Genomic DNA, 71,927 nt, shown 5'->3' with positions numbered 1-71,927 from the left:
TAACACTGGCTATGTGAGAAATATCTACATGAAATATTCAAGACAGCCCCCTGTCCATAGCCACCAGTCCCCACTGTAAGCTCAATTGTCACTGGCATTGCTGTCAATTGCGGTGAACACCTTCCCTGGATGGAACACACTTGGTCCATGGTAAAAACTGGAAGTATGTTCAGAATGAGTTTCATCCCCATGGCAGAGAGAACATGGAGAACATATGTGTCTCCCAACATCCACTTCATCTACCATGATATGAGGTAAGTATCCTACAGAAGAACCAAGGCACCTCCCTGAGGGCCCCAGGGTGCAAGACTAGCTAGCCAGTGGAAGAAGAGCAACACTAAGATCAGCCCATAGACTCTAAATTCTATATGAGGATATCAAGAAAGTATTAACTTAAGATGACCTCTTGGATACAGGTTGAAAACCCTTAGTCTAGGCTTACAGAGCTCGGTGAAGAGGGCGTTCGTCTCCTTTACAGGTGTTAGCAGTATATGGATGGTCCAACTAGCATCCTGCATAGCCAGAGTACAGAGTGAGATGGGCAGAAGGGTCAATTGATGAGGCAAAGTGATGAGTCTCCACGGAAAGGAGAACTCTGAAAGTCTTTGCTCAGGAGCCAGAACTAAGAAGACATGGCTCATACCTGTAATCCCACTCGGGAGGGTGAGGCAGGACCTTCCAGAGTTTCAGGTCAGTCCGGCAAGAGTAGAATTCGACCTTGCCTTATGAGAAACAAATCTCATCTCATCATCACTGAAGATGTTTATCCAAGAGGATAGGACAATCAACTCTACAAACTTTATTTATGCTGTTTTCCACTGACTCCAGACAAGGTAAGGGTTTTGTTGTATAGATTTTTATTTGTTTGTTTGCTTGCTTTTTTTTTTTCTTTTCCTTTCCTTTCTTTTTTTTTTTAAAAACAAGGTCTTATTTTTGTAGCCCACGCTAGTCTAGACCTCAGTATGTAGCCGAGGCTGCTCAAACTCACAACAGTCCTACATCTGCCTCCCAGATGCTGGGAATATAGGCATGTGTCACCATACCTGACTTCTCTGATATGCTTGATCAGTCATTTTTGTGAAAGTCTTCGTCATCTGAGAGCATCACCTATCCCAGAAAATTTGTTGACAATGAAAATTAAAATGATAATTTCATCCTATAGTTATACTGAACACTACCAAGCACATGTTAGTTTTTCCTTAGTAAGTGAGCAGGAAGTAAGTAGGCGAATGCTCATTTCCTCTGCTTGACTTGCCAAGCACTGCCATTGGGTCCTGCACAGTAGGAATTCTGACTGTGCCCATTTCATAGACAGAAAAGCTTGGACTAGGGAAGAAAAAAACTCCCTACAGCAGCAGGGAAAGCGTAAGACAATGTGTGGCCAGTACTAGAAAAGACTTACCACTACTGCGGAATACAGAGGTGGTTTATGACTACTAGTTTCATAAGCCAACAAAAGTAGCATGAACTTAGCCTTGAAGATAGTATGTGCTCTGGACAAGCCCCCTTTGATACTGGGCTTGCACCTCAATATTTGGGATGGTTTACTGAGCATTCACAGGGTTCACACTGTGCTGCCAGATTTATCTCACAGCGGTCATAAGAAAATACGAGTCATAAATGCTGTGTCCAGGCCTCCACGATGATGAGGAAACAGAGCCTAAAGAGCAAGACATGTGGCCATGTTTCCCCTACTAGCAAGCAAGGAACTAGGACTGAGACCCAGGACTATCTGAGGCTAAAGCATCTTCTTTACAAATGAAGGGCTCTGTGTAGTCACATACATCTCAGATGACATCCATGAACATGGGATATCTCAAAGTGACAATCCATGAGCACAGAATGCAGAGGAAAAGGACTTTTTCCCCCCAGTACCACATTCCTTTTCAACTCCATGAGGCTGAGAAGGGGGACAGTCTACATTCATGACATCAGCATGCAGTATGGACAATCAAGTGCTGGAGTGACAGATGAAGTGTCTGAGCAGAAGGTAAGTATATGCCTCTTAAGCTGTCCACAGGGACAAGCCAGAGGACCTCTCTGGGCTTTCGTGTTCTTACTGTAGAAGGAAAGAAGCAAAATGAAATGATAAATTCTCAAATCATTTCAAACCTGAGTCGCCGTGACTCATCTAGAGTACTGGCAAGTGTTTTTGTTCTTTGAAGTCTAGACATAGCTTTTCTATTAGACTTTGCTTGTGTATTATTTTACATAATTTGCCTAGCCCACATTTTAAGTCTCTTATTTCTTCCCAGGGGAATCTCAAGAGGTTTCTAATTGATGGCCAATGCTATATTAAAAATCAAACTGAGTAACTGTTCTTCCACCCTGGCCCCCACCCAAAAAAAAAAAAAAAAAAAGATCTAATCACAGCTCTGCCTCCATGATGAGAGTCTCAGAGCCCTGGATCAGCCCACATTTCTCACCTGGAAGGGCCCTAACTTTGGAGTTGAGGTGGTTCTGCTTCTAGAGGCTTGGCCCATGGCATCATAGGTAAAGGACCTCAGTTTCCTCCTTTGCACGAGGAGGATTCTCAGAGTGCTTGCTCTGCCTAATTCACATGACTGTTCTGCAGATAAAAACAGATGATGGCTGAAGAAGCCATGTTATATTCAAAGGGGACAAAGATGATCATAATGTTTTATTTATCAGGGCTCTACAGAGATATAGCACCAGGGAGAGAGAGAGATAGAGACAGAAAGACAGAAAAAGACAGAGACAGAGAGACAGAGACAGACGTGTTATAAGGAATCAGCACATGTGACATGACCACAGAGGTAGGAAAGTCCCAGGATTCACAAGATGAGTCAGCAGTTGAAAATCTGGAAGAGTCTATGGTCTAGTTCTGGTCCATATCTGAAGGTCCAAGATACAGAAGAGTGGATATCGTGGTTCCAGTCCAAAGCTGGCTGTCCCAAGACCCCTAGAAAGGGTTGTTGCTGCACTGTGAAGGTGAACATAAACACCAAACAATCCCACCTCCACCCTCCTACCCCCTTCCTGGGCTGACATTTTCATTCAAAGCTAGAATTCCTTTCTGTCCAGGTCATCTCTTCAATTGACAGGAGAAGAGTTAGCCACATTAGGGAAGACAATCTGTTTGACTCAGTCTACCAAATCACATGTGGGTTTCATCTAGAAATACCATCTCAGAAACAAACAAACAAAATGTCTGAAGACAGATCCTGCACCCTGTGGTTCAGTCAAGTTGACACAAATGTAACCATTACAAAGATGAAAAAATAAACTAATTAGGGAACCAAAGTTTTGTCTATTCCTTGCAGTGCCCTCCATATCTAGAATAAAAACCTAGCACTCAGTAGGATCTCAAAGAAAGCTCAATGAATGAATAAACAAGGTGGATTAGATAGAGAAAGAAGAGAAAAACTTGAAGCCAGAGAGGAAAACAGTCTATGTACTACTATTTGATAGGCACATTTTCATCGGTTATTCAATCAATAATTGCATATTAAACTCTGAAACAGTTGTCTGAGTTAGATATTATTCTTGTTTTCTAGGTAAAGAATTTGAAGCTCAGAGGATTGAATAGGTGTTTTATCTACCTTCTAAACCTCTTTTTCTTACTCCTTACAACGTGCAAGGATTAGTCATTTCTTGCTTGTTCTGTTATTCTTGACCCTTGTGATAAGTGGAGCGGGGTCAAAAAGGCTTATGGATGTGAAATGTGTGACAGTAATTGTATTTGGAAAGGGTTTATTGAAGGTAGAGTTAAATATCTCAAAATGATATAGTCCTGGATCCTGGTGGGCCCTAAATCCAATAACAAGTGTCCTTATAAGGGTGGGAGGTGGAGAAGGCAACAGGAAGACGGAGCCAAATATCGGAGTGATGCTCTATGAGTAATTGAAGGCTAAGCCTGCAAAGGCCATGGGAGATGGGAGAGAGGCAAGAAGCAGGCCTTCCCTCAGATGCTCCAACAGGAAATAAGCCCCACAGACGCGTCAACAGCAGACACATCTCCAGAGCTGTGAAACAGTCCAAATGTGTCATTTTAAGCTACTCAGTTGTAACATTCATGATAGCAGTCAGAAAACCAATATGTCTCTCACCTGACCCTGACCTCCAAACTATACTGCAAGTGCACTCCACAAAACACTTCCCAGCTCCCACCTAGAGGTGCGGAATCAAACCAGGAACATGACACACATTTGATGAATAGCTAAAAAGCATCACTACTCAGATGTCATATGGCCAAAGACCCAAAGGCTCAGAGTGGAGGGCAGGACCCCCGGGCTCTCTGTTCTTCCCCTCTTACTAGCCCACAGGTCTCAACACTCTATAAAGTCGGCTGTTTCTTCTTCCTGTGGAGGAAGGGCAGGCAAAGGTGACCATCTCCCAGCTTATAAAATGTTCAGGGACCTCTTCCCCAGGAAATTCTCAGAGCAGCCACCGGCTCTAACAATCAACAGGGTCACAACTGTAGGAAACAGGCTCCTGGGGGGCCCAGCTTGCCTTTGCACCTGTGTCCTGGCACAACCCCCGCTGCTTCGCACTGACCCTTCACACCCCTATTGTCTGCTTAGCCCAGCTGTGCTCAGGAGTACTGATGGCCTGAGCCCTCCTGGGCGCCAGCCACACCCAAGGAGGCTCAGCACCCATGGCGAGCAGACCCACAGCCCTTTCTAACAGCACAACTGGGCCAAGAGGCCTTGGCTCCACACTGAATGGGGCAGGTTCCTTCCTTTCCTTAAGCCCGCTTGGTCTTCTAGAGGATGTCTATACCCAGGAGAGACACTCCAGTGCCACTGCAGCTCCTTTTCTACCTTCTTTTCCAAAGGCAATCAGAGGTACTTGCTTCGGTGCATTCAGCTCATCGGGTGGCAAACACCAATGCCTCCCACAGAGCTGAGCCCGGTGAGCGCTTCATTACCGGCAGCTGCTGTTTCTCACTCGCTGAGCATCTGTGAACACTTCTATGATCCAAGTATCAGGGAGCACGCAGCCTGCCTACCGTTCTCCATGTGAGATATAAAACAGAGAACGCAAGGACGTGTCCGAGGCTGCACAGCAAGGAAATCCTGCGTTAGGCCTCTACTCACAGCCTGCTTGTTCAACTACCTGATGTCTCTTCCAGCCTTGGGCACTGGCGAGAACATTTCCTAGTCACGGCGGTGCCCAGGGCAGCCTCAGCACTCAGGAGGCCCTGGGGGCCTGTTGGGAGTCACCAGAAATGCGGACAGATGGAAGAGATTATGAGACTGGCACGTAGGAAGTGGTCCCATTCCAAAGCAAATGCATTCTTGCTGTGCACTCTAACACTCCCATCCTAAAAATTGTTATTTAATGTACTCTCTACAACCGAACGTGACTCACCTTCTGAAATGGAAATCTGGGCAGTTACCAGCTAGGGACAGGACAGTACTTGTTGGTAGCCCCAACAGGCAGTGTTGACCTCAGGCTGGAGGCCACCCTGCAGGCTATGGGGACTCTGGGGCTGAGGTCTTGGCCTAGGGGAACCTTGACCTCGTCACAGATGGATCTGTTTCTGATCCAGTGTGGCAAATTTCTAAATCTTGGCTGTGGGATGACATTTGCTCCTCTCAGAAAAAGAGCAGGGGGGGGGGGGCAGGAGGTTCCAATTGACTCCAAAGGAGAACCAGCTGTAGGAATTCTACAATGCACTGATTAAGGAAGTTCATTTCCAGGTTGTGGTTTCCAGTGGATGGGGCCCCTCTTGTTCCTTGCCCCACTCTGGGCTGTCAAAGAAGCCTTGGAAAATCAAAATTGCCTCATCCATTCATCTAGAGCTAGAACTCAGACAAAGCAGGAAGGATCCAGAAACAATAGCATTCATCTCATAAGACCCTCATAAGTGCTTGACATTGGGGTCCATACTTTACAGACATGACCTCTAGCTTGTAAACTCTTATGGCAAAACCGGCCTTCCCAGATTGACAAACGGGACAAGAGATACAGACTGTTACCTGGTCACTGCTTTCCACCTCACTGTTACTTAGCACATTCTTAGAGCAAACAGTAGATCATCTTCCAGTCCTACGATTTGGGTGTCACTTTTGGCCCCATTTAATAGAGAAGAAAACTGAGGCTTACAGAAGTTAAGAAACTTCTCAGTGTCCTGCTGCTTGAGGGATCCATCATAGAGCTGTTCGTGCCTTCTCTACCGTATACGTCTAGGTCTCTCCGACTGCTGAAAATCCACCCATTCTGCTTAGTGGTTTGTGTTTTGTTTTGTTTTGTTTTTTTAAACACACATCACCCCATTCGATCTTCATGGTGATACCACGCTATGTGTTACATTTTCACTCTTTTACAAATGAAGAAACTTAGGTCCAGTAATAAGGAGAAGCAGAATCCAAATGCAGGTTCGTCTGAGCCTGGAGGGCTGCTCGTAAAGCCAGTGTGCTCCCTGCTTTCCCGAATCGCAGCACGAGGGCTCAGAGTCCTTGAGCCGAGTTTCTGATCTCCTGTCTGCTGCTGTAATTTTATCATTTTAGGGGAACACTGGAAGCTAGCCTCAAACCTGGCTCCAGGCTTGGTGGGGACTCCTCTGTCATTCTTTCCAGCATCAGCCTTCAAAAGCTGCTGTAAAAATCCATTTGAGATTTGAAACTCACCATGCAAGCTACAGACAGAAGATTAATTTAAACTAGTGTTGATTTTGTAGACTATTAAGAGTGAAATGAGTTTCATATTTACTAACTTAAAAGAACACGAAGCTTGTGGTTTTTAAATTACTGTAAAAATGATTAGTAGTATTTTCCCCTTATATAAAGCCGACATGAATAGCACCTTTGACAAGGTAAACATTCGGGTCCATAGGCCTTGCAGACCTCTAAAGCAAAGTGAAAATGACACACTGAAAGGAGACAGAGTAAGGACTGATGGCATGCCTTGTCAGTCAGCCCAGACACTGAACACCATTGGAGGTGTCTGTCTGTCCAGCACTTCCAACGTGGTCAGACTTATTAAGTGTGTGTGTATGTGTGTGTGTGTGTGTGTGTGTGTGTGTGTGTGTGTGTGTGTGTGTGGTGTGGGTATTCTTTCATTAAAGGCCTCTGTGTACTGGAGACCACGGCAAGTCTTGAGCACACAAGGTTTCTCCAGGACCTCCAAGTTTGAAGGGAAGCGAGACAAGGAAAGCCATGTAGAGCTCACACTGACACAATGGGAGCAGTCTCAGCAGCCATCAAGACAGTTGTCTGCAGGAAATGTCTTAGCTGATAAGTAAAGGTTGAGGTGGAACCCCTGGGAAGAGTCTACATTCCTCTGCAGGCTTTGCAAAGGGCTTAGAGTTGTCAAGAAAGAGTTCCGGGGGGAATGCAGGCTGGAGGACGCAGGTTTCAGACCGAGGCAGGGGATGAGAAGACCCGAGCAGTTGTGTAAGCAAAGGCACCAAGGAAGACAGCTCAAGGGCCATGTTGAATAGGCGATCCAATACTACAGGATGTGATACACCCAGCACACTAGTACTGCTGTCCCCACTATGGCTGAACTCAGAGAGCCCTGTGACGCTTCAGGCCTTGCTGAGAGGCAGATCTCGACATTTCTGCATGTTTTGTGAGCAGAGCACCAACTGCCTGCTTTCCAGTCTATCTTTCCAAAGGAGTTTGTAAAGGAGCAGAGGTAAACATCTGCCCCTAAAGCAGAGGGTAGGTTTGCCTACAACCTGTTTCAAAATTCAGGTGCCTTAGCTCTGGGCTCCCCTCAGTAGTTGCCAGTATTCTTCAGACAAACAGAAGTCAACTGGATCTATATAATCTTCAGAGGGGTTCTGTTGGGCTGCCTCATATGGCCTGAGGCAAAAGAGTCCCATGATGAATGGGCCGGCGGGCTGAAAGGTCAGTGAACCCAGTAGCTGCTGAGTCCTAAACTGGAAGCCTTAGACTGAGACAGAGGCTAACAATGCAGCTCCAGGCTGAAGCCGAGGACCCATGCAACCTCCAGAGCCTCTGGTACAGGACTGCATCCGAAAACTGCAGACGCTGAGTCTGACGCACCCAGACCACAGCTGCAGAAAACACTCAAGAATGGCGGACAAGTGGCAAGAGCAAGTCTCTCTTTCATCTACTATTTTTTTTTCCATCCAAGCTCCCCACCTATGGGATGGGACCACTCACATTCAGGGTGCATCTTCCTCAGTGAGTCACTGAAAAGACCTTCAAAGACACACCCAGGCGTTTGCTCCAGCCAGTTGTGCGGGATCTGTGTTGGTCAGTTTTCTGCCATGATAAGAAATCACTTGAGGTAATCGATATTGAAAAAAACAAAAGATTTGTTTTGGCTCTTGGTCTGAAGTCAGGTGTACCCAGTTTTTAGAGCTCTGATGGAGCTTTCACACGGTAGCAGCAAGAAATGAATGGAGGAACAAAAGCTCTCCCCTCACAGTTAGGAAAAACAAAACCAAAAGGAGAGGCTTGGGGAGTTCCACAGTGACTTTGCAGAACATGTCCCAACAACCTAAAGACCTCCCATCAGGACTCAGGGCCACAGCAGTGGCCAGAACATTAGTGAACGCTTCCTGAGCCCCAGTTCCCATGACAAGGACTGGCTGGGAGTGTGATGGCTGGCTTCTGGCTGTCAACATCGCTAGAGTGAGAAATCCTGCTGAGGTTCAAGTATGAATGACCCTCAAGTACACGTATGTTCAAAGTTTGCTCTAGTGAGAGCTGGCTGTGACCCAGCAGCCATGGCAGAGTGGTTGTGGGCTAAGCCATCAGCAAGTGGTCGGTCTACATGTGCTAAATGCGTTTCTGATTGAACTCATTTGATCCTTTGAGAAATCGTGGACATGTTTACTATCTGTATTTGGTCCTAAGAAGGAAAAGAAAACAGCCTGAAGGCTCATTGTTGGTTTTTGAAACATCATGGGTGTTGGCTATGGAGTTTGAACTTCACGTGTTCAACAGCCAGGGAAGCATTTTGAACAGGAAAAAGGCCTTTTCAGAAAACATCTCTGACTCTAGAGTATTCCATGGATTGGGCTGGGAGGAAATCCTGCTAGGAAACTGACTAGTAAATATTAGGAGGCAGAAGCAAGATTCAAGATGGTTTTGAAAGATGGGCTAAATGTACCCACAGTGGAATTTCACAAGCCTAAATGTCAGGCCCTGGACCAGACTCCACCGCACCAGTGGCTCCAGGAAATGGCTGGGAGACGTGACTTAGCAGTGCAGCCCTTGAGAAGGAAGCCAAAAGCTTCCAAGGAGGAGGCAGCTAGGGTGGGGGTGGGGTGGGGGGGGTGGGGGTGGAGAGTGAGTCAACAGAGGGTGTGTCTGCCAAAAGGATCCTTGTTCCTCAGCTTTGTAGAATGCCAGGGTTGGGGACTGAGGGAACAGTGTGGCTCTGGCTAGATTTCCCCCAGCCAACTGTCTTCACTTCAGGCCCCACAGTTTGAATACAGCCATAGACATTTATTAATGTCTCACACGTCAACCTCTGTGTCACCCGCTTCATAGGGATGCTTTGCTCTGAACCCCTCAGCAAACCTGTGGGGCTATAGGGGCCTCTAGTTTCACAAATAAGGAAACTAAGGCCCAGAGAAACTTGCCTAAGCTCTATGAGGTAGCAAGAGGCAAAGATGGGACTCAAACCCAGGTCTCCCGTCATTGTGAAGGCCGTGAACCTGAGCAATCAATACTCTAGCTCCTGTGTCCTGAAGGATGCTGGTAAAATGGAACAAGTTCAGGGCAAACACACGAAGATAAAGTAGTCAGGAGCCACGACACTAGTGGGATGGGGGTTAAGATGCTAATCATGCAAGCTGTCCACACAGAACCCACAAACACACCTGGGTGGCTCTTTGGGGACCAAAGAGCAGTTAGACTCATTGTCAGTAGAATAGCTCCCAAATGTTTGCATGGAAAACTCCAGGTGTCTTTTAAGACCAAGCCCTGCCCCCCGCCCCCCGCCACACACACACACACACATACACACACACACACACACACACACACACACACACACACACACACGTCTTCTCTGACTGTATGGGTGCACATACAATCCCTGGGCTTCTCATTCATCCTCTGATGCTGTACTCAGGGACCCACGGGTAAGTGCCTGGAAAGTTGAATGAGGATAACCGCAGAGTCCACTAGTAAATAAGAAAGAAAGCCATGTTCCTCAGAGACACAGGCCATGAAGTAAACTCACAAGAAGAGATCTGTGAGGAGGCTGGGGAAAAGGGGGTCCAAGCACTGCAACATTCTGGGCCATGGAGCTCTTCAGATTGGTTGGGCAGCTGCTCCAGGAACAGGCCTGGAAGGGACAGGGACAGGAAGAAACCACTTCCCTTGGGCAGTCAGCGTTCTTAACATACTGGTCTTTCCTGGAGTCACTCGGATGGGAAATAAAGAACAGGTGTCCAGTAAAGAGCTACTCTTCGTTAGGTATTCCAGGCCGGAATGCCAAGGACAAGACTACTTTTTTTTTTTCTCTCTGCATGATATCTCCAAGAACAGAAAGGTAAGGAGGATTTGAGTATACCTCCTAGAGGGTTAAGGCAGCCTACTTGAGCGCTTCCTGATGGTTTAATTCCCTGAAAAATAAGCCTCTTCTGTTACCCCAGACTCCGGGTCTCTGCCTCTCTCAGTTCTGCACCCCTGAGAGCCTGCGCCACGCTTATAGCGCTTCCTGCCTAGTCCTGTGTTTGGGGACACCTCTTTGGGTATAAAGTTTTATGTTCAGGATGACATGAAACTCCCTTGCCACCTGCTCCTCTGCCCACCTGAGGCAGGAATACGAGAGGAAATACAGATGGGAGCAGTGGCCTGGACCCAGGCTCGTCCTTAAACTCTCCGCTTCCTGAGATGTGAACACGCGCAACAGACTGTTGAATGCTCGGCAAACCTCAGGAATGCAATGCTTCTTATTAATCCTGTCATCCTGAACATAAAACTTTACACCTAGAGAGGTGTTTCCAAACACGGGAGTGGGCTGGAAGTGCAGGGAGTGCAGCACAGGCATGCAGAAATGCAGGACTGAGAGGAGGCTGAGACCCAGAGTCTGGGGATATCAGAAGGCTTCTTTTCCGGAGCATGGGGCCACCATGAAGAACTCAGCTAGGCTGCCTTAGCCCCCTAGGAGGTATGCTCGAATCTCCCATGCAGAGAGGGTCATGGAGGGCATAGCTTTCCTTGGTATCTGCCCATTTGGGCTTCTGTTTACCGACCAACTAAAAATTTGGGAGCCCAATTCCTCTACTGCTTACACAAAAAACTGCCTCGCTACCCAGGGAATGCTGAATGAGTGCCTCTGAAGAAAAGATACCAGCCCGGCCATGGCACAGTGCCAGGCTCAAATTCCTAGCAGAGCCAAGCAAAACCGCAGGCAAACGCTCTGAGCCCTTGGAGGCTCCCAGTCCCAGGGAGCGTGTTAGCAGGAAGAGGTAAGCTAGAATGAAGGCCTGCATTGGCCCTCTGTGTCTCCTCAGTATCAAGTATAAGAAAGAAGAACTGTTTGGATCAGTCAGCCACCCCTGAGGCAAACCAGTGAGGTCTCACAGGACATGCTGTACTGTCACCCTGAGGGGCTTGAAGTGAGGAAGGGAGGATCTCAGCCACTCTTTCCTCATGAAAAGTGCACCCTGAGCTTTCTAATTAAGCTTCTCCATGACCTCAGAGGCCATGGTCACCTCCCTGCCCCTCCTACCTCTCCCCCTCCCCCACAGCTGCCTCTCTCTTTGACAGTGGGAACCAAATGGGCCTTGAGTGGAAGACAAGGTTCTCTCTGCTAAGGATGGGGGTGGGCAGTCCGGTGTCCTGGACTTTATGGCTCCACACCCTGTACTCAGACCCCAACTTAAGTCTTGCATAGGGGAGCTGGGAGGGGTAATTAGTGCTCCTGGAGCTTTGAAGGTCGGTTTGCTCTGTGGCAATAGAGGTGTCAAGTGTGATGATTAGCATTAATAATAATTCTTATTAGCAGTGGGGCTTAGTTCTTTTGAAAAGCAAAGTAGTCCTGCAGTGATTTCCCAACTTCTGAGGTTCCCCTCCAGTATTAAGTTTTGTTCTTAAAAAGGGCAACACCATGGCAGTGGAACTGGGAGTTGAGCCATGGGCCTCCTGTAAAGATCATAGGCCACTTCTGGTCACGGATGGAGAGAGGGCACTGGCAATGCTCACCATAAATGAGGCACTTGAAAATTTCTCCAGGTACCCAACCCAGTCCTGCCTCTCTCCCAGGAGCTCTCTCCTCTCTCCTCCCCCTAATCCTCTGCAGCAGGGCACACTGGACCTCATGCACTCCTGTGATGGTGCTTTTCCAACCCGGGTCTGTTACATATGCCAGTCCATCCACCCAGAAGGCTTTCTCCCACTGCAAAGCATCCCGTGGGCCTCTCCCATGCTGCTGGTGCTCCAGACCTTCCTTTTGCAGTGCAGACATCTGTCTGTCCTCTGCTATGCTAAGAAGTTGCAGGGCATTGTCGTTGGTTCGTTCGCTCCAGTCTCTAACTTGCTTTGACAGAGTGAACGAGTAAGTGCCTATCCTGCCCTGTACACCTGGCCAGACTTAAGCTGAATCAAAGACTGATAAGACTTGCCATCACTGCGATCTTCCTCCAGGTACCTGCAAGTAAGCCCGCATCTCCAGAACTAGAACAGGCTGAGGATGCAGATTCTTCTGGATCTTTTATTGTTTAAATTCTGCTGTGGCTACACACAGGAACGGCCATGTCTCTGTCTGTTTTCTCCTCCCCTTAGACACACTGGGAAAGCCTGAGACCCAAGGCAAGTCAGTCGTAATTCCCACCCTTGGCCAAGGTGATTTATCCAAAGCATGCACGTGACCCAACCAGGCCAATTGCAGAGTGGCTATGGGACTATCCTACCTGATCTGCAGGAACACATCATTTCTTCGCTCATCACAGTGAAAATGGAAACCTACACTGTATGTATATTACCATCTTCTCTTCTCTTACACATATTCCTTCCTACAAATTTGAAGAAGACCCACACAGCACTGGGAGGGAAACCTGGAGCACTGACAATCCTACTGCTTGCCATGAGTAGGAAGCTCAAGAGCAGTACGCCGGTGATTTGAATGAAAATGGCCCCCATAGACTCAGAAATTTGAATGTTTGATTCCAAAGTTAGTGGAACTGAGGAGGAAAGACTGGGTGGTGTGACTTTGTTAGAGAAAGTGTGTCGCTACAGTGGGCTTTGGTGTTTCAAAAGCCCAAGCCAGGCCAGTCTTGCTCTCTCTGCCTCCTGCCTGCATATCAGGACTTAAGCTCTCAGTTACTGCTCCAGCACCAGGCCTGCCTGGCAGCTGCCATGCTTTCCACCATGATGGCCATGGAGAGATCCTCTGAAACTGTAAGCAACCCCCAGTGAAATGCTCTCTTTTGTAAGTTTCCTTCATCATGGTGTCTCTTCACAGCAATAGAACAGTGACTAAGATAAGGAACGTCAGAGAAAAATCTGAGTAGACAAGAAGTAGAGGTGGCCAGAGGCACAGTGACCCCAGTGTTGGACACTTGGAGCTAGCCTCCTGTGAGGCTGGATCCATCCATGTCATTTTCACCATTAATCAAAGCTAGATTGTGTTTGGGTTTCTTTAACTTGAGCTTACTGGCCATCAGGAAATAACATTACCTCTTCTTATTTCTTTGTTGTCTACTGGGTCCCACAAAGGATTAAACGCAAACACTTTTCTGCTGTGGGATGTCTTTCTGTGTGCTCTAAATATGTGTTACTCTGATTGGTTGATAAATAAAGCTGTTTGGCCAATAGTGAGGCAGAATAAGGTTAGGTGGTACATTCCAATGGGAGAGACAGGAAGAAGAAAGGCTGAGGGGAGAGATGACAGCACCTGCCAGGAGAAGCAAGATCTGAAAATACCAGTAAGCCACAGCCACGTGGCAACTTATAGATTATTAGAAATGGGTCAAGTTATAAGAGTCAGCTAGCAAGAAGCTTGAGCCATAGGCCATGGCCATACAGTTCATAATTAATATAAGCCTCTGCATGTTTATTTGGGTCTAAGTGGCTGCGGGACTGGGCAGGACACAGGAAAACTTCCAACTACACTTTTCAATGGCCTTACTCTCTGATATATTACTTATTACCACAGGCAAGCTAATCTTTCAATATCATTTCCTCAGTGAAGTAAAATCCACCCATTTCAGAGGTATTATAACTGAGGCTCTAAGCAGCACAGAGGCCTAGGTCCCACAGCTATTACAGAAGAGCAGATCCTACACTAGTGTCTCCATGGCATTGCATTTCTTCACGGTAACAAATCACGACTACACGTGCTGAAAACAAGGCAGTTTGTCTAGTTGGCCTCCCGAGAGTGCCTCCACTTGCTGCTGTCACTTCTCCCACTGCCGGGACAAAATGCCAGGCAAGAGCAAACTTAAAGGAGGAAGCGTTCATTCTGGCTCACAGTCGGAGGGCACAGTCCCTCATGGTGGGAAAGCACGGTGGCAGGGACATATCTCTGTCTCCAGGAAGGATGTAGAGAGAAATGCTGGGGCTCAGCCTTTCTCCTTTGTATCTTGTCCAGGACCCAGTCCAGGGAGTGGTGCTGCCACTTTAGTTAACTCAGCCTAGAAACTCCACCACAAACATGACCAGAGGTTTGTCTCCTAGTCCATCCTGTCAAGATTAGAGTATGAACTATCACACACACCCAAGATCCCAATTTGCTTCTAAGGGGGGCTAGAGTGTCTCACCTTTAGACCGTCACACAGTGGCCTCTCGGGACCTCCTTGCAGGGAATCTAATCCTGACACACATTGCTTGGCCTCAGCAGCCTCCAGGAACCTTGATGTAAGCTTCTATAGTATTGGGATATTTGATGTGGTGGTTTGAATAAGAATGGCCCCTATAGGCTCGTATAAATGAATGCTTAATCATCAGGGAGTGGAGTGGCACTACTTGAGAAGGATTAGGAGGTGTGGTCTTGTTGAAGGAGGCGTGTCACTAGGGATGGGCTTTGAGGTTTCAAAAGCTCAAGCCAGGCCCAGTGTCTCTCTCTCTCTTCCTGCTACCTGTGGATCCTAATGTAGAACTCTCAGCTACTCTCCAGCACCATGTCTGCCTGCACACCACCATGCTTCCTGCCATGGTGGATAATGGACTAAACTCCTGAAACTGTAAGCAAGACCCAGTGAAATGCTTTATTTTATAAGAGTTGCCATGGTCATGATGTCTCTTCACAGCAATAGAAAACTGACTAAGACACTTGGGAAAGAAGGTTCCCAGGAGAGGCAGAAGCAATGACAGGGTGCTGCAAAAAGGTTCCACTTTCTTTGGCAGAGATGTAGATAGACAATGGGGAGTTGGAAATTATTTTTGTAAAGCCATACAAAACCAGTTTTAAATCTGCTAATTGACATGTTGGGCAAGTCACTACATCTCTTATTTCTCTATGTAATCACCTGTGAAGTAAAGTTAATACCATCTTTGAAAATGTATGTGTTTGTGTTGTATGTGTATGTGTGTGTGCATATGTGTATGTACAGTGTGTATGTATGTATGTGTATATGTGTGTGTTGTGTGTATGTATATGTGTGTTTGTATGTGTTTTGTGTGGGTGTGTTTGTTGTGTATGTGTGAATTTGTGTATATTTGCGGTGTATGTGTATGTTTGTGGTATATGTGTGTATGTGTTTGTGGTGTGTATGTGTATGTATGTGTGCTTATATATGTATGTGTTTGTGGTGTATGTGTGTGTGGTGTGTATGTGTGAATATGTGTGTATGTGTTGTGTGCATGTATTTATGCATTTGTGTGTGTGTGATGTGTGTGTGTGTGTGTGTGTGTGTGTGTGTGTCTAAGCTCCCAAGGGTGCCTGACGTATGGTAGTTGCCCAGTGAAATTTTCTTCCCCTTTCCTTCTTTTTGCCTCATAGTAATAATCATGTTTTGTTCTCCCAATGGAAATCCAGAAGGGAAGAGCTATGTGGCCCAAAGCTATTCTCACTGTACTTCCCAATAGTGCCCATTTCCTTCTCAGCCCTGATACTCCTTACCGCCTCTGCTGTTCCAATTACTTCTCATCCTTCATCCAAATCTCGTCCTCCCAACTCTGTCTACAGAATATTTTCTTGGATGATTAATTTGCACCTAGGCTTGGCCTGAAAGAATGTCTAATGACATCCTTTCTACAGAGAATATTGTCTCTTCCAACAGAGAAAATGGAAGGAAGCCAAAAAAGGGAGGCCAGGGTCTTGAGGATGGGAAAAGGATACAGAAGATATAAGAGACTTATTGTTTCCAGGGCTTTCCCCAAGAAATATATTAACAGCCACAGGAAAAGACTAGAGCACACCAGACATTGTATTTACCAGTCACTGCGCCGAGGTTCTCTATTTTTACTATCTTGCCCTCCCATATGTCTTTCTCCTATGGTCAAAATGCTTCACAGCCTTCAAGACTCAGCACAAGAGCCTTTTGGCTTCACATGAATCAGTTCATGTGTCTGACCAATGCCAACAATGGGTGTGACTACAGTGCTGAGCAGGGCAGACTCCTAAAAAGCTTCGGAGAGGACTGTCAGGGGTCCCTTAGTCCCTTTTAAATTATTTATGTATTTATTTTTTGGTTTCTTAAGATCTTGCCACCTACCAAGGCTGTATTTTAACTCATTATGTAGCCCAGGCTGGACTTGAACTTATGACAATCCTCCTGCCTCAGCCTCCCAAGTACCAAGATACTTGTGTGTGCCACCAAGCCCATGTTTGTTTGTTTGTTTGTTTGTATTGGTGATTGAATCCCAGACTTTGCACATACTGGGCATGTGTTCTACCACTGAGCTATATCTCCAGGCCTAAGATTCTCCTTAAATATGGTATTTGTCTCCTCCCTCTGCTCCCATAACTGTTACTACTGCTGCCACAATTACTTTGATGTCTTTCTTCCTTTTTTAAACACCTGTAAAATGGCTCAGTGGTTAAGGCCACTAGCTGCTCTTGCAGAAGACCTGGGTTCAAGTCAAAGTACCCACATGGTGGCTCACAACCATCCTTAATTCTAGTTTCAGGAGATTTGATACCATCTTCTGGCTCTATGGGCACCAGACACACATGTGATACACACAGATGCAGATGTATGCATATACATACACATGCAAAAATAAAAATAAAATTTAAAGAATGTAGCTAGAGTTTTCCTGCCTTGCCCACAGTCAGGACAAATCTTTGTCACCCGCCAGTCCCACAGCTGCTCAGACCAAACCAAGTAAGCACAGAGACTTATATTGGTTACAAACTGTATGGCCGTGGCAGGCTTCTTGCTGACTGTTCTTACAGCTTAAATTAATCCATTTCCATTAATCTATACCTTGCCACATGGCTCGTGGCTTACCGGCATCTTCACATGCATCTTCTCATCATGGCAGCTGGCAGTGTCTCTCTCACCCAGCTTCCTGTTCTCTCCATTCTCCTCTCTGTTAGTCCCACCTATACTTCCTGCCTGGCCACTGGCCAATCAGTGATTTATTTATATAGAACGATATCCACAGCAAAAGAATTTAACATAAAACTCTATGAATCATTGTGACCAAATAATCAGTTTGCCTGGTCTTAGCATGGAAGTATTGTATATTGAGAACCTGCTCAGTCTCTAGCACACTAGCACACTGGGCAGTAACAGTATCAATACAGGGACAAAAAAAAAAAAAAAGACTTTTACAAGCAACTCTCAGCTGCTGTTCTTCCCATATTCACTGTATACCAGTTTCCTCGATTGCTCTAGCTAGTAGCATCTATGTGATGTCATTTCACTATCCTGTGGACCCATGACTTTTACAGCTTTTCCTTGCTATACCCTAGAACGATATCATCCCGTGAAATTAACTTGATTTCATAAGAACTACTGTATTTATATTGAGAAGCATTGTAAGTCTGTGCAAAAGATTTTAAAAGTACACACTTGTCCAATTTTTAAGTAGAAATTTATATCTAGAGACTGGTTTGGTGTGGGCAGTAAGTAATAAAATCCTTCAGAAACCCACCCTGCCTTTTCTTTCCAGTGCCTGCTAACCTTTAGCAGCTGCGACATTTTAAACAACAATTGCACATATGTGAGTATCAGGGCCACCTAATCCAATTCTATTAACACCTTAGACATTCCTAGTTAGTAAGGATCGTTTAATAACACAGTTGAAATAGAAACCTCTGGGCCTGCAAATGGAGCTCAGTGGTACAGTGCTTGCTTAATGTGTGCAAAGATCTGGGTTAAATGAACAGCATTCCCCAAAATAACATGAATAGATAGATAAATAGATGATAGATGGATAGATAGATAGATAGATAGATAGATAGATAGATAGATAGATAGATAGATAGATAGATAGATATAATATTTGCAGTTTCCACTGATTGGTTGTGCTCTTTCTAACTTAGGGACTCAGAAAGTCAAACCCAGACTCACATAGCAAGTAGCCCTTCAAGCACTGAAAATGTTTACGTACCTTTCCTCTTGACCACTTCCTCTAAGAGTTCCTTCAATTTTGGCCATGATAATATGATTTTAGGATCTCGGCCACTGTCCTCTAAGTCTGTTCCACTTCTCTTCCCTTCAACACTGCCTGATCTAAACAGTAGTGTGGAACTAACCCTCCACCCTCTTGCTTCTGGAGTAAACTCATAACTATATGGCCAGTGACCATGTGTGTGTGTGTGTGTGTGTGTGTGTGTGTGTGTGTGTGTGTGTGTTGCCACTTTAAGCATCATACACAGATTCCCTAGGTGGATGCATAACGAAGACTGTTGAAACCACCAGAAGTCAAGACATTTATCTTTATTTAACTTGCGGTTAAATAGCATCTCTCAAAAGTTTACATCCACCTAAAAACTCAGAATATTATATTACATAAATAGCTACTCCAGATGTAAGTTAAGGCTCTAGCCTGAGGGCACGAATCCATCTTGCAAGTGGAGGAAACAGAGGAGACTAACGCAGAGGAGAGACGAGATGAAGATGCAGGGGGTGACTTCAGGGACCCTTCTTGTTGCCGTGACCAAATCCCCAACAAAATCAACTTGAAGAAAGGATTTCTTGGTCAGTTCAAGAAAAGATACAGGTCGCGAGGGCGGGGAAGGCATGGCAGCGAGAGTGCGAGGAAGCAGCGTAAGGAGTGCTTACACATAGTTCCAGGACCCCAGCCCATAGGATGGTGCCATGGGAGGGTGGGTCTTCCTTCCTCAGTGGCATCCTCTGGGAACACTCTCAGAGAGACACATAGGTGACTCCAAATCCAGCCAAGCTGAAAGGGAAGACAAACTATCATAGGAAGATGCTATGTAATGATGGAGGCAGAGACGAGAGTGCACAGATTGCCGAGGGCGGACAGAAAACCCCAGCAACCTCCACAACTACACTGGGAACAAGGACAGCTTCTCTCTGGTGGCCTTCAGAGAAAGTATGGCCGCCTACCTCTTGACTTCAGACTTTTAGTCTCCAGAACTGGGAGAACAGATTTCACGGTTGTAAGTCTTCCGGCTTGTGGCAACTTGCCGCCTCTCGTAGGTCAGTACAGGTGTATCACATCTTGACTCTTCCTCATGTACATTCATCCTAAAAGGATGCTATGAGATAATTGAGGAAATATTCAACAAAATTAGGAGAGCAGGCTTCAGAAAAATGATTTTATTACTCACTGGTTGCATGGCATCGAAAAGTAACCTGGGTCCTCAGATCCTCAGTTTGATCACTAGAAAAAAATAGAAACACAAAGATGAGGCACACAAAATCAGTTCAGTGACCAAGAGCGGTAAGGAGCAGGGAATTTTACAGACTTCTCAGACATCAATTATTTGATGCTTGCTTGCTCCCTGCCCCTCCCATTGTTGTTGAGCCAGTTTTCTAGAGGGTTCTATTTTGTTTTCCTATGCATTCTCTATGAATTCTATGATGTTAGTGGTTTTCTAATTAGGTTTTTAACCTTGTGCATTTTTGGTCTTGTTTTCCAGCTTGTCTGGGTTTTATTTTGCATCTAGTTTTCCAAATTCCTTGGTTAGATATTTAGTTGTTTACATCTCATTCATCCTAATTTTTAGGTGTAAACACAAAGGCTATGAATTGACTTTTGACTATGACAGTGGCTGTATCTGTTTTCATATCAGGTACTTTCATTTTCAGTTTATTAAATGGTTTACAATTGCATATTTTTATATTTTTTTCTGAGTTACTATTAGTGTACTACCTCACATTATATCTTGGTCTAACTGATCTAGAAATGTGTTATCATTATGCAGAAATTATAAAAATTAAAAGTTTCAGTAAACAGCTTTCTCTATGGCATCTTTTAGGCAAAGTATATCATGGCTGATTTTATATATATATTCTTATTATGAAAGCAGCAATCCCAGAATGGCAGCAGCTTTTGAGATTCAGATTTTTTTTTAATGGTTACATTACTAAAATATCTGAGTGTGTTATACTCAGAAGTTTAAAAAAAAATATGACAATCCTACCCATATCTTTGTTATCAGCACTGCCCAACAGCATTGACCTTGGCGTTTGAATTATGTTCCCAGGATTCCAGAGTAAGCATCAGTCTTTTGTAAGGTTTAATACAAAGCCCATTTCTCTGTAAAGTCTTCACAAACCACCCTTTTTGTATCATGTGCTTTGTCTACTAGTCTAGAATTTGGCTCTGGCTAGCAAACCATACTGTAAACTCCTTCAGAGTTAAGACCATGTCGCATACTTACTTTCTACACCTTCAGATAACCCTCGCTTCTCCCTTCTTTAATCATATAATAACAAACATCAAGCGCCGTGAGTGTTTGATACCACATTTTACAGGATACTTATGAAAGTGTACTCTGAAATATTAGGTCTCAAGTTTAAAGCTGGACAGCGGCACAGTCAAAATAAACTTTCAAAGGTTAAAGTCAACACCCGAGATGCATGATTTGAACATCCTCAAATTTAGGAAATACACATTTGGACCACAGGAAGCAGTAACAAATGTCTACCCACCACAGCACACACACACAGCTCATGTTCTGACAAGTGTAGTCGATGTACCGTTTACTTTTCCAGTTGCTGTGGAAACAGCAACGTAAGGAAGAAATAGTTTCTTCTGGCTCCCAGTAGAAAAAGGGACTCAGCCCATCACAGCAGGGAAGGCCTGGCAGCAAGACCATGAGGCAGATAGTCACACTGATCTACAGTCAGGATTCAGAGAACAGACAGGAAGTGGGGCCAGGCTACCCACCCTCGAGGCTCACCCCTGTGACTACTACTCCAACAAGACTGCCTCCTCAAGGTTCCATGACCTTTCCAAATAGCTCCACCAGCTGGGGACCAATTGCTCCAACACAAGCGCCAACAAGGGACCTTTTTCTCTTTAAATCACAGCAGTGGTGACAGCAAGGGGCTCCGAGAGGAGTTAAAAGAATAATCAGTACACGGGTGAGACAGTGGCCAGCTCAGCCTACCCTCTGTGCATGATCATGGATGCCCATAGAAGATCTGTAAAGAAGACAAGCAAGACCATTATCTACATTCGGAAAATAGATGTTTAGGGTTCAAAAAAGATTAATCTTTCCAAGGTCATAACACTAGCAGACAGCTGAAGTAGAAGAAAGCCAAGATCTTCTGTGGTCTTGTCCTCCTTCTCTATTCTTTAGGCTACAGTGACTCTAAATTGATTTAGGAACTCTAGACATAAGTCTCTGCACTTCATCGCCAACTTGAATGACCAGATTGACACCCGTGGAATTCCCTTTGGAGACACTAGAGAATAAATACACAATCCCTGCCCTCAAGAAGCCCACAGATTTGTCACGCCGTAACCGTAACACGTAAGACAAATCATACCTGCTGTGAGTGCTATGACAAAATTGAGGTAATTAATAAGGATATTAAGCAACATTTGTTGAGCATTTACTATGCACCAGGTTCTGTCCTAAACGCTTTGCTATGCAGTGAGTAGCATGATACACCACACCACTTAGCTCACAGCCAGAGTTTAAGCATTGGCAGATACCTTGACTATATTCTTAAAAAATAAAATCAGGGGTTCTCACCCACAGAAAAAAGGAAAGAATACTTTATATTGAAATTACCTAGAGTAATGTTGAGGAGAAGCAACTGATCTCTTGAGAAATAAGCTCTGAGGGAGAAATGATGATAGACAAGTATACACAGACTGTGGGGGTGGAATATTATTCTAATATCATGGGAACACTGGCAAAGACTTGGGGCATAAGCAGCACTGAGGGAGAGGCATGGAGAGGAGACATTATTTTAGGACAGCCAGAAACTGACTCCAAAGGGATGGCCTGTAGTTAGAGCCCAGAGAGGCTGAGCTCTCCCCGGCTTTGACCTCGCTCCAAGGGAGGCACAGATGGCCAAGGCTATTTGTTTGTAGGTTACATTTTTCCTGAACAGATTCCAAATCCTAGTTTCCAAAGAAAAGGGAAAACAGACTTATTGGGCCAAAGGCTTTCCCTGAGAAATGTCCTTGTGGCAGTGTGCCAGCCCAGGATTCCCCCCACAGCCCAGACCAGCAGTCGGCAGGCTGGAGCCTTCCTCAAACCCTTCAATAAGGCAGGGATTAGAAGTCATTCCCTGGGAGATTTTCAACAGAGTCATGTGCCCGGCAGCTCTGCCCCAGTATTTAAGCCTGCCTAGCTTTGGCATGCATCCTGGTGACGTCTCCGTGCCTCACAGCCCCGCCCTCCCCTTTCCTGTTTGGCATGGCCCTGTGCTTCCTGCCAGGCCACATCTCCTCTGAGTGTTCCCTAAGAGTGGTGTTCCCAACCCTTGACCCCAAAACCAGGATAGGTTGTGGCTTTGACTTTGGTGCTGGACAGAGCCATGGAAGTGACTCTGCTAGCAGCCTTTCCGCTGCCCTGTAAGGCAGTACTGTCTCCTCTCATGTCCCAGCACCCCCTGCACACACATCTCCTATCCACGAGCCAGTCTCAAACCAAGGGTGGGAGGACAGGAACTGTCCATCTGGGTGCAGATGGTAAAAGGATCTAGGGGTATTATCCGTTCTAAACTTTGAAAAGTAAAACAAAATTCAATGGGTCAGGTTTTGTTTTGTTTGAATCATGCACAGGGAACTGTGCAGTACCACAGGAAGTGGGGGTTGGGGAAAGGATATTTTTTTTTTCCTGACACGCGGTTAGGGAAGAATAAGGGCTTCTAAATCAGAGGCCTCTGCTCAGATCCCTGCTCTGCTGGCTCCTATCTCCTGTGTAACCCTGGGTGAAATGCCTAACCTCTCTGACCACTGTAGACTCAGGAGTTTGTGGTAAGGTCTCAGCAGCAGAGCAAGCATTTGGTATGTATTACCGACATGAGGCGTGAGTTCAACGCTGTCCATTTCTTCTCATGCCACCCCTTCCTCCCTGGGATCTGAAGGCAGCCGCGCCGGAGCGCTGGTCTGTTTTACTTCACAGGCTGTTTGTCACATGTGAAGCTGAGTCACCCTGAGTTCCTCCTGCCTCGAGGCTGTGCTCTCCTGAAAAGGATGTGTGGCTGTGCCAGCCCCAGGTTCTGAGTGGACATGCTGTTCTGGGAATCGCGCAAAAGTTGACACAGGATGTGAGGCTGCTCACACAGGCCTGGGCCTCAGTTTCCCTAGTGCTTCTTTGTCCTAAGGCATTTCCGATGAGGACACAGACGTGTGAGTGTAATGGCTGCCAGGAAGGGCAGGAGCATTCAGGAGAAACAGCATGTGTGGCACCCATAAGAACCCTAGAAGTGGTCTTCTAGGGGAGAAGAGATAGACTAATGACCAAGAGACAAGGGAGAAGAAAACAGTACTGCCGAACCTTTCTCTCAGTACTTGATAAGACGGCTCTCATCCCTGCTCTCAAATGTCTATGTGTTTGGAAGGGCAAGGTTATCTCCACTTCCAGATGAAAAGTAGAAGCTTTAGTGAAGTGACACCATTTCCTGAAGTCACACCAGTCGGCTGTGGTCTGGTGTGGCCTTGTCACCTGCACTCATGTGGCTCACATAACAAACAGCTGTGAGTGCCCAGCGTCCTACTGGCTGGAACACAACCCAGGGGAGGAGGTGGGGTACGTGTGGACCTCTGCCTCACAGATAAAGAATCAGAATTCAGAGAGGACCAGGTGGACACAAGAAAGAGGGACGGAACTCGGGCCTCAAAAGGAGCGCACAGCATCCTCTCTGGTAGAGGGGGATGGGGAATCATTCACTTATTCTTTCAGCAGCAAACTTAAGCCCGGCTGCCAAACACTTAGACGTGTCCTGCTCATCAAAGTCAACCCCCTCCAGTAGCTCTGATTCCCCGTTAGTGCCACCACCAAATCCTCGTATGAAAACCTATTTCTCACTGGCTGTGGTGCTGCATGCTGAAATCCCCCCACTTAAGAGACAGCGGCAGGAGCAGCTCAAGGTTGAGGCCAGCCTGGGCTACATAATGAGATACACAGGGAGAAGGAAGGGAGGGAGAGAGGAGGGGGGGAGGGCAAGGGAAAAGAAAGGAAGAGGAGAAGCAAGGGAAATGGGGAGGGACACAGGACCAAAGACTGATTAACCAGTTTGTTCTGGTAGAAGCCCCACCTCTCTGCCCAAACCCACCCCCTCAAAGCCAGCCAAACAGCAGCCCCTCCCCTACAGCTGCCCTCCCATTCCAGGCCCCGCCCCCTCAAAGCCCACCAAAAGCCAGCCCCTCCCTGGTGCTGCTCAAGACCTTGCCTCCAGGGCACTCAAGGCCTGGTCGTCATATTTGCCATGTGACCCTTTTTCTGTGACCCTTCTGTGACTGCCCGCTCTGCCCTTAAATGCGTTCTCCTTCAATATGCCCTGCCACACCTTCCCCTCTCCTAAAAACTGCTTTTCCCAAAATTCTCACCTTGTTGTTCCGACTCACTTTCCCTTCACAGTACCTTCTTTGGGCAGTGGGCTGCCCCAACCTGATGGGAGCTGCATCATGGCCAGGAAGCATATTTTATTCCTGTGCCACTTTATACTGTAAACTCTCGTTTAAGGATTTTAAGTTGGTCATTTGACACGGTTTCCCGGGAAAAGTTTGTAGTCTTCCTGTTAAAAGTTTTTATTTTTGTTAAAAATTCTGTCTTTTTTCTGTGTACAGGTGGAAATGTATAAATGTGTGGCCACTCATGCTTGTTTTAACTTGTCCTGGATGTCTGGATTTGTGTGTCCTATGTGTCTTGGTTATAGCTCAGCTGATTATTACAACTAGCTGTCCAGGCTCAGGATCCGCCTGTGGGCTTTGCTGAATCTGATGATATACCTAACAGATTTTGTCGTTCCCCGGGCCCCCAGTCCTCAAACACCTTGAGAGATCTGAGAATATGGCATTTAATATAAAAGCTTTTTATGATAGAGAGACATGTCAGCTCCTGGCAGCATCCTGTGTCTCCTCCAAGAAGACAGATGGACGCAGAAGAACTTCCACCTGGAGGATTGCTTCAGGTGTGACAAGGCCGGCCATGCAGCAAAAGGCTGCCTTAGACTGCTGCTGAGACCCTGTCCAGGCTGTGAATAAATGGAGCAACGGGGCATCGATTGCCCCATGCTGCAATGTCAAGGTGGGCCAATCTCTCCAAATTCCTACTCCACACACACAAAAAAAAAAAACAAAAAAACAAAAAAACAAAAAAAAAACCAGCCTATCAGACTTTCTGGGCTTGGCTTCTGTTCCCCAACAACCACAGAGAGACTTGGGACTGCCAGCTGAAAATCTGTCTCACCTCTGCTCATTTACCTATCCTTCTCAGATCTGATGGTGTTTGATTACCAGGTATTAATAGACTTGCCAGGTTTACAGCTCTCTCCCAGCCCCCAAGGCCTCATTCACAGACTCCATACAGGATAGCCTTTTGCTGTGACATCAAGATACAAATCTGTTCCAGTTTTACACATTTACAAGTTCCCGCACAGGTCCACCCCTACTGCCAGACTCGTAACAAGGCCAATCCACAGGATGCCCTCCAGATACATCAGGCTCCGCACCAACTTTGAGGACACCAACCAGGTGAGGATTGGCAGAGAAACAGCAAATGTGGTGGCCCAAGTACTCCTGGAACACATCATTCCTAGATTTGGCCTGCCACAGACCAATAAAATGGACAACGGGCCAGCCTTCACTTCCGGAGTCATGGAGCTCGTGTCGGAAGCTCTCAATGTTTCCGCGAAACTCCACATTCCTCATCACCCACAATCCTCAGGAAAGGTTGAGATGGCCAATGGACTCATCAAACAACAGCTCACCAAGCTCTCCATTGAACTCAGCAACTTCCTTCTCTGCTTCCTCAAGAAACAGATGCCCAATGTCTCCAGGATGGCAATTAACCAGATGCTCCTCCACTCACACCTCCTGCTGAATGTGAGCCCACTGATTCCCAACTCTGCCCTTCCCCACATTGCCCCATGCCTGCAGGAAGTAGCCAGACTTGAACTGGAGCCCCTATACCCAAGGAGTCTGGAATGTTCTGGTGGAAGCTCCACCTCAGCTCCTGGCACTCTGGCATCCATATACCCAAAGAGTCTGGAATGTTGTGGTAGAAGCCCTACCTCTCTGCCCAGACCCTGCCCCTCAGAAAATTCCAACAAACACGGCTCCTCCCCCAGGTGCTCAAGACCACTCCCATAGGGTATTTAAACTGCCCCCCCTTCCCGAAAAAAAGACCAGACACGTGGTTTTTCCGTCTCTCTTCCATCTCCCCTCTGGGGTGGGGGTGGGGGGGGGCGGGTGGAGAATCACCTGGGAATGCTTTACCCATTAAACCAGGGCTTTTTCTAATTCGGTCTGATTTGGTCTGACTTGGATTGCTGGGCTGGTGGAGAGGCTTATCAGGGTGCCAAAACTTTTCACAGTTGAAATGATGATAAATTGAGGTGAATGTGGAAGACATAGGCAGGAAGTCAAGAGTTCAAGGTCATCCTTTGCTATTAAATTGAGTTCGAGGCCAATCTACCTGCCAATCATCTTGCTGTAGTCCTTCTGGTGATACGTATCACTCACTATGTGAGCTGCTGTATTTGGTGTTTACTCATCTACCGGGCTTCTCCTCCAGGAGAAAGTCAAGTCCACTAAAGAAGCTACTTGTTCTGTCTGCTTCCCTGCTAAATCCACGGTACGAGTGTCTGCAGGGACTGTGTCCACTTCTGTTGAAGGGAGGAAGAAAACTTACCTTCTTCTGCCTCTTATTTATGAAATCAAACCTTTCTGGGGAAGGGATTATAAGGACGAATGCTCGGAGCCAGGGAGACCTGCAGTTACTGAAGAACACTCAACCTCAGAAGCCAGGCATAATTCTCTATTGCCCTTACGAAGATAAGGCCTGGGTGAAGACTCAAGCCATTAAAATAAATAACCTGGCTGTGTGCAGTGGCCCACTCTAGAGGCTGAAGCCAAAGGGAGTAAACTTTTGAGGGCACCATGAGCTATGTAGCAAGTTCCAGGCTGGCCAGAACTACATGGCAAGACCCGATCTCCACAAAACAACACATGAAAAAGTAAAATTAAATAATATGTCAGGGGCAGTGTGCGGAAGCATGGCAATGTGGTATTGCCATATGGAATGAGGTGTGTGGGAGTGTGTGTTATATGTGGTATGGTGTGTGTCTGGTATGTGGCATGTGTGGCATGTGGTGTGTAGGGATGTGTGAGTGTGTGTTGTTGGGGAGTGTGGGGGGTGGAGGGTATGGAGTGTGTGTGAAGTAGGGGAAGGTGTGATGGGGTGTGGAGTCGGGGAGTTGAAGGGAGATAACACATGTGCATGGTGGGATGCCTATGGGTGTCATAGGCAATTAAGAGAGATTTGTAAACAACTTTTAAAGGGTTAGCAAGCTTGAGAGAGGGCCTGACATGAGCAAGAGGATCGTCAGTGCTCTTCATTTGGATATGGCCTGAGAAAGAGTTCTCTGGTGAATCCAGCTGACCACGAAACCTGTGGAGGAGGAAGAGAAGGTATTTCAAACAGGGGAGCAAAGCCATGGAATGATGACAAATCCTGGGACATAGAGGTGACAGACTCAGATTCCTGTGTGGTCCCCAGGCTAGTAGGGCATAATAGTGACCAGGTGAGAGGTGAACAGATGTTGTAAAGGCTACCTCAGGTGGTGTTGGACTGGGTCACCAATTCCATCCTCTCTGGTTTCACCCCCTAAGAAGCAAAGGGCTGGGAGGGAGATGGAAAGAAGTACCCTCTCCCTCGGGGTACTCTCGGCAAACATGAAGGATGGCACCTAGCTCTGAGGAGGCCTGTGCTTAAAGAGAAAACACTGAAACCGCTGTATCTTTGCTTCAGCTTGCTTGAACCACAATATTTATTTGGAATTTGAAACTCATTAAAAGTGGCCATGAGGTGTTTATCTAGGTCAACTTGGGTTATCAAGAGACCGAGAAAGCTTGGCTGAGGTGATCTTGAAATCCCTTCTGAACCTTCAGTGTGGCTGATGTCTATAACACAGGAAGAGGAGGAAGATGCTGTGAGACTTGGAAGTTGCTGTTGGTCCCCAGCTCCAGCTCAGACTTTGCCATTTAGTCCCTGTGCAAGGCAAAGTCCTGAGGCATCTGGAGTGTCCACTGTTTCCTTCATAACACACTGGTATCACAGGCTTTTGGGCTTATTTCAAATAAGCAGGCTCCCAGCCAAGTACAAAACTGTACACAAAACTGTCCAAGGCTTCCCTCAGTATCCTACTCCATGGTCATAAAAGGGTCCTTCCCAAGGGCTGCCCCCCCCCAACACACACCATCAGGTCTTTTTTATGGGGAGGTAAAAGGTAGGTTTGAGCCTCAGAATACAGCTTCAGTGAATTATGGGAACTTAGGGTATGTGCTTGGAACCACTCCAGGGTTAAATATCTTTTAAAAATTAAAGTTTTTTTAAATTATCCTGAAAATCTTATCTACTGTGTTTTGATGTCCATCCACTCTGCTTTCCCAACCCTGACTTTCTGCATCTAACTGGAATTTTCAAATGCAAAAGCCAAGCTTGAAAGATCAGAACAGTGAAGCAGCAAATATTGAGGAGTGCTTCTGTTTGTATTGCCAGACAATCTACAGTCTCCATTTCCTAGCTCTGGCCACAAGAATTAGACCGGGAATCTAAAGAGGGAGGAAAGGAAAGGGAGAACTCTGACCCATCCATGTCAACATAGGCTGTTTGGGAAATAATTGTGTGATAAATACAGTGAATTGCCCTTAGTTCTGGGACCCACAGTGAGGGTAGTCTTAGAGGCAGTTAGTATGAAAGGCCTGAACATGAGCATGAGCCAGTTCAGCCTATTTCTTAGTTCACTAGTCACAGCAGTAAAGAGCTCAGGTTTGGACAACTCCACTAGACCAAATATACCATCCAGAGACATCACCATTCTCCAAGTAAGCAAAAGATACAAGCAGGGAGACTAGCACCACTGAGCACCTACTGTGGGCAAGGTGCCTTGTGTAGACTGTGTTACAGTATGAGGCTCACTGAAACCTATATAAGAAGAAGCCCTGTGTTTTCTAAGGAGGTGACCCCAAATTGTGCACTACTGGCTGTACCCCCATCTCCTTACTTAGTGCCTCATATCCTGTGGGCACCAGAATATCATACTTTGTAACTACATCCCTTACACTAGTCACTTAACCTCTCCATGCCTCCATGTCCCCTAGTGAAATAGAATGTTAATAAGACCTCTCTCGTACTGTAATTGCAGAATTAAATGAGCTGGTTAGTGGAAAGGGTTAAGGCGGTGCTGGCCATTGGTTTCCATCCTGTGTATAGAGCTTGCGAACCTGCCAGATGCTGGAGCTCACCTTATCCTCACCCAGTGTTTGAAGAAAGTGCACCTGGCAGGGTCATCCGGTTCTTAATTGGCCCGAGAGTCCTACTTAGACCTGCCTAACAATAACAAGTGAAACAGAACACTTCATTAATTGTTTTTTAAATGTCCTAGGCTTTATAGACATGTATATATTCAGTTTTCAAAACAATTATACGAGGTAAGTGTTGCCAACCCCCAATTTCAAGATGCAGAAACTAAGACTGAGGGAGATCCAGTCATGTTCTCAAGACCATAGAGTTGATGATTGTCCTTCAGAGGTTGAAGTATAGGCAGGCCCTACCTCACCCCCTGGGACTGGCCATAAGACTCTGACTCTGGGCTATGCTGTATTTAGCCAGCCTGGAGCAGTGACCTGCACCCTGACACACACACACACACACACACACACACACACACACACACACACACACTACACCAAAGGGACTTAGAGGAGGGAGCAAGCAGACAGGTTCCCACAGAGAGAACTTTCTGGAAAGGGACTGTTGCCCACCAGCTAAACCCATAGTCCTTAGCCTCAGCTGCTCTGGTTGCTCAGAGTCGGTCTCTCTGGCCCCCCAAAGTCCATGAGAAGAGAGTTGGAAATCTCCACTTGGCTCACTCCACTCTTCCTCTCAGCTGATGTGGCCAGGCCTGGGTTTGGGCAACTGTGCACAGGACATCAAGTATATTTATGGAGTGGAGGAAAGTGTAGAAGCTGCCAGGATTTTCTTTGTATTTCCTATTTTCAGCTAAAATCATTTTTAGTTTTACAGACGTCTTCATTACTATTTTAATAAGAATGTATATTTGTAACTTGAGGACTAGTCTGTCACCCAGGAGGCTCAGCCTGTGGCTTACAGTGTGGTTCAATCCTCATTTGACATACCCACCAGAGGGGCCATTCTGGCTCCAGTCCATCTCTTAATCAACATGGGCCAGTTTTTACCCCCACTTCCCACCACAGGTTAGTTAGTACTTTTGCAGTGTCGCTGATATTACGCACGCTGGAAGAACGGCTTGAGTTCTAACCGTACACGTTCAGCCAGAATTTCTCACTCTGGCATTTGGGGAGCCAGCAGGAACTTGGTAGCAGTGCAGGAGCCGGAGTCACGGAGCCAGACTCTGGCTCTACCTCCTGTGTGGCTGGCACAGAGGACTAGACCTGTGGGGACCTGCTGCTGAAAGCCCAGGCTTTGTTTACATACGGAGCTAAGGGTGGAAACGGGCCTTGTATGGATGAAACGCTGGAGGGCCACTGGGGGAGGCAAAGAGAAACAGCCTGATAAGAATCTGCAAGTAAGTACGTGAAAGAATGCACTGAAACTCCCTCCCAGGATCACAGAAACCCGACCGAAATTCGACCTTAGGGACCCGCCTGCATGCCCCATCTTGCTGGCTAGACAAGCAACCCGAGGCTAAAATGGCTCTTGAATTGTCTCCAGGCCAGGCCACCTGCCTCCCGTAACCTTCCTTCCTAGCTCTGCCTGTGGGCGCGACTGCAGGGCAGGGGGTGCAAGCCTGTTAGAAGGGAACCTCGCTTTATTGAGCACTTACTAGTACTGTTTCAACTGCTATGATGTTATCTCATTGATTCATTCCGGTTTTTCATCTGGGAAAGCTCAGTGCTAGACAGGCTAAGTCACTTGCCCAAGAATACAAAAGCCAGGTGGATGGAGTAGCTTGGATACAAATTTAACGCTGTCTCCACCTTCCCCCACCCAAAAGCGATGCCCAGAGAGGTACCAGGGCCGATGTACGCGGTGACAGTGTCTCTGGGCACCACAGCTCCCCGCCCCCCCCCCCCCCACACACACTACACACACACACACACACACACACACACACACACACACACACACACACACGGCGGCAGGGTCATTCACCTGCCAGTCTACTGGTCCACAATTTACTAGCCCCACCCGCTCAGTTGATTTAGCAACCAGAAGTTGTGCGCCCAGTGACTGCTGACCCAGAGACTCTGGTCCTGTCCTACCCCTGGTAAACGTCGTTCAGAAGGACTGACAGGTGCACCCCGCCGGGCGCAGTTCTCTGGTCTCCGCCCGGATCGCAGCCCTGCATCCGGTCCGGAAGCAATGGAAACTGGTCCTGCCGCAGAGTTCCAGGTAGAGCCCTGCCCACGCCCACCCCACTGCTGCCCCAAACAGGTTTCTTCACTTTCCCTGTGCCGACTCTTGCCCCAGGCGGGAAAAGGAAGCTGATTACTCAATGTACCGGAGGATTGTTCTGGTTCCCAAGAGAACTAGCCACCAGCCAATCAGCCAGCTGGACCCTAGTGAAGCCATGGCAGATACTAGGGCTACAGCTCCTAGGGCCACCCAGCAAATCTTTGAGGGTCCTCAGGTGACTTCCATGCTCTGTGCTCAACTTTAAATCCTACGAAGAAAGTGAGCTGGATGTAAGGGGCCACCAGGATCAATGAGATTCACCAGGCTGTGAAGCATGCCGGAAGCCAATATTGGTTTGCCCAGCCAACCTGTTACTGGACCACCATCACGAGTCCTAGCCAGCTACCCCAAAGCAGACTTTGCTGGAACAGGCAGCTCCTTTGTTTCAGCGGGCTTGGCCTGAAGAAAACCCAAGCAAGTAGTGGGATGCTTTTATTCCCGAGTATTTGTGACACAGCTGTAGGCACCAGGGATACCAGCTTGACCAACACATATCCTTTGCCCTCAAAGTCCCATCCTAAAGAGCACGAGAGGTTTCAAGTCATTTTGAAAGGAAGTGATGTACACAGGCACACCCAGACCCCCCAAATTTGAGTTAGAAGGTTCACAGTGCCTAAAACCAGCATAGATGTCTATGACACATCATATCCAGTATAGCATCTACCACTGGGATGTTGTTAAGAGGTGAAAAACTGGTTCAGAAAAATGTAATGCTTTGTCCAATATTCTATCCAGGTCTCTCAAATCCAAGCCGATCTCCATCTTAGGAGCCCAGCTTCTGCCACAGAGTTATCTGACCACAACTCTGGGGCCAAAGCTCCTGGCTATACGTTCCTCAAGATACCCAGAGCCCCTCTGATGAGATGAAAGAGCACTCCACAACATCCAAGGGTCCTCTGGGCTTGACCAGACACCAACCTACACTGGCATTTTCCCCTGGCCACTCTTCTCCCCTTGAGTCCCAGCATCTGCACCTGCTCCAGCCTGGGAAAGAACACGGCATGTGAGGCCATCCCTGTTCCAGTGAGTGACCCTCTTGAGAACCAGGCATGTAGGGACAGATCCTGTCATCCACAGATGTCTCAACAAACAAAACAGTTTGGCAATTACATATACCCTTCGCCGAAGTTTCTGCAATCTTCCTGGACTCCACGGAACGGCTGCCCACTCTGGCGTCACCACAGAACTGCCTAAAGGTCCTTGCATTGACTTATTTACCTAGCCAGTATATTAGCCTCCATAGCATGCGTGTCATTGTACTCTGAGCTGCTGATGCTCTCTCTGGAGCCTTGGAACTTCTGCAGCCACCTGAGATGAAGAGAATCCCTGGAACAAAGTTATACTAACCTACAAGTCCCACAGGGGCAGGCACCACCACGCGGTAATGGCTGGGCAGGGGTGTGCTATGTTGGTTAGTTTTTGTCAACTTGACACTAGAGTCACTTGGGAAACCTCGGTTGACGAGTAGCCTTCATCAGACTGGTCTGTGGGCATGTCTGTGAGGAGATTTTCTTAATTTTTGGTTAATATGGGTGGACCCAACCCATTGTGAGTAGTACTATCCCTGAGCAGGTGGGCCAGGGCTATATAAAAAAATGTAGCTGAGCAACCAGAGGAAGCAAGCCAGTAAGGAGCACTCCTCCATGGTCTTTGCTTCTGTTCCTGCCTTGAGTTGCAGCCCTGACTTCCCTTGATAATGGTCTGTAACCTCTAAGTCAGTGGTTCTCATCCTTCCTAATGCTGAGAACCTTTAATACAGTTCCTCATGTTGTGGTGACTTCCAACCATAAAATTATTTTTGTTGCTACTTCATAGCTGTAATTTTGCTGTTGTGAATTGTAATGTGAATATCTGCATTTCCCAATGGTCTTAGGAGACCCCTGTGAAAGAGTCATTCAACCCGAGGAGTCACGACCCACAGGTTGAGAACATCCTCCCTGCTGCTTTTGGTCACAGTGTTTATTACAGTAACTAGGACATATGTCTGATGCTGGATACCTAAATATCAAATAAACAATTCATTTCCTACAGATTGCTCTAGGTTCTCCAATTAGACAAAATAATCACGGTTTTAAGAGTTAAAAGAGAGAATCCAGGAAGAAAAAAAGAAGGAAGGAAGGAAGGAAGGAAGGAAGGAAGGAAGGAAGGAAGGAAGGAAGGAAGGAAGAAATGACCTCTCTTCTCTAACTCCCCCTCCTTTTGTATGGAGGGAGATCCAGCCCCACGAGAGTCTGCAGCTCCTGGCCACTGCTTTTGTCTACAGGCTGTCCTGAGTTGGGCCCTGACCCTAAACTATAAACACATTTTCATAGAATTCCCACAACAGCCACCTGGGCTCTGAGCACAAGAAAGGAGGAGGGGAGTAACTCTGTTGTCAGATGGCTGAAGAGAAAGAGGCTGAGAGAAACAGAGTGGAGTGACCTGCCATGGTCACATAGATCCCCAATTTCTCCACCCCAGGCTGCAGTCTAGTCCCAGCCCCCACACTCTCCTTTTACAGACTTAAGAGAATGACTTATAGGTAGACTTGTGCCGCAGAGCTTTTAGGATTTACTCCCTGCCCTCCCCCCGACACACACACACACACACACACACACACACACACACACACACACACTGCTCACATGCTCACGGCTGTCCTTGCAGTGCACACAGGCTCATGCACATCTGTGTCTTGAGCACTTTTCTGTACGGAGGTTAGACTTTTTAAAAAGCAATCACAAGTAGGATTTTAAAACATCCTAGAAAACCCACTTTTCTCAACAGGCTTTCTCTACTTTTTCTTTTACTATGCAGGTTCAGTGATATCACTTCCCTAGGTCCTTCTGTGGCTCCCCGGTGCGACCGGGATGGTGCACGGCCTCCTCTTTCAGTAGACCCCCTTTCCACCTACATGTTTGGGACCCACAGGCTCATTGTCCTCTGTTCCTTCATCCTTCATAGGACTCTTCTGCCTTTTGACCTAGTTGGTTCCTAGTCTCCCAATCTTGAAGCCTCAGGTGAGACAACACCTCCTCCGAGAAGCTCTCTCTGGCCACCTCCCCTCTTCCAAGGTTGCAGCCCCACCTGTTCATCTCCCAGGAACTTCAGGACCCACCTCCACCATGGCCCTTCTGTGCTACACTGGCAGACCTATTTTTCTGTTCCTCTCATGGCCCCATAATTTTTTTTTTAATTTTCAAGACAGAGTTTCTCTGTGTAACAGTCCTAACTGTCTTGGAACTCGCTTTGTAGACCAGAATGGCCTCAAACTCACAGAGATCTTCCTGCCTTTGCCTCCTCCATGAATTTTTTGAGGGCAGGGACTGTATTTTGTCATTTCTGCTTCCCAGCAGGAACGCTATGGATGTATCCTGACCAAAACAGCGAGTAATCCCTCTACCCAGGGCCATAGGGATTGTCTCACCCTTGCTTGGAACACTGATAGCTAAGCTGTGTCTATCACATCCTCTGATTTAAAATTTCCTGGAAGACACTGTGATAAGTTAAATTGTGTCCCTAAACAATATGACCAGATCCTAAGCTCCAGCCCTCATAAAGGGGACCTAATTTGGAAGCAGAATCCTTTCAGAAAGAAGTAATTAACACTTTCAAGGTGAGATCATTTGGGGTTCAAGGTGAACTTTCTATTCACTGAAGTGTTCTCATCAGAGGAAAGAAAGGGAGATTTGGGATGCAGAGAGACACAGTGAAGACAGTTTGGAGTTATGCTGATACAAGTCAAGCAATCCCACACACACACCCAAAAAAGGGGAGGCCCCGAAAGGAATGTGGCCCTGCTAACACCATAGTTTCAGATGTTCTGGTATCTAAAATGGTGAGAAAAGACATTTTTACTGTTTAAGCTACCAAGCTTATGGTCATTTGTTATAGGAGCCACAGGGCACAAAGGCTAGCACAAACTGTGTTTTTCATGGTCTTGATGCCACCATCCTGCCCCTGAACCTATTTTGCATAACAGTGGGGCCTCCATAGAAGTCTTGGTGAGGAGTTGATTCAGTATGGCCTTGCCAGTAGCCATCTGCTCCGTGGGCCATGTATGGCCTGGAATTGCCTATAGCATCCTGTAGGCTCCTCCCTACCATTTCATAAGTGGTCGCACACATTCAAACCACAGTATGTATTTACTGAGCACCTACTATGTGCCATGGTCTACAGAAGGCACACACAACCTATTTTTGTAAATTCACATGCTACGAGAGAGAGAGAGAGAGAGAGAGAGAGAGAGAGAGAGAGAGAGAGAGAGAGAGAGAGAACTAAAAAAATAAGTGAATCACCCTGGCTTAGCATGTATGAGTCTCTGGTTTCATTCCCCACCACTGAAAAAAAGGAAAAGAAAGAATGAATAAATGCATAGTGCATCACTTAGAGGTGAGAAGAAAGAAAACAGCATGGAGGGATTAGGAGGGACTGAAGTGTGTTGTTTTACATAAGCCACGGAGGAGAGCTTTCCGAGGAGGCAGCCCCTGAGCTGAGGCTCCAGGAAGTTAAGAGTGCCAGTCAACAGACTCTCAGAAGGAAGGAAGAACTACAGGTGCAAAGCCCCATACCAAGAATGGGCTGGGAACGTCCAGTCACAGCCTTGGTGTCTGGGGCATCCAGAGTGAGCCCAGAGCTGGTGATGGTGTTAGAGACGCAGATTTGAATCTGCATCCAGGTTCTTCTGCCCTATGGCAAGGAATTAGACACAGGACACATGATTAGAAATAGAAATAGGAATAGTCTATTACGAAAAGGAGAGGAGTTGGCTAGTGAGCCGGGCCTTGAGCAGCACCTACCTCGGCCGTGTCTGTATACTAAGCCCACGTAAAACATCTTTTTTGAGCCTGCTCCATTTGTTGTATGAAGCCCAAGTAGAGAAGGTTGTTCAGTCTGTTTCGGCTAACCAGCTTCTTTCGTATGTTCATTTTGATGGTGCCTTTTCAATCTCTACTATTCTCCTATCGTAATGTTAGAGAGTTTTCCACAGAACGCTCATATAACCAACAGGCCAGTATGGAAGCAGTCCAGGGTGACAAGATCTGCCCAGGGTTGTGGAAGGAGGGACTGAGGGAAGCAAGGCTCATGAGGAAGCTGCTGAGCATCCGGGGACAGATGTTGGTCCAGACAGGGGAACTCAGTCACAGCAGAGCTGACCAAGAGCGGAAGCAGGGAAGCATAGGACAGGAAAGAAAGGAATGGGAAAAGGGGGACATGGCAGACGAGAGCAAAGCATGTGTTTGACAGACCAAGTGGAAATTCAACAGGTGTTGTTGAATGTAACACTCTAGGATGGAGACTAGACATTGGGAGAAGCAAGCTTTGCCAGCTGCCTTCTATGTATACTGTCATACAAGCCTTTGTATATCCCACCTTCTCACACAGCAATTATTCCAAGAAGGATAACAAACCTCTAGTTTACAGGTGCAAAATCTGAGGCTCAGAAATATTAATTTCTCTAAGGTTGCACAGCCAATTGTGGAATATTAGATTAAGAATGGAAGTATTCTCTTAAGTCTACAGGCTGCTCAGCTCAAACCTCACTCTGGCTGAGGACAGAGCGGTATGTAAACACAGTTCCTGCCCAGAAACCTCCTAGCCTGTAGGAATACCATCATATCAGAACAGTTATTATCCCTAGTTTTAGAAATGAGAAAAATCAATGCCCAGTGAGATTAAATGACTTGTCCAAGGCATAGCAGTCAATAAAAGGTGGAGCCCGGATTCGAACTCTGGTCTATCTCTAACCACCTTTACCTCCCTATAGCATTATATAATGTACTTGTTCTAAGATTTAGTAGAACGTGCCTTAAACCTCATTCACAGAAAGATGGCAAGTTTGTTAGTCAGCTTTCTGTTGTAAGAAGGGTTGTGATGAGTCAGTGTGAAGGAGGGCTCACAGTTGTAGAGGTTTCTGTCTGGGACTGATTGGCTTCCTTGCCTTGAGCCTGTGTTAACATAGAACACCATGTCAAGAGTGTGTACCAAAAGAGGCCCATTCACCTCGTGGACAGGACAAAAAGAGAAATGGACCAGTGTCCCACAATCCCCTTCAAGAGCATGCCCCACTATACTCCACCTATTAAAGGAGATTCCAGATGCACCTTCCAAGACTTTAGCACATGGCTTGCAGGGAACATTCAAATCCAATCTCTGGCAGGAGTTATGATAGGAGCCAGGTTATTTACCCACCACTACTCTAAGACTCTGGAAGAACACACACATACAGAATAAACTTATTGACATATATACCCGCACATATGATATGGGCACACCCATAAAGTACACAAATGCATGACATTCCAAAGCCAATGACTTCCCAAATTATCCTCTGCTGTCTGTGGAAGTTAAGTCACTTACTCAGTTATGAATTACCAAAGCCACCTGTCTCTTCTCAACATGTAGACAGAAGTCTTCAAATTACTTAACATATGCACTAGAAAACATTGCGCCTTTTGTCTAACTTAATTTGCGTTTAATATACTTAAGTGTAACTTCCCTTGGAAGCTCGGGAGAGAAGGTAGAGTAGTTGAGATCTCAAGCACTCATCTTTTAGGGATGGAGAATGCCCCAAAACATGCTTCCTGGTGCCTTGTGAGACCCTGCAACTACACACTCAGTTCCACTTATGTGTCAGAAAGATCAGTGTCCTGGTAAGGGGTGTTATGGCATTGGCATTAAGTGTGTCCCCTGATAGTTCCTGGTTCTAGGCCTGTCTCCTCTCCCCCTGTCTCTCTGACCCCAAGCAGCTGACAAGGTTCTCTCAAACAGAAGGGGAGCGGGGAGTAAGAGAGTACCTGCTTCCATGCAATCTCAAGATTACAACAGACCCTTCAGAAACCTTCATCCTCCCTTCCTGCTTCCAGTAAAGGCTCTTATGAAGAGCAAAGTTCATAGACTTGACCTTTCCCCTATATGGTAGAGAGCAACTAGCTTCCAACCAATCCAACCTGTAATTACTGTCTTTGGCCATCACAGGAAGGAGTTGGAAAAAAAAAAGTCAGATGTTTTCAGCATAAAGGCAGGCCCAGGCATCATTACCATGTTGCTAGGTGTTGTTAAGCCACCCACCTCGCCTCAGAGTGGGCAGCAATTAATGTAATTAGCACAGTGATGAGTGTCCTCCACAACGATAAACAGCTCAGCCCTGCAGAACTTGACAGACCTGTTGTTCTCACAAGGCTCCTGACCCTAAGCATCCACCTAGGGAGTGGTGGAGTGCAGTTGAGTAGAAAGAGACCTTGAGTCACGTGGAGCCAGATGTAAATCCTGCCTTTGCTAAGTGCTACCTGTATGGCAGAGGGAGAACTATGTCAACGCTCTGAGCCTCAAGTTTCCTTATCTGTAAAATGGGGATAATAATATTCTCATAGGACTATTATTGTTATCTTTATCATCAATACCATCATCACCACCACCTCCACCATCATCATCCTTATCCCAGCCTAAACCAGGCTGATGTTGAACTACAAAGAGCTAAGAGCTGGGGCAGCCCAGTCTGTTTTTTCTTTGGCTTAGTGAAGAGAAGGTGCTAATATAAGTGGCTTTAAGAAAATTCCTGGAGTTCTACATTCAGAAACTATTGAGAAGTACTCGTTGACCTGAGTAAGCTAATGTCATAAACAATTGCCCTGGGTATTCCTACTGACCCAAACCCAAGCACCACAGCAGTTGGGGGTTGGTAAGAATGTGAGACCTGCTTAGAACCTAATCTAGTAAAACCATGTTGAGAATGGAGAGTCTCACAAATGACATCAGATTATCCAAAGTCAGTGTGGATACAGACGATTGCTAGTAAACAATGTCTGTTTTCAGATCCACACAGCCAAGCAGACAAAGGAGGAAGGCCTTCAGAGTGGAGCCAAGCAAGAACCCATTGAAATGAAAGCTCTGAGAAGGTCTGTAAGAGGAGAGGAATAGGAGGAGGACCAACATTCTACCCAGCAACTCTAAAGCATTAACCCTCAGTCTGACCAGGGACTGGGGCACATAGACTCTAAGAAGCATGTATACTGGGCATTGGTAAATTACAAAAGACAAGAAAAACTGTCTTGGGATCCTGAAAATTTCAGATCTAGAAAGGACCAGAGAAGAGTGTTTTTCAGTTTGGGATCCCTCCCACAAAGACTCCAAGATAGTGAGATCCTGGGGGCCTGTGACTTTGCAGGGAAAAATGTAATAAAATCCCCAGCTGATAGCTGTTCCTTTACCCTTTTCTCTTCTATCATAGAGTGAAGCTGAAACTATTAATATTAAAAGATAACATTGAACCCACTTTAGTTTGTTTAAAAACAGAGTTTAGAAGTCCACATCGCTGGTGAAGACCAGTAATCTGGCCAAGGCTCCATGATGAAGAAGCTAAGATCCAAAGTGACCTTATGACCTGTCACTCTAGCACATACCCCTTGCTCGATTAGTATGACTGTCTACAAACCAAATGGCAAATGAGAAGAAGTACCCAAGGTTACCCACACTTTAGTCTCTGACACCAGATGCTTATTTAGATGTAAGGACTAGGGACCACAGTATCTAGAAATCATTGTTCGTTAGATTTCTATGATAGGCTCAGATACACTAAACACAACAAATAAACCTCCAACACCACTACCACCAACACCAAGAAATCTAACATCTCAGTGGATTTTGTGGCACAGAGTTTAGCAGGCATGGCAGAAGGAGCCCTAAAAATGTCTTGTGTGGAGTTCTGAGTCCTCCAGATATAGAAGGAGCCCATGCGGTAATGGCCAAAAACCCAACAGGGTCTCAGTGACACCGGAACAGGTATTGAGGAACAAAGTTTCTTTAACAGTATTGGCCAAGTGCAGACTCCGTAGGGGAAAGTGCTCAACGTCTGGTCATTGATGGGGCCTTTTCTCTTCCCCGGGGTTGTCACTATCTCACCTCGGGCTCACACTACTTCTTGTCTGTTTTATTCATTATATTGTAAGCTTTCCTTGATGCTTCCCCTTAAGATGGTCCTCATTGTTCATCTTCAGGACCAGATGGGTATTTAGAAATCTTCCAGACCCACAGGTGCAATTACTCCCAACTCTTATCAGACACTGTTTACATATTCAACATAATCACATCATAAGTACTTTCAGGTCAGAGGTAAGAGGCAGTTCCCGCCCAGTTATTTCTACCCATAGCATTTATTTACTATTGTGGTTTATGTTAATTGGTTGATTTCTTATTTATATATAGAAACTATAACACTAGCAATTACACTTCATATTTATTAGGTATTTACTACGTCAGGTACTATGGTATGGGCATAGAAACTCATTGAACATTCACAGTCTGAAATAGATTCTACCATGAGCCTCATTTTATAGATAAGAGGTTGAGATACAGAGAGGCACTGGATCAATTCTGTACACCGAGTCAAGGATACAGCCAGAAATTCATTCCCAGCAACCTGGAGACAGAAGCTAAGCACATAAACCATAGTAAATATGGAAGCTATGTGCCTACTGTATACTATTCCATCCTTGGGACCTTGTCAAAGCCTGTCATGGAACAGTGCTCAGTGGACAGTTGTTGAGAGGTAAGGAGAAAGGTACAGAGGGATGAAGGGATGGAAGAAGGAAGAAGGCTGGGGAGGCAGACATGCATTTGGCACTCCTGGATGAAGAAGGATGGAGACCCACTGATCCTTCTTGCCATACTTGGGAGCAACAGGTACATCCCTAGAGATAGAGTGGAGTCATACACTGTTCCTGAAAGAGCTTCCAATCCTAGGCTTGTGTTGCCTGCGGATGAACCCTTGTGCTACCTCAAAGGGTCCAGAGGTTTGCCCTGAAGTTCAACTGCAACGCAACAGTTTTGTCCAGGGACCCTATGCTGAGCCCTCAGAGCACAAAGATAAACATCAGGCACCTTTCTCAAAGGAACTCACAAGCTAGTAAAGAAGAGGAACCTTACTAAAGCCAAAGAATGGGGAGGACAGAACCTGATCAGTCTGAGAAGGGAAGGAAGGACAGAGGCACCAATACATCTCTTACTGAATACTATCTCTGGGATTGATTGCTTATCCTGATATTCAAGTCCAGAAGTTTGTGGAGGCCTGAAACAAGGCAGTTGCCTATGTGGCCCACAATGCTCTGATGCATAGTACTGTAACCCGAATTACTGCAAGGCTGCTCACCAATGGGATGGCAGTAGTATAAGAGTTGTTTCTGCCCCCGCCCCCAAGATGATAAATCTTGGAAAGCTTATTGTATGGTGCCCCTTTGTCTTTGAGCATCTTCTCTGGCTTCACTCAGCAGCCTCATCCTTTCTCAGCCTTCTGTCAAGCAAACTTTGCCAGCTCCAAAGTAATGTCCTCTATGAGCTGTAGCATGTAAGTGTGGATGAATTTCCTCATTCTAATTAACAAGTCTTTGTAATTCTTTCAGTTCTATCTTAGCATTGTGGCCATGATTTTCTTTTCTTTTCTTTTTTTTTTTTCTTTTTCGAGACAGGGTTTCTCTTTGCAGCTTTGCGCCTTTCCTGGAACTCTCTTGGTAGCCCAGGCTAGCCTCAAACTCACAGAGATCCTCCTGGCTCTGCCTCCCAAGTTCTGGGATTAAAGGAGTGCGCCACCGCCCGGTGTGGTATTGGTTTTCTAAAAGGTTGTATGGTCTGCCTCAAACTGGGCTTTGCAAAAGATCAGTGTTTTGTTTTGTTTTTTAACTTTCAACTCTGCAAAACAATGGTTTAAACATATATACGTTACATAGCATATATGCATATATATATATATATATATATATATATATATATATATATATACACATTTGTTAAAAATAGAAATGTTATCAGTTCAGCAATGACTTTTCTATCAGGTATTGTGACATTCCCACTGAAATTGTCTGAGGTAACTAACAATCACCACAATCATTCTTCACATGAGGAAACAGGCTTAGAGTTGTTAAGTGACTTATCTAATGGTGATAAACCAGGCCTTGAGCCCATGTTTTCAACTCCGTCTACACAGTCTTCATTTCGTCCTCAGCACTTGGTACAGTTCTAGTACATGTCAGCAATGGAATGATAAACTATTCTAGAAAAAAATTAATACTATCCCTATCATCTATCTAGTGATACAGTTCATAAACATCGAGGGAAAGAAGAAAATTAAGATGTTTTTAAGTTCCCACTACTAGTTAAAATGCCACTGATTTTTTGAACACCCATAGGTGTAAGATAGCTTTTATTATGCAGTTTTATATATGCAAAATTGGTGCTCAGCCACTGAAGAAAATTATCAAAGTGAAATAAATTACTGGGAGGGAAATGCATTTATAATTTTATATTATTATTATTATTTTTATTATTATTATTATTATTTCATACAGGAGTGCTGTATTTACATCATTTCCTCCTCCTCTCTTCCAACCAAGCTCCTCCCATCTCACCCTCCCCAATCTCTCTCAAATTCATGATCTCTCTTCAATTATTGTTTACACACACACACACACACACACACACACACACACACACACACACCACTGAGTCCACTTACTGTTGTTTGTATGTATGTACATGTGTTTAGGGCTGACCACTTGGGACCAGAGTTTTAGTTTGAACCTAAGTCACCCTGATTCCAAAGTTCATAATTTTCTACCCTATCAACAAAGGATCTCTAACACTTTTACAATAAGAGACAATGTTCAATCATGCATGAACAAATATACTTAATGATTTTTCATTTATATTTACACTTGCCTAAAGGTTTGAGCAACCAATTACTTGTTATCAATGAATTATAGTTCCCAACACAATCCAATAACATCTATGCATGTTATTGGACAAGTAAGACATATAAAGAGAAGAATTAAATAGATTTTAGATATGTAAGTGAACGCATAAAATGGAAAAGCTGATGGGTGAGTGACTGAAATTTGAGAAGTCTGACCCTGACAAACTACTGCCTAAGACATTTGTGTGGGGGAGTGTTTGATTGATTGTCATATTAGCCATACTTTCCAAACTACTTGGAAGAGAATGGAAATTAGAACACGCCTGATTTCCTGGCCAGCATTTTAAGAAAATTAATCTCTCTCCTCTCTCCCTCCCCCCTTATCACCACCCCTCTCAGATTATGTCTACATGTATACCTGGTGTCTGTAGAAGCCAGAAGAAGGTGTCAGAACCCCCGGAACTGAAGTTACAGATGGGTGTGAACTGCTATGTTGGTGCTGGGAACCAAACCTGGGTCCTTTGCAAGAGCAGCAGGTACTCTTAAGTGCTGAGTCACCTCTCCAGCTCTTTAATGTTCTGGATCACTGGGTGTGCTGATTCAGGGCTCCCCTGTGGCTGCTCTAAGAAGCACTTGGTTCTCTTTGGCTTGAGGAAGCAATAGAAGATGACACTGCAGTTTTTAAAGAGCTTCTCAGAACCTAGTGAAGATTCTCAACTGACCTAAATATTTGCTGGCTGGGTTATGCGAAGCAACAATCAAAGACTCTGGGTCCACCCATCATACCTGACTTTCCATTCTATTTTTGGCCACCAAGTTATTGTGTCACTCAGTTAATTCACAGCGGGGGATTTCAGTGACAAATCATTTTCTAGCAGTGTAGACAAACCCTGCCCAGAATGACCATTTTGGCAAAAGCAACTTCTCTGCAAGTTGGGAGGCACCTGTTTATCATAGGCACCTGAGCCTTCCAGTTCTGGAAGGTGGGACTTTATGACAAGTAGCAACAGTATAAGCCGATGGCCTCTGGTTTTTGCTTATTATTAGTGTCACACCACAAGCTTCATAAGCCAAGCTGGTTTAAACTTTTACCTGCCGTGCCAGGCAGTAAGCACTCTGGTTGAATGTCCATATTTGATCACTGTGTCCACTGTAATAATAGAGTGTGTAGTTTTACAAAACGCATAGTACTTCAGATGATGCTGAACACAAACTCCTTGGTAAGTACTCTTTCTCCTTGCTTTATTGTTTCGGTGTTACGTTTACCATGGTACATTACTATTCAGAAAATACTCCCTCCTTCCTTATACAACCTCCATGACTTCCCAGCTCCATTGATATGAAACTTGGCCACATGACATGCTTCAGACAATGACAACACACCAGAACTAAGCCTGGGCCTTGAAATGCTTAGTGTGTTCCTACCCACCATGTTCTGTGCCCTGAAAGTGTATCCCCTATAGAGGCTGCCTCTCTAGCAGAGATCCAGAATGAGACCCATCAGGAAGCCCTGAGTTTGACCCAAAGTCCAACTTCTCCAGCTTGCATATTACATATGCATGCAATACTGCATCAAGGCAGCAATTCCAGGAAAAGCCATCGTGACTTAGAAAACCACAGGGGTGGTTGGAAGGCATGGTGGACAGCAGAAAAGACTGAATGGAGGCCTGGGGAAGGCTAAGCCACCTCAACTGACTACAGGCCAATGAGCAGAACATTAAATGCTCAGGGCTGGATGAAGCTTAGATTTTTGTGGTGGTTTGTTTCCTGATAATTGCTGGTAAGTTGACTCATTTTGCACAACACAAACTTAAAAGAAATCATCTCAGTTTTAAAGAACAATCCCCTTTCCCATCCAAGTACTAACCAGGCCCAGCCCTGCTTAGCTTCTGAGATCAGACAAGATTAGGCACATTCAGGGTGGTTGCAGGTGCAAACTCTCCTCCCCTCCAATTAAAGTGGCTAATAACCATCTGGTACAAGCTATTTCCTTCTCTCTTTTCTAATTCCAGGATTAAATGAGCAAATATATGTTAAAAACAAAACACTTAATATAATACTGTCCACAAGAAGTAAGTGCTCATGAGGCATTTTTATTAATAATCTCGTACCAGTATATTCATACACTTTCAGGGTGGTTTGGTTTGGTTTCTGGTTTTTTTTTGTTTTGTTTTGTTGAGACACTTTTGAATTCACTGTGTAGACCAGGCAGGCCTCAAACTTGTAGCAATCCTCTGTCTCAGCCTCCTAAGTGATGGAATTACAGATATGTACCACCATACATGGCTTATGGCTTTTTTGATTTATCCAAAAATAAAACCATGTTTACATGGTCTCATTTATGGCCTTAGCTTGCTTTGCTCACTTAAAGCAATCAATGGGCTCCTCCAGATCAGCTCATATTTTCAAGACAATCCATCTTTCAAAGTGGCATTTCATCTTTCAACATGGTATTCCATGGTTTGAATTATAATATCCAAACAGACTATATAATTAGTTTGTTTTACATATTTTCATTTTCTAGATAAAGAATCTAAGATTCATATTGCTAAATATCAGCTGACCTCCCTATCAGACTCCAGATTCTTCCTCTGTGTCAGGCTCACCTTTGTGACATGCTTTAGCCCACAGAAGATGAATAGTAGTGACCTCTAGGCAAAGCTTTAAGCATCACTCAGTGGTATAACTTGTATCTCTTCTGTGGCACACACCAGAAGTATCTCAGTCAGGGTTCTTCCAGTTGGGGTCTTAATGGTATACATTTGGGCCTGGATGAAGTTGGAAATAGGCAAGCACAGAAAATAAACTCATGTTGTCTCTGAGGTTGTTGATCGCTGTTCCAACAAGACAGAAAATGCTGATCCAGTGATTCCAGACTTCCAAGTATTTGGATGTTCATCGGAAGCATCATCATCGTTGAGCCATGTGCCAGGATGCTGGAGGAAGATGTGGGCTGAAAGAACTACTGGGAACGGTGGTTCCTGACGCTTTACAACATTATCAGTTGCTTCCCCCTAATTGCCAAATCAGCAGGAATGATCGTAGCAGTATCACAGAAAAGTCCCTGCAGCCCAGTGGACTGAGAACCATCTTTTGTGCAGAGAAGGTCCTTAAGTAGGGAAGCATCAGGGAATCTTTGTCTTGATTTCTCCACATTGCACACTCCATGCACACAAACACACAAGGCACTGTCTGTGATTAGCAAAACCACTGTCATTTTTTAGAAGCCCCATCCAGGGAAGGAAATGCAATGGAGAGGTGAAGAGAATGAAAGCAGTCACCCGAAGTTTAAAGCTACCTTCACTATGAATCAGCTCTGGACCCTCAATCTCTCAGAGGACTTTACTTTAAAGACCCTTCAAAAGACGGAAGATAGAGTCACAGCCAATCAGATGAAAAAATGTTTTTATTTGAACTGCAAGTGTAATTCATGTTCACTGTAGAAAACTCTGAAATGAAGAAGGTAGCATAATGAAGAAAGTAGAAACTACACAAATATCACAAGTGTCAACATCTTAATGGCTATGACACATCTGCTCCGAGGGAAACAAACATTTTACATATGACAATTGACCACATTGCAAAGCTGACCAAGGCATTTAAGCATGTATGTATACACACACACACACACACACACACACACACACACACACACACACACACGTCCCTCTTTTCCATCCCTCTTTTACAGCCCTGGTCCCTAATAGCTAAGCCTTCATGAACACATCCCCTCTTCCTCTTCTCTTTGCTGCCTCCTCTTCTCCTGGCTATTTCCACTTACTTTGGAAGACTCTTATTAACTAATTTCTTCACTTTCTTCAACTTCTATCCTTGACAGAGGGCCTTCCACCCAGGACTCCTGTAACCCAGAGCATTATCATGCTGGGCTCATCTTATCTTCCCTCTTACGCATTTCCCTTGCTATGCCTCAACCAGTGAGCATGCCCGGGAACTGTTGTTTAGCAACGAGTGCCAGTGGCTAATAGACAATAAACACTCAAAAATATTGAAATTAATAAAATATTTAACAATATGGGATACTTGTATTCTGAAATCCCCCCCCAAAAAAAAGAACCTGGCATTTCAATAAATGCCCACTCAAAGGTTAAATACAAAAAAAAAAAAAGATGAAGACATGTCTCATGAAGCTTACAAACTCAATGGGAAATAACAGTATATAGTAGTACGATCGTCTTTCTTTCTTTTTTTTTTTTTTCCTTTTTTTTCCCCATGGCTTCTACTCAGCAGTACTTGTTTAGTACATCCCTGCTCCCAGCATCATGCCCTACACTTCAAGACTAGAAGCATTTAAGCATGAGGATGCTGCCTGCACTGGGAGGTCAAAACTTGGAAGATGATGTTTGGGACTTGGGCTATTTAGTGGGCATGAAGTTTTATGGATATTTTGTGTGGACTGCCATCACTACAAGGGCAATAGTGACTGCCAGTCATACAGACCTTCTTGCCCTAAACCAACAACACAGGAGCACTGATGAATCACCAAGATCTACTTAACACTCTCTGTGTCCAACACCATGCTAGCTGCTCAGCATACTACAGACACCAAAGTCACTATTTCCTGCTGCATTCTCAATGCTTGGCCTCTGCTGGGTTAGGTTAAAGAGATCTCAGGAGAAAAATCAAAAATACACAATTATACAAAGAAATGCAGAAAAACAAATTTCATTGCTAAGAGGAAATCACCATCATCCTGGCCTCAGCTTTTCACTAGAGGACACCTGGTAGAGGTCCTTTTTGTCACGTCTCAATGCCTTCTCACTCTTCATGGACAGGAAAGTGAGCTAGCAAATGGCTGAGTGCAGAAGGACCCAAGCATACTTACCTCAGCAGTTTATTCTCACCTCCAAGGCAATTTAAGCAAGGCTACCCAGTCCCTTAGGGATCCCTTTGTATCTACTCGCCCAGGCCCAACAAGTCAGTGGTAAAGCACCAAGAGGCCTGATGTGGCTTTGTACCTGACCTGTCCTTCAGCTGGAAATCTATCTCTTGCCCTGTCCATCTGATTCCTGGGTCTCACTTTCATCTGGCTCTACACTCAAAAAGCAAAGAAAGGAGGGGAAATTATAGGGACTTTTGAAGAGTGTGTAAATGGGGGGAGGGGCGCGGCTGATGATAATTTAGGTGGGAGGTGAGCACATTACGGAAGCCACAGAATGCTTCATCATCTAAACAAATATCCAAAGAAAAAGAGAAATCAGTTGAGGACCAGGGAATTTGGGTGGCGGTATCATATAAAGAGTCTTAGGGGAACAAATAGCTTGTCACTTTTGGGGAACCAAGACCAGAGTGGGAATCATTGTGACTGGTCACCAAATACTACCGGCTCTTTGTTTTTCCTGCTTTCCTGATGGCTGAGTGGGCCACGAGACAAGTTTTAGCCAATGAAACTGTGAGAAGTGACATGTAACATTTTAAAGCAAAGGCATATAATTGTTCAGACACGAGTCTTCAAATCTCTCTTCCCCTCTATCAAGAGAGTGTTTAGGTTCCTAGAAGTGGGCAGTCCACCAGCTTGCATCCCAGAGGAAGGTGATATTATTAGAGACCCTGCCAGCCTTGACAGACATGAAGCAAGAGTAAGAAACCTTTTGTTACAAGTCACTCAAGTTTAGAAGCTGATTCCTAGTTGTAGTGCAACTGATTCAGCAGTGGACGGCGTGGCTGGAGAAGAGCAGACGCAGAAGGAAGGTATGAGGAGAGAGGCTGCAGGGAGGGGAGGGTGTAGCAGCCTAGAGAGACAGAGGAAAGAAGGAAGAGGGGTGGTTAAGTCGGCAAAGACAGAGAGGTGCAGGAAGAGAAGCCCAGGCTAACCCATCCAGGTAGGGAATTTGCCATGATCCAATATGACGAATTAAGTCCAGGTAATATTTCTACTTCGCTATTGAAATATTCCATAATTCCACGTGCAAAGGCTTTTTCAAAAAATCCATCAATAAGCTTTTACCACGCATCCTTTATCCTTCCATGTGCCAGGTACTTAGTAAGAACAGATAGAGATACAAAATAAGAACAACACTGTTTCTGGGTTTTGAGTCAGTGATTGAAGAAGACATTCAAAAGTAATAGGCATTCTCTCTTCCAGGTACATATCCACTGTGGTTGGGAGATTGGTAGGGAAAGCTTTCAAGGGAGTGATTATTTGATCTGACTCTTGAAAAATGAACAGTTCATATAAAATTACATTTATTTTGTGTGTGTGTATTTACTTTATTGTGTATGTAGGTTAGATGATAACTTGAAGGAGTCCACTCTCTCCTTCTATTATTTGGGTCTTAATGATTGCACTCAAGTTGTCAGGTTTGGGAGCAAGTGCCTTAAGTCACTGAGCCATGTCTTAGGCCAGTTCACATTTTGATTAAGAATAAAAATATATAGAAGGAGGGATATTAAGTGGAGTGGCTGAGACTCTGAGGAATGGACGGTATGTGGATTGTAGGGTGTGGTGGATTGCATCTCTATTTACAAATACTTGCTTCCCTTCCCCTGTGACGTCAGGCTTGACCACGTGAACTGCTTTCAGAAGAAGCTTTAAGATTTGTGTACTCTTTGCTCTCAGCAATGTTTAGAATGAAGATGCTGTTGGCCAGGGTCCCAGAACCCACATATGTGTACAAGTACAGACAGAGCTGACTTCTGTAGACACGTAGCATGAGTGGGAAATAACCCTGGGGCTATAATCCAGGAAGACTTGTGGATGGCTTCCCCAACAATAATCTAGCCTAGACAGAAGTGGGCACATCAAGCTCCTGACTTTCAGGCATACAGTGGGACTGCATGTCCCTGCACCCTTTAAGGCATGAGTCATGTGACTCCTATCAGCTTCTAGTCTATGAATTCAATAATGTGCATCACACTTGAAAAAAGCTCTTAAAGTAGGCATGGATTCATGCATTCTTTCCCCACCAAGATGATGATGATGATTCTGGAAGCACGATTCAAGATGAATCCTACAGATTAGGTAAACACATTAAGCACAGCCCTTCTGAACCTGGTCATACACAATGAGAAAGAAGTCAATTTCTTTATAAGCTACTAAGATTTTTTTAGAGTTATTTGTTTTAGCAGTATAACTGCACTTGACCTGACTCATTTAAAACACAGCATGGGGTAACACAATAAAACCAATAAACATAAAAGCCAGACATTCATCTAGACTGGACAACAGCTAAGAACACAGGCTGAAAAGATAGTGATCTTTTTGGCAAACTTCACCTGTCATAAATTAAGAGACAGATTATGAACCTGTCACCAGAATTTCCCCCCTGGGTGGGTGATGAGGTAGTGGAGGTGGGAGGGACTAAGTAGCACCTATCTCTGACTTCTAAGGGCCCACCAACAAAGTTTGATTTTACCAAATTTCACCAGGGGAACCAATGAGTTCATTAGGCTTCCTCATAGAACACGATGGAGTGCTACAGGCAGGATTGTGGGAGACTCTGAAGCAGCTGAGCTGCAAGGTCTGCACCAGCATAGATGATAGCTCCCCTGGGGCTGTGCAGATGGAGACTCTTTCCCCACATCTTCCCCAACCTATGTAATCTATCCACCCCCTGAGACCCTATGGCCAAATCCAAGTAGGTGCATAGGTGGCAGGAATGATTGACTGGCTACTCTGGTGAGGGTCGACGACACTGTCTATCCCTCCTTTGAGGGGATGATCTTTCTCAAGTAGGTACAACTGATCTTATGGACAGTGCCTTACAACAGAACCTAAGGAGAGAAAGCAAGAGGTTGGAACATCAGGTCAGGAGTATTTATGCAGGTGGCTACCGAAATGTGCCCAAGGTAGATGTGGCCACATCGTAGGTAAGAACAAAAGGGAAGAGAAAAATCCCAAAATTTGGGGGTTTGAAGGTTGAACAGAGGCAATCCCAACAAAATAAAATAAATTAGGGAAGGGCCTGGAGAAGTCAGCCTTGAAGCAAGGCTCTGTTCAAGGGGTAAGAACCTACTGTTAAAATTCTCCAGATACACAGAACATGATGGTGAAGACCTCAGTGTTTGGGAGTTAGAGCAGAATGGTTGCCTTCAAGGCCAGCCTGGGCTATAACAAGACCCTATCATGAACCAACCAAACCAACCCCTCAGTTCACACTATGATAGTACCTAATATGTTCATCCAGCACTGGAGAGGAAAAGAAAGGCACAACTTTCCCATCTTCAAAGCCTAACATACCCAAAACAAAGCCAAAAGCAAGAAGAAAGAGATGAGTAGAACAGGAGGCAGAAGAATAAGAAAGCAGAGAAACTGGGCAAACCACTGGAATGGGACCAGAAAAGAACAGTTGCTGTGGCCACTGGCACATGGTATACCTGGTATTCTACTTGTATGGCAATTACAACTAACCGGCATTACAAAAGACCATCTTCAAGACTTAAACAATGGATCCCTTATATTTTTTTAAAGCCCAGGGCCTTCATTAAGTCTTTGGAAGACTGAGGGCAAACCCAGGGTCAAAGAAAGCGGCCATACAAGCAGAACCAGGCCCTAATTACAGGAATGGATGGAGAAGGGTCCTGAAAACACTCAGGGGCTGGTATCTACTGTGATCTCGGTTTCTTCCCGAAGCAGAACCTCAGTCTCTGCCTCATCATACAAACTGCATGGGGTGCAGGGTAGCTAGCTCTCCCTCAGAGAAGACACACACCTGGACCTGATGTCTCTATATACCACCTCAAAGCCCGGATGTGAACCTCATGCTGTAACTGAAGGGTTGTTGGGGCTGTATCCCCTGAAGAAGGAAAGAAGGCAGGAAGGACCCCTTTCAGACCCTCGTCTCAGGCATGGCCTCGTGACTCACTTTGGCCAGCAGCATATGAGCAAGAAAGGTGCCATTTCCAGGTGGATACACTGAGAGCCAGTCAGAGCTTAGCTGAGTTCCCCCTTCAGTCACAACTAGTGAGAAGCAGGACAGTGGACAGAGTTCCCTGTACAGCCACAGTGGGCAAGTAGTGAGAAGGAGCAAGAAACAATCTTTCACTGACTACAGCCTCTGGGATGATGGGTTTAGGCAGCATAATCCAGCCCTTCCCAACTGAGCTTCCAGTATGATGAGGCTGTGTCTGGACAGTGAAACATCCCTTCTCTCAGGCAAAGAGGACGTTGAGGATGGCTTGCAAGCAGAGGCATTAACAAGAACAGATCTTTACGTGCTATTTATTAACCTAAGTAGAAAATTAGCCTCCTAAGCCAGAAGGCAGAAGATACACAGGACCCTTGGGCAAAAGAGACATATTTACACAAAGTCCTAAGTCTGGGAGTTTCTGAATACAGGAACAAGAGAATAACGTCCACGCCATCAGCACTACTTCCCAAGCAGATAACCAAGGCTTTGAGGGAAAGTTTGCCAGAGTGCAGAAAACACAAAGGAATGTAACACAGACTTAAGGTCACTTTCCAGCTGTCTGTGTGCCCCAAGCAAGACACGGAGACTTTCTGGGATTATTTCCTCCTGTGTGAAGTCTAGGTAAAAATGTATGCCTCTCAAGATGGTTGTGGGAAGAAAGCAGCAAATTTAAACTGCTTGAACTAACTGGCAGGTAGTGGGTGTTTAATGGACAAAACTTACTTTTATTACTGTTATCATAAATCATGTAGAATATGAGCTCCTTGACAAAAAACGATCAGGAGAACTCGTTCTCTCTTTGGGGGAAGTAAATGGATCTGGACTTCACAGAAATCCTGCTCTACCCTGCCCCCACAAAGGTCAACGCTTGGCTGGCAGCAGTCAGTTAGTTACCCTCTGCAGCCTGAGTGAAAGTGAAGTGAGCACACGGAGTAAAACAGAGCTGGCCCGTTTCCCACCGATACCAGCTGCTATTGGGTTCTGAATGCTCAAAGGCAAAATATCTTAAGGCTACAGGATAAAAACCCTGGGCTGAGTTCTGAGGCAGCCAAGTCCAAATTAGAACCTCGTAACTTAAGGTCCAACTTCAAACCTCAAGTCCTGGGCTGAAAGAGGGCTTGGGGAGGCTCACAGCCCTTTGCTACCTTGCTCACCGGCTCCTGCCAAATCACCCCTGTAGCCTGGTACTCCGAGAAGGCCCTGGGGGTACGCCGAAGCCGGCAGGGAAGGGGACAACCAGTTAAACACCTTCTAGTCCTGGAGTCAAGGAAGATAACACTAATGTCTGGCAGCCCGGTACGGTGGACCTCATCCGCTCTACGTGTAGATGAGGCCAATAAAGCTCAGAGAAGTTCGGAGATTTGTACTTATTCCATGAGAGAACGGGGTGTGCCACCTCTTTAGTCCTAAGGGGTGGAGGATGGAGGTCGGTTAGCAGAACCCTAGGAAAGAAATCACTTACATGTGTCTAGCGCTTCCTAGAGGCCGCACAGGATATGGATCCACCAGCGGGCGGGGAGGGGAGGGTTTAGCCTGCTTCTACCAGGGACTCCCGCTTAGGCAGCGTGACTTTGGGGCGAGTCGGCGGCTCTCAAGACTTGTTTTCCCAGAAGCAAATCAGGAGGGGGAGGGGGGGGGCTGGCGCAAGCTGTGTGCGCGCGCGAGCACAGGCGATCGCTGGGGTTTCCCGAGTTTTGAACCCTTAAATGTTGGTTTCAACCCCCCATGGACACTGGGGTCGCAGCTTTACTTCACCTCTAGAAAGCGCGACCCTCTGAGGCAAAGCGAGCCCCTCCCCGCATGTCCCCAGAGGGTGAACTGTTGTGCCGAGGACCCTGAGGAGCTGGTTCCTAGAACCGCACATCTCCGGCTTCCAGGTACAGCAAACAGCGGCGCAGATCCTCCTCCGGAACTTAACCAAGAGACAAACTTCCACGCGTGCTCAACCTGGGAGGGACACTCTCGAGCCCGTGCAACTCCAACCCACTCTCGCGCTCCCGCACCCGGAGCGCACGCAACCACCTTAACCCGCGCCGCTGCCTCCCGGAAGTGCGGGAGTGCGGAGCCTGCTGGAGCTCAGGTCGCTCGGCCCCTTCACGAGTGTGTGTGTGTGTGTGTGTGTGTGTGTGTGTGTGTGTGTGTGTGTGTGCCGTGTGCGTGCGTGCGCGCGCGCCACCTCCATTCCCCACCCAGACCTTCCGCCCCGGGGCCACTAGCGCGCCTCCCCAGCTTTCTGGATCCCCGCGTCTCGGTCCGGGTCCCCAACCCTGAACTTGAGCCCGCCTCCGACAGACGCCGCAAGGGTCCAGCCGACCCGGCAGCCTCCGTCACTAGACAGCCAAACCAAGACGTCAGCCCACAATGCACCGGGCGGGCCGGGAAAGACGCGCCGGGGAGGGAACCCGGGAACACAAGCCGGAGCGCCGCGCGGGAGGGGGAGGGAGGAGGAGAAAGAAGGGCCCAACTGTAGGAGCGCAGCGGAGCATTACCTCATCCCGTGAGCCTTCGCGGGCCCAGAGAAGAATCTTCTAGGGTGAGGTCTCCATGGCGACAGGCGGGCCCGCCCCCTTGAGGGCGACGCAGGCCAATGGGAAGGCCTTGGGGTGACATCATGGGCTATTTTTAGGGGTTGACTGGTAGCAGATAAGTGTTGAGCTCAGGCTGGATAAGGACTCAGAGTTGCACTGAGTGTGGCAGAGACGTCCGGGCAGGACCGCGCTCAGGCAGGGAAGGCAGACAGAGAGACGGACGCGGACTCGGCCAACCTGGACGGCCGCGGACTCCGGGCTGCTCCTCGGTTTGTCCTCCTTTTCTCACCGACTACCTGGGTCCAGCGCCCGCGGCTCCAGCACCGGCGTTTTGGGGAGCACTTGGAGAGTCCCTTCTCCCGCCTTCCCCGGAGAAGCAGCTCCCCAGTCCCGGCACTGCTGACAGCATCGAGAGCGGCGCCTGCCCGCGCGAGGAAATAGGCGTGCGGCTACGCCGGCCAGCAACTTTCCCGACCCAGAACACCGGGCGGGGGAACAAGTGGCCCGGAGCGAACTTTTGCAAACCCCTTCTGCGCCTTCGGCCGCCCCCGAGACCGTAAAGAAAAGGGAGAAGAGGAACCTCCTCCATACACTCAGCCCGGCTCGCACAGGCGGCTGAAGTTGGGCGAGCGCTAGCCGCGGCCGCCGCCGCCGCCGCCGCCGAGCGTCCCCCTCCCCCTCACAGCGGAGGAGGGGACAGTTGTCGGAGTCCGGGCGGCGGAGCCCGATCGCGGGCTTCCACCGAGAACTCCGTGACGACTGGGTCAGCGCCGCCGGAGAGCCGCTGTCTCCTCTGGATCTGGCCCGCCGTGTCCGAGGAACCACTTACTACCCGAGAGCGCTCGGTGAGTGACCGCGACTTTTCAAAGCCCGGCAGCGCGCGGGAGTCGACCAACGCGAGTGCAGGCGGCGTCTTAACCCTGCGCTCCCCGGAGCGAGCTGGGGAGGAGGGCGCAGGGGGCAGCACTGCCGGCCGCAGCGCGCGCGCTTAGACAAACTTTACTTACCGCCGAAGCCGGGGCGCGCGGGTGTCCCCCGCTCCCCAGCGCGCTGTTGCGGCCCCGAAACTTCAGCGCACAGCCCAGGCCAACCCCGCGGGAACTGACCGACCGTTCTATGACTGCAAAGATGGAAACGACCTTCTACGACGATGCCCTCAACGCCTCGTTCCTCCAGTCCGAGAGCGGCGCCTACGGCTACAGTAACCCTAAGATCCTGAAGCAGAGCATGACCTTGAACCTGGCCGACCCGGTGGGCAGCCTGAAGCCGCACCTCCGCGCCAAGAACTCGGACCTCCTCACGTCGCCCGACGTTGGGCTGCTCAAGCTGGCGTCGCCCGAGCTGGAGCGCCTGATCATCCAGTCCAGCAACGGGCACATCACCACCACGCCGACCCCCACCCAGTTCTTGTGCCCCAAGAACGTGACCGATGAGCAGGAGGGCTTCGCCGAGGGCTTCGTGCGCGCCCTGGCCGAACTGCATAGCCAGAACACGCTGCCCAGCGTCACGTCCGCGGCACAACCGGTCAGCGGGGCGGGCATGGTGGCTCCCGCGGTGGCTTCGGTAGCAGGCGCCGGCGGCGGCGGCGCCGGCGGCTACAGCGCCAGCCTGCACAGTGAGCCCCCGGTCTACGCCAACCTCAGCAACTTCAACCCGGGCGCGCTGAGCAGCGGCGGCGGGGCGCCCTCCTACGGCGCGGCCGGGCTGGCCTTCCCGTCGCAGCCCCAGCAGCAGCAGCAGCCGCCTCAGCCGCCGCACCACTTGCCCCAACAGATCCCGGTGCAGCACCCGCGGCTGCAAGCCCTGAAGGAAGAGCCGCAGACCGTGCCCGAGATGCCGGGAGAGACCCCGCCCCTGTCCCCCATCGACATGGAGTCTCAGGAGCGGATCAAGGCGGAGAGGAAGCGCATGAGGAACCGCATCGCTGCCTCCAAGTGCCGGAAAAGGAAACTGGAGAGGATCGCCCGGCTAGAGGAAAAAGTGAAAACCTTGAAAGCGCAAAACTCGGAGCTGGCGTCCACGGCCAACATGCTCAGGGAACAGGTGGCACAGCTTAAACAGAAAGTCATGAACCACGTTAACAGTGGGTGCCAGCTCATGCTAACGCAGCAGTTGCAAACGTTTTGAGGACAGACTGTCAGGGCTGAGGGGCAGTGGAAGAAAAAAAATATCAGAGACAGACTTGAGAACTTGACTGGTTGCGAAAGAAAAAAAAAAGTGCCGGAGTACCGAAGCCAAGGGTACACAAGATGGACTGGGTTGCGTCCTGACGGCGCCCCCAGTGTGCTGGAGTGGGAAGGACGTGGCGCGCCTTGCCTTGGCGTGGAGCCAGAGAGCAGCGGCCTGTTGGCTGCCAGGCTTTGCGAACGGGCTGTGCCCGCGCAGCCAGAACGATGGACTTTTCGTTAACATTGACCAAGAACTGCATGGACCTAACATTCGATCTCATTCAGTATTAAAGGGGGGCGGGGGTGGGTTACAAACTGCAATAGAGACTGTAGATTGCTTCTGTAGTGCTCCTTAAGAACACAAAGCAGGGAGGGGAGGGAGGGGAGGGAGGCTTGTGAGTGCCAGGCTAGACTGCAGATGAACTCCCCTGGCCTGCCTCCCTCAACTGTGTATGTACATATATATTTTTTTTTAATTTGATGAAAGCTGATTACTGTCAATAAACAGCTTCCTGCCTTTGTAAGTTATTCCATGTTTGTTTGTTTGGGTGTCCTGCCCAGTGTTGTTTGTAAATAAGAGATTTGAAGCATTCTGAGTTTACCATTTGTAATAAAGTATATAATTTTTTTATGTTTTGTTTCTGAAAGTTTCCAGAAAGGGTATTTAAGAAAATACAATAAACTATTGAAAAGTAGCCCCCAACCTCTTTGCTGCATTATCCATAGATAATGATAGCTAGATGGAATAACAGCTGAGTGTCAAGTTCGCTAGAGTAAAAGCTGTATTCTCTGTTTGATTGTAAGAATAGATGCCCTGCATGCTATCATTGGGTCATCCTCTCTCCCGCTGCAACCCATAAGTCCAGACTGTTGACCAGAAGATGGTATGGTATGCTGTTTCTTGAGGCTGGAAGAAGGGTTATTGCAAGGGGAGAGGGACAGCCCACTGGGAAAGCAGACACTTCAGTTTAGAGCTGTATCAAGTGGCATGTGCTGTGATCATTTAAAATCATAGTAGAGATTTAGCAATAGATGCTTATTCTCAAAGCAGGAACCCGTGGAAGTTTTTTACAAAAGATGTCTCCTTCCAACTTGGAACCTGACAATTCCTAGAGAAAGATGGCCTTTGCTTGTGCATATTTATAACAGCATTCTTGTTGCAATAAATGTATTCAAATAATGGTTTTTAAAATCTTGAATTCCTTTCCCTTTGCTACTCTTGTATTCCTAAACCATATACTAAAGGTCTTCCGAGTTTCTGGGGTTAACATTACTGCATTCTAAACTTAGGAATTTGGAAGCAAAGAATTTAAGAAGAGTCAAACTAGAAGTTGGGGCCTGGGTGAACTATTCTCCCAGCGCTCCTTCCTTCCCACTTCCCTGCTGCCATTCCCTACCCCCACCCCTCCCCAATACCAAGGAGGTGACCAATGTAGCAAGTCCATATTTATTTCTCAGTTTGTTTCAAAATAATCAATCTGGCTTAAATAATTATAGAGCCAGTCGAGGAAGATACTATTATAAATACTATGGAGGCCAATACACAAGAGAAATGGACCCAACACTGATTATATAATTCATCTGTAATCTAAACCTCAGCTCTGGGGAAACTGAAAACTTGAATTGTGTCTACAGATACAACAGGTTATCAACAAGTTTGTATTTAACAAGGGAGCAATTTTTCCCTGGTTCCCTCTCATCCCCCTGAGCTGCTGTGGTTATCAAGCAGCAAAAGCAATTTGATACCCAGAAAGACTTCACAGACCACTAATTGAAGCCTGGCTGTTTGCTCATTACCACTACTCCAGTTCTCAACAGGTCTAGCTAGGAGTGCTGGCAGCAGTAAATCCAAATCCACAGTTTCTCGGGAGTACATTTAGGTCTGCAGGGGCCTGGACCAGCTTTTTGGGTATCAGACGTACTCCGTTGTAGTAACACTTCTTGAACAAAGAGTTACTGGGAGCCAAAGCACATTTGCCAAACAGGGAATTTGCTGATGTCAGCAACCCGGAAGGTGAGTTGATTTTGACCATATGTAGGAGGAGCACAGGGACAATAAAGCACGTTAGGGTGGGGCTCTGTGGAAGTTAAACAAGTGCAAAGTAGAAAAGTACACTAGCCAGGGAAATGATAACCTGAAATGCTGGACTAAGCCCAGACGACAGTGCGATGGAGAAATGCCACAGCACTCTTCAGCTGACTAAAAAAGGAGAAAAATGAGAGGAAAAAAAGTCCTCACGCTTATCTTCACATTTGTCCCTTTCAACTAATATTTTGAATTACATTCCTGAAATTCTGACTATTCTAACCCAAAGAGGTCGAAAAAATAATGACAATAGAGGAAATTCAACAGTGGAATCCTATAAACTTTAAAAGCAGAAAATCAGCTAATTACTGTAGACATAATTCTATTATGGACTTTCAGCGTGTTATACTTTAGGTAGCACGCAGGAAGAAGCCAATGGCATATTAACATCATTAATCCTTTCTTAATTATGTATATAAATATATGTATATATGTATAATTAATTCATAGACTATTAACTCTCCATTGTGACAGAGGGTTTGTATAATGAATAGGAATATCCACATGAAAATAGTATTGTCTTTTATTTTACCTTCCAAGAGCTCTGTGACAGAATGACCCAAATCATGATGCCATGTGTTCATCATCAGAAGGATGTTTGTGTGAGGTGGGGTCTCTAGTCAATTTTAGACTTCTAAGCTTCTGGTTTTTTATTCTACTCTTCTGGCCAGACGTTCATTCTGGTGCAAATGATCACTCTCGCCTGTTCTATAAGTTTACTTGGTGTCCTGGTATGAGTTCATGCTTTGATTTTTTTCAACAATGGATTACAACCTATAAGTGTAGCCAAAATAAATCCTTTCCTTCCCTAAATTGCTTCTGGCCAGAGTGTTTTGCCTGAGCAACAGAAGAGTAACCTGAACACTTGGTTTAAGTGGTAATTTCTCTGTAAGATGATCCTTGATGGTTCCATGTACCTGTGGAATGAATAATCCCTCTTGGAGCATCATTACACTTGTGAAAATGTGAAAATGTGAGCATCTGTGAATGTCTGTGTGTCAAGGCTAAAGCTCTATCCTATTAATCTGAGGATACTTGGGTTCCTAGTATAATACCTGGCACATAGTGGGTGGTCATAAAATAAGATTTTGATAACTGAGTAAACAAGTGAACTTAAAATCTTCCTTCAACCTAATTCCAGATCTTAATTTATTCTAATGGAATATATTTCATCCATGCCCTGGTGCATAATACAAGGTGGATCAAAGATATGATGGGCATATTCTATATGCTGTGAATATGTGTTGCTCTGATTGGTTGGTATATAAAGCTGTTTGGCCAATGGTGAGGCAGAATAAGGTTAGGCAGGACATTCTAACTAGAGAGACAGAAGAGAAGAAAGGAGAGCAGAGAATATGCCACCAGCTGATGCCAGAAGCAACAAGATGTAAAGGTACCAGTAAGCCATGAGCCATGTGGCAAAATATAGATTTGTAAAAATAGGTTAATTTAAGATGTAAGAGCTAGCTAGTGAGAAGCCTGAGCCATTAGGCCATACAATTTGTCATTAATATAAGCCTCTGTGTGTTTATTTGGGTCCAAGCAGCTGCAGGACCTGTGGGTGAGAGAGATTTGTCCTGACCGCAGGCTAAGTTGGACACAGAAAAACATTCAGCTACAAAGATACTCCCCAGAAAGTTAAACTTGGCCCACAACAAAGTTCTAAGATCTACTTCTCAATTAGTGTTCCTTAAAGAATTAAGCTGTTAGCTTAGTCATACCTCCAGCCACACAGAGCATCCCTTCTTGCCTTCACTAATGTAAGTGGTCATCTTCTTATAGAAAACAAATCTACCTGAAAAATTAGGCTTGGCAGTGGAGGTTGGGAAGGATCAAGCAAGCACAGAAAGTAGTTCCAGATGTGACTTTACTAGAACCAACTAACTTCATTGGTAATGACAAAGGGGACTTTCTGCAGTTAGATGCATTTCTGGGGTCTAGAAATTCAGTATTTGTTTCTGAGACAGAAATCACTCTGATCATCCAACACATGTGTTCTTTGTCTTCAGAAATGGACTGGACTAACTGAGCAGAGGAAAAAAGAATGCTTTCCAATCTAGCCTGCCATTTACCTCCATTATCTACTTTTCCTGAATCAATTAGTCTACTGGAAGAGAAGAGGAAAAGAAGCTAAGAAGGGCACAGAAGTGAAAGCACTCCTTTTTACATTTGGAAAACAGATTCATTTCTTTGGTTTTGGACTCTCAGACATCCTAGATAAGGTATACACTTGGGCCCTGGTCTCTTTAAGGCCCTATCAAGCTATGGGGTAATGTTGAATAGTCTATCATCCTTATTTGCAAGAAACTCACTCCGGAGAGAGGGCGCAGGAGAGAGAGCAGAGACTAGATGAATAGTATGAGATGTATGCTATAAGAAAGCAATGGCAGGTGAGGGGTAAAGAAGCCATTATAAAGAAAGATTTCACAGAAGTGACATTTGGACCAATCCAGGCAGAGAAATGTGCATTAAAAGCATGAAAGCAGCATGAGAAAGCATCATGTGATGGGGGGCTGGGGGTGGATCTGTTTGAAGAGGCTGGAAAGCAAATTGTACAAAGAAAAAAAGGGGATGAAATGGGAGTGAGCTAGGGGTCAGCTTATGCAGGAGCATCCAGTCCACACTGTGTTATGAATAGTGGGGAAATGTAGAGAGATTTGAAGATGAGCAGGGACATGGTCAATATTGGAAATACTGCAATGACACATGAGTGGGGAAGAGGCTAGGTAAAGGGAATAATGACAAATAGGTGTCACTAAGATTGTGCTATCTAAAGTGGTCCTAAAGCTAAGGAAAAAGCAGGGAAGACAATGTCTTGGTCCAAGCTACATACTACCCCTTTCTTGTTCCTAAATCACCTGACAGATTAAACCTAACGGGTTCTGTCAAGAGGCTCCTTATCCTTGCTGCTTTCCCAGCTTGTTTTCCTCTCCAGTGTTAATTTGACCTCTTGAAGGAAAGCCAAATTTCAAAATGCTCATAAACACATCAAAGAAATCTAGTTGCAATGCGTAGGCCAGGCCACTAGGGTGAGAACTCAAGAGTTGGACCTCAAGGGAGCAGGAAAACAGCCTGACTTTTTCTAGCCACCCAGAACTGACCCAAACTATACATACTCTTCACAAAGTATCAGCAAAGAGGCCAACAATTTTGTTAATGTGGTGGGAACTGAATGCCTTACATTCACACAAGACTCATTTTCCTCAACAAGTAATATTGCATGCCTGTTCCATGCTGAGAACATGGTGGAGAGGGAGACTGACAAGAAGCCCCCTTCATGGAGTTCATCACCTAGTAAGAAAGATTGTAATAAGGAAAACATGCAAGTAAGTACATGGCTGTACACAGACCAATTCAGGGAAGCACTGGGTGCTAGCAACAGTCTGAACTGGGTGAGGAACAAAGATGGCCTCCATGGGAGAGGTACTCATGCTAAGGACTCTTAGGTGACTAAGCTGGGCAGATGGAGAACAGGAAGGCAGACTTAGGGAAGTCTGAAGAGAAGGACTTGGAGAGAAATCTGTGGAAAGACTGTAGCACTCTCTGGGGCTATGACAGAGCCTAGGTCACTGGAGTAAAGTGAGCAAAGGGGACGATGGAGAACAACGATATTGATACTGGGCAGTCCCAAATACTTCTATCTCAATATGTTCTCCTCAATTTTCTGGGTACTAATCATAGTTCTGTTCCATGAGACTAGAAGCCAAAGCTCCCAGTGAACATTGAGTGCTGCTGTTGAGGCCACGTGCCCAGTCACAAGTGGGGCAGATTCTGTTGTGAGGCATCAACAACCATATTCCTTCCCTGTTTTGTTACAGGCATCAGATGCCCTGGTGACCTTGAATCTTTCTCCGAGTACACATACTTACCTCTACATGTGGGACCCTGGGGAGCTGAATAAGTCACCAGAAGGTTCTTTGATGTGCACAGCATCAGAGCAAAGGTAACCAGATAGTCTCCTGAGAGATTCTGTCCATGTCTCAGCAGTGTCTAATGAACTTTTTGTGCCCTGCTGCAAACCCTCCCTTCCTGGAGGGAACCAAATATTCAGCGCTGTGAAGCCCTGGTGGTTTCTTGCTATGTAAACTTTCTTCATGCATGTACGGTAAAGCCTTTGCCTGAGAGCTGACTCATTGTTGCTTCAGAAAATTGGGTTATCAGATCATTGATTGAGTTACTGCCTTCATAGGCTGTGGGTTCTTGTGAGCCACCTGGATAGAATTTGGATGTTTCTCAAATCTCAGAACCATCTGTCTATCAGCTCCTACTGATGGCTAATCTCCTCCAGAATGTATTAATTCATTTTGGGAAGAACTTTGACTGACCTTATCTCAAATCTTGCAAGAAGGTGGACAGGCAGCTGAGTTGTGATATAATTGATCTTTATACTAGTTAGGCTGCTTACAGGGGCCAGAACAGAAGATAAAATTTAAATTAGATATCCAAATAGAAAACAGGTCTGGGGATGGCAAAAATAGCAGCTTGGCAATGTCATGGTCCAACTGTCTTTGATTGCTTGATTTTACTGTTCTCGGTGTACAGGGAAGTTTCTTCCATGGAGTCAGTTTACTTGTGGCAGTTCCTAGCTTTACGAGTAAATCCAACAACTCATAGTCTTTACTTTCATCTTTCTATTCTCTGTAGTCTTTTTCTACACCAATAGATTTCTTCTCAGGTCCCATTGGCCAGGAGAAAATCATGTGTCTACAGACTCACACCAGACAAGAGAATAAGCCCACCATTCCCCTTCCCTATCCTATCTCCTCGAACGAGGTGGAAAACCTTCCTAATTTCCTTAGCCATACAATTCAAGCCATGGTAATGTACATGTTATCCAAGTGCCTTTAACAGTGAATATGAGAGTCAATGCATTCTTTCTTCCAATGTTTTAGCAGCTGTGAAAGCACAGAAATGGGGTATCCATCAGTGTAGATGGATACTAAATAAAATTGATACTGACCAGCATCTCCCCTCATCCCCTTGAATGTACTTATGGCAAATATTTATTAATTGTACGAACAGGAAAATAGAACTTGGTTTTGAATACTGAGATTAGAGGGCTGCATGTACAGTAGCATTGTTAAGTCTATTTTAACTCCGTTGAGAACCAACCTTCAGGAGCAGTAACCTCCAGTAGGAACACAAAGTGTCTGCCACAGTTTTTTTATACTAGAAATTGACATCCATATACTATTCATAGTAGATACCATTTTACAAGTTTCTACTTAGCAGCAGATACTGTGATAGGACTTACTAGGAAGATACTAGGTTGTTTTTTTAATGTCTGAGGAAATGGAGGTTCATAACTTGCTCAAGTTTATGAAATAAGTAATAGTTAGAAACTAGAGCTGAATCTAAGTTGACTCCAAAGAACTGGCTTTGGCCACATATGCCTTGGCCTGGAGTACTCTTGCCATGTAAATGTCTACTTCTGTTGACCTCATGACTTCTCTGCCACACAGATACTTTGTCATTTCGTTTTGTATATATTAAAAAAAATAAGATTCAGAGAAGAAAACAAGCCTGCTGAACTTCACAGAGCTAGAAAGATATTAGAACCCCTGTCCCTCCCGTGGCTCCTTACTACCCTGCTGGATACACAAAGAACGGAAGCAAAATGATGTAGAGGGGAGAATGGAGGTAGGTCTAGCAGTGGCAGGTTTGGGAGTTAAGCCCTGCTGGATTAGATCTGACTTCTGCTGCTTGTGGCTGGGGAGTATGGAGCAAGTTCTTTAATCTTGCCAAGCCCCAATTTTTCCTTTTGTAAAAAGGAAACCAACCATAGCTTTCACAAGAGGCTGTTGGGAGGATCATTTATAGAAAACACCTGGCTATAGCAGACTAGTGACCATTAGACATTTTTCACTGTGGGTTTGTTAACTCAGGAAGAAATGACCATAAAAACATACACACACACACACACACACACACACACACACACACACACACCCCACGATAGCTGAGTTGAAACCATTTCCTGTTAAAATCCAATGAGGTCTCCAAGGGCCCGTGTCTTGGTCATACAAGGGCTGGCAGCTCCTCTCTGCAGGTTGGAGAAAGTTTTGTTTTGCCAGCTGTACTCAAAGGGGACTATTCTCCAAGCATAGTATTGTGAACCTGTTTGGTTTGGCTCACAGGCATGTCAGCACATTTAGGAAGTGAAGTCAGAAAGAGGCAGGGTTTCAAACACAACTGGCTGCATACAAATGCCCAAGCAATGAAATGCCAAGCCCAAGCAGGGTGCCTATCAGCCTAAGTTCCCCCCCACCCCACCCCCTGCCATCTGGATGTTGTCAGAGAAGCCCCAAAGAATGACTGAGTACCTGAAAAGGAAGAAAGAATTGCCAGCACCCAGTATGTTGCCCATGAGTACACAGTGATCATCATAGCCAGCCTCCTTCCTCCAGAAGAAGAATGACTAACTCTGGGTGAATAATGTCTTGTATTCCTCAAGTCAAAGTGTAGGAGCAGAGAGGAGGGAGACAATGGATTAGGAGTGTAGAGAGGGGAGAGAAAAGAGTGAAGACATGGAATTCTGAAAATGGACAAGATGCTGTTACACTCTAACAACAACCCATGCCTTGAGAACAGTGCAGAAGTTAGAGCTGCATTTTAATACAAAAAATTTAGTTGGGAGTGGAAAAATATTTAGCTTTTCTGAGCTTCAGTTGCTTTCGTTATAAAATGAAGTTAGTAACACCTATTCCTCTTGGATTGTTGTAAGAATTAAGCAAACTAATATGTGGAAAGGGGCCAAGCCTAACACTGGCAAAGCATAGATGTAACCATTAGAACTTTTTGACTGCAGGTGACAGAAAATTCCGTTTCAGCAGAGGAATTTCACTGAAAAGCCATTGGTGGAGTAACAGTACACCTGGCTATGTACAGGGACCAAATGGCATTAATAGGCTTTGGTATGTCTCTGTGTCTCCACCTGCTATAGGGAAGATCAACTTCATCCTCATCTCCTGGTAGCAATGCCCAGCAGTCTACCTCTCTGTCCACACAAATGAGATAGGTGCAACATTGCCTCACATGCTCCCGCGGTTGTGTTTCATTGGTCTCATTAGGTCTCATATCCCTCTGGGGTGGGAGGTATATCAATTGTCTTAAATAAAGGTTAACCACCTACCTCTGAAACCAAGATATAGAGCCTCTGAAAGCTCTACAGCCAGATAGGGAGATTGGAGGAAATCTTCAAAGAAAAATCAAGATCTAGGAGGGAATTGACCTAGAGGGTCAAACAGAAAATGTCTAATACCTGAGCTTATCTGTTCAGTGATTGTTGCACTTGTCCTTAGCAAAGATTTGCATATAGGACAGAGGAATAGCTATACACAACTAATGCTGGGTTTCACTATCTACTATTCACTATTCACTATCTACTCTTTGGTCTCTTTTAATTAGTTAGTGGTTCATTCTTTTCTGATGGCAAATACCCACGAGGGTTGTATTAAATGATATATGATGCATAAAATGTAGTAAAAAGAGTTGAACTTGGTTGTTGTGATGGTTACTTTTAATTGTCAGCGTAGCACAATCGAGAATCACCTGGGAAGGGTGTCTCGATGGGGGATTGTCTAGATCAGGTTGGCCTGTGGATTTGTCTATGGGACATTATCTTGATTATGTTAATTGAGTGGGAAGACTTGCCTACTGTGGGTGACACCATTCCCTAGGAAGAGGGTTCTGAATTGTATAAGAGTTGAGAAAGTGAGCTGAACACTTGTGTTCATGCATTAATTCCTCACTTTCTGCTTACAGATACAGTGTGATTAGCTGCTTCAAGTTCCTGCTGCCTTGGCATGGAATGGAATTTCAATAGACATGGAATTGGAATTTTCTCTTAAGTTGCTTTTGTCAGCATATTTTATCACAGCAGTGGGGAATAAAATTAAGAGAGTTGCTGTTATGATGTTTACTATTAAAAATAGATGAATTTAGACAAATTAAGACAGAGTTGAATGTTCTTTAAACAATATTTTGAGAACCCATTCTGGCTTTGTGTTTTTCTCTGTTTACCTGTTTACCTCTTGTCATCACATCACTATCAATGTCTCCATCAGTATTTCCACAATTCAATGACTAAAGCAGTAAAAGAGGGAGAGAGAATGAGACAAACTATTATCAGGACTGAATTATGAGGAGACACTGAAATACATTAATTTCCCCCTCCTCAGGATGAAACAAAGCTCATGACACCCAGAATCTAGGATATGGGAGAAGTACAGGAAATTCCTAGCAATAAAAATTGACTTTAAGCATATGTGAATGGTAGGTTGATTGTTACATCTATGAAAACACCATAGCAGATTGATCTCTATTGGATGTCTTGAGACCATTTTAGGCTAAAATGGGGTAATTTGTGGCAAAAAAAAAAATAGCCTTACAATCTTTCCATTTAGGATGCTGTGATAGGTAATCTTCATTGTAAACTTGACTACATTTGAAAATACCTAAAAGACATACCCAGAGGTATGTCTTCTGAAGGTGTTTCCAAAGAGATTTCAGTGAAGGGGAGGAAAGCTCCACTCTGAATGTTAGTTAGCTGCATCATCCCATGGGCTGAAGTCCCAAGATGATGAGGAAAAGGATGAAGCCACATGACAACACCCCTTTGTTGACCAACTGTAGGCACAACATGACCAAGCAACTCACGCTTCTGCCACCATGCTTACCCACCCCCATAATAAACCATATCCTCTCAGACTATAAGCCAAAATAAACCATTATGCCTTTATGTTCTTTTTTGTCAAGTAGTTGGCTATAGCAATGAGAAAAGTAAAGTAGACATTAATATGGGACTGATTTCTCATCATGCTTGCAAAAGATACTGTTAATTCTGCTTCACCTCGTATTTATTGAATTCCTTCCTCCTCTTCTATAAGGAAGAAGTAAATCCTGGAGGATAGAAGCAATATAGACATCAAAAATTAGTGGTATTAGGTATGTTGGTTGCTATCATAGCAGTGGATACAGTGGGAACAAATTTCAGTGTAATAATGTTCAACAGCTTCTCCCTTGCTGTAGAGGTTACTTGGGCTTGTATCTTAAAAGAATGAGTAAAAGCTGGACGTTAAAATTAGGTGATGGTGTTTTAGTTGGAGGCAACATCAGGGACTAAGGTACAAATGATTCAGAGCGCCTGTCAGTCAAACCTCAACTGTTTTCAGACCAAGTGGAGGAAGCTGAATGTATTTATTGCCAGATAAGAAAAGGAGCTAATAAATAGCTGTGACTCACTAGTTCTATGGAGCTTGGCAATTTGCAAAGGACTGTCAGGGCAGAAAAAGCACTGTCACCACAGATGTAGTAAAAGCACTACCAGAGTTTTCGGGAGGGGCAGTGAGGGGACCCATTCAGCTTAGTCACTGCAAAAGGCTTCCCCAGGAAGTGACCTTTCAGCTGAGATCTGAAGGAATTAGTCATGTCAGGGTGGGGACCTGTCTTCAGTGAAGGTAAGTGTTAGAAGCAGCAAGTAGACCTGTACAGTTAGGACTTAGAGTTCCCTCAGGGGAAGGATCCACAAACAGTGCAGGGATTTCAAGAATTTAGCCTAATACTCTATGACCAAATTTAGTGTCAAAACTGTCAAGTCTTCAACAACCCCAGAAGTTATATGGAAGTTAACAAGGCACACACTTTCCCTGAAGGCCACACTTCCTCATACTAATGTATAAGCATGGGTCTCTGGCACTAAGAAATCATTGCTGCTTCTGTAGCTCTTGTGCCAAGGGATGTTTGCATTTCCTTATATAAGCCTTATAGATTCTGTCCCAGATAAGGAAACCAAGGCAATATGATTATAGAAAAGTCCTAGGACTCTAAGGGACAAGAACAGGATATGGCTTGAAGATAAAGCTCTCGGTCACTACATCCAGCTCCTTCTGCAGAAGAGGTTGTCATGCTTTTCTTGTTGGGGTGACCAATACCTGATGGAAATAACTTAAGAGAGATGTTTTCTTTGGTTCCCAAGTCCATCATGGCACCTGGGTCAGCTCTGCCCAACATGGCTGCAACATTCACATCTTAGCAGATCAAGAAGCAGAGAACCCCAGCTTCTAAAGCCCCCACCACAGTGTGATAGTTAGTTTTAGATGTCCACAAAACAACTAGACTCACTGGGGAAGAGAATGTTAACTGAGGAATTATCTAGATCAGGTTGGCCTACGGGCATTGACTGTTAATTGATGTAGAAAGGCTCACCCCACTATGGGCAGCACCATTTTTCTCTGCACAGGGTCCCGAAGTGTGTAAGAAAGGAAAAAGCGTTGGGCGGTGGTGGCACATGCCCTTAATCCCAGCACTTGGGAGGCAAAGGCAGGCAGATCTCTGTGAGTTCAAGGCCAGCCTGGTCTACAAAGCGAGTTCCAGGAAAGGCGCAAAGCTACACAGAGAAACCCTGTCTCAGGGGAAAAAGAAAGAAAGAAAGAAAGGAAAAAGCTAGGTGAGAGAAAGCAAGCATGGAAGTGTTCGTTTCCCTCTGTCTTGACTGTGGATGTGATGTGGCGAGCTGCTTGGGTTCCTGCCTTAACCCTGCCTCCCTCAATGATGGAAAAGCCTACTAAACCTTTCCTCCCTGAAGTTGCCTTTTTATCAGAGTATTTTTAATCACGGCAGCAGAAAGGAAAATAGGATGCCCATGGATCTACTTCTGCTGGTAGGCTTCCTGCCCCTAAGGTCCTGGAACCTCCCCAAACAGCACTACTTGTTGGCAATAAGACTGTGGAAGACTCGTCATATTCAAACTGTAATAAGGCTCAAAAGCATTAGAAATGGTATAAGATTCCAATGTCTCAGCAACTGTATACTCCTGAGTAGCATGAGAGGCATGGTGGGCTTACAATGAATATCAGTCTTTTTCCTTGGCATAGATAGACAATGGGAAAGTCCAGAGGCCACATTTTTCTATTCTTTCTCTGGGCTTTTTGCCCTGTTGTTTGGGATTCCATTTCAGAAGAAAACATCAACAATAAACCACTGTTTCCTAACCCACTGAATTTCAAACAGATCTGATAGAAACCTAGAAGGAGTTAGATCCTCTAATATACCAAACATTGCAGTTAGCACCCCACAGAGCAGCTTGGCTGCATTCTGTAAGGAGAAAAGGCCATATTTTGACATGGAGGGTGGGGACAAGTTTGCCGTTTCAACTTGTTCTAGGGCCTTGAGTTCTGGATTCAAGACTTTCTTTTGACCTGACAGGCCTGGGTATCCAAATGTGATTTTTTTTTTTTAAGATTTATTTTATTTATTATGTAAACAGTGTTCTTTCTGCAATTTTGCCATATGCCAGAAGGGGCATCAGATCTTATTATAGATGGTTGTGAGCCACCATGTGGTTGCTGGGAATTGAACTCAGGACCTCTGGAAGAGCAGACAGTGCTCTTAACCTCTGAGCCATCTCTCCAGCCCGTGATTTTTTTTTCTGCCCAAAGGCTCTTAGAAGTAGCTCGCTCCCAAGCACCAGAACAAAGGAGAAGCACACCTTTTGAAGATGTCCTGAGTTTTAATGGGGGTTTAGTGTTCACTGTCAAATCACAGTAATAGACTTAAAACATAATGTGTTTCCTTACTCCACCAGTCAGCCAAAGCCCCTGTTTGCTCAGGTGTGCTGTGGTATGCCCTGTTCCCTGATGTCTATACAAAAGCAAAATACATATTTTTAGATTTTGAGAGAACTGAAGAAGGAAAGTCACAATTGTTGGACTGGGAAAAGTAGCAGTACAGAGTGTCTTTAAAGCAAATAATTAGATTTGCTATATGCTTTCTTTTCCATTTGGCTAGTCCGTGGATTAAAAGCACAAATCAAATGAAGCAGCAGGAATTAGCCAATGTATTAAGTAAATACATCACAACTCTCCTCCGCAGGATCCTTGGATTTGAATCAATGCCTGTAGATGGTGCCAGAGTGCAGACTTTGTGTTCTCTGGTCCTCCCACCCACTAACCCCCAATTAAAGAAACAAATTCCAGTGGGTCATAAGTATAGGTGCTGTCAGCCTTAGAGGACCAAGTATATACACATTATTTTTGAACAGACTGATAAAGAGCATGCATTGGAAATGCCCCTTCCCATCAGCCAGAGGCCAGGAAGCCAGACTGGACTCTATTTATAGGACAGTTCCTATTTCAGGAATGAAGACTGAGACTCAGCAGGTAGAGAGGCCTTGAGAACAAGGAATTCAGAGAGCCCAGGAAGAGGACTGGGCTCATCACATTCATCTTCAATGAGATAAAGGAAACTCGCCTTGTTAGGATGATGGCTAGGGGTACTCTCACAGTATGCTGGGGAAGATTTGAAGTTCTAGAGTTGGAAGAACTGAATCTGGATTCTAGATATGAGGCTCTGGGAAGGTCTCTTCCATTTGCTGAATAATAAGTTAGTCATCCACTGCACAGATGAAACAGTTGTAATGGAGGGAAGAGGGGTTAATGCACGGAAAAGACTCTAACACTCAGTACCCTGCAACTTTTCCAATCAGATTGCTAAGACCCATTATTATGGGAATCAAGACCAAGTTAGCAAAACAGCTTTCTCATTTGTGATATACATATGTATGTGTGTGTACCTATATCATCTATATGCACACACACACACACAGAGGATACTGATTCCTCTTGTGCTTATCTTGTAGTGTGTGTGTGCGTGTGCGTGCGTGTGCGCGTGCATGTGCGTGTGCGTGTGCGTGTGTGTGTGTGTGTGTGTGTGTGTGTGTGTGTG

General features: G+C 45.7%; 1 protein-coding gene and 2 long non-coding RNA genes across 4 annotated transcripts; 1 reads left to right on the top strand and 2 right to left on the bottom strand.

Annotated features, from left to right (window-relative positions):
• Positions 1–18,715: 18,715 nt before the first annotated feature.
• On the bottom strand, positions 18,716–24,292 carry LOC131903780 (uncharacterized). Of its 2 annotated transcripts, XR_009377595.1 has the most exons (4): positions 21,169–24,292; positions 20,966–21,068; positions 19,367–19,643; positions 18,716–19,196 (listed from the first exon to the last, which is right to left on the bottom strand). It is a non-coding gene; the product is annotated as an uncharacterized LOC131903780 (long non-coding RNA). The 2 variants fall into 2 exon arrangements; XR_009377594.1 differs by having other exon boundaries at positions 20,966–24,292.
• A 3,942-nt stretch (positions 24,293–28,234) lies between these two features.
• Positions 28,235–31,824, bottom strand: LOC131903781 (uncharacterized). The gene is made up of 3 exons (XR_009377596.1): positions 31,701–31,824; positions 29,700–29,784; positions 28,235–28,355 (listed from the first exon to the last, which is right to left on the bottom strand). It is a non-coding gene; the product is annotated as an uncharacterized LOC131903781 (long non-coding RNA).
• Positions 31,825–55,600: 23,776 nt separating this feature from the next.
• On the top strand, positions 55,601–57,749 carry Jun (Jun proto-oncogene, AP-1 transcription factor subunit). The gene has a single exon (XM_059254543.1). It carries the CDS (start codon positions 56,067–56,069, stop codon positions 57,075–57,077), a length of 1,011 nt encoding a protein of 336 aa, XP_059110526.1. The 5' UTR covers positions 55,601–56,066; the 3' UTR covers positions 57,078–57,749.
• Positions 57,750–71,927: the final 14,178 nt, after the last annotated feature.

This window comes from Peromyscus eremicus, chromosome 2, assembly GCF_949786415.1.
Source record: "Peromyscus eremicus chromosome 2, PerEre_H2_v1, whole genome shotgun sequence".
Taxonomy (NCBI): domain Eukaryota; kingdom Metazoa; phylum Chordata; class Mammalia; order Rodentia; family Cricetidae; genus Peromyscus; species Peromyscus eremicus.
The sequence above is the reverse complement of the archived record's forward strand: the minus strand, read 5'-3'. Positions and strand labels throughout refer to the sequence as shown.

Excerpts from the sequence above, each read along its gene's own strand:
- Jun (XM_059254543.1), top strand. The coding sequence starts at position 56,067 with ATGACTGCAAAGATGGAAACGACCTTCTACGACGATGCCCTCAACGCC.